Consider the following 72,089-nt stretch of genomic DNA (forward strand, 5'->3'; position numbering starts at 1 on the left):
TATTGTTGAGCTATGGGCTAGCATATTATTGAGCTATTGGCTAGCATGTTGATGAGTTATTGGCTAACATGTTATTGAGCTATTGACTAGCATTGATTGATGAGATACAAATAAGTCGTACAGGTCACGATAGGTGACTTCGACTTATGTGTTAGTATTGATTGATGTGATATTTGTACAGGTCACCATAGGTGATTCTGATTTGCATGCTAGTATGGTTTATTAAGCACGTGATTATTTGTATTGCTACTGAGATGCTGGATAATGGTATATTTCTGGGTTTACTATTAGTATACTTTTGATCTCATACTCTTACGTAGTATGATTTGTTGGAAACTATACAGGTCTTACGGCAAGGGGTTACTACCTTTGATAATGGAAAATGATTTTGAAAATCCTTGTTTCGATCACTCACTCACATTTTCTATTTATGCACCCCTCCAGGTACTAGCAGCAGAGTTTCCGTATCGACGAGGATTTACGGCACTTCCCAGTACAAGTGGCTTCTTTTGATGGTATAATCATTATCTTACTTTACTGTACTATACCTATGCTCTGTATCACATGTGAAATGGGTCCAGACCCGCTCACCGCGCACTCGTGTACTTAGGCACTTTAAGATTTTAATGTATTCACATTTTATACATTATCACACTTTATGGCTTCGTCACCTTCCTGGTGTCGGCCAACATGCCTTAATTTGGGGTCCTAATGGATATTTCAGGTCGGGGTGTGTCATTCTTATCTACTTCAGATTTAGTTTTGTATAAATACACCAGTTGGAGCACAGGAATCGAATCAAAATGTAGCCTCTTCAAATTATATAGGCTTATCAATTTTGTAATATTCATTTTGTTCCGTCAATGAAATAACAATACGTGTTTGTAGTCAATTTGTTCTTCTTTTTTCTCGTTCTGTGATTAATTTACTGGTTGAGAAAGCTAACAGCTAGTTTGAGTAATTGTTTGGTGTCAATGAGAGAAATAATAAAGGGGTTTAGAATGTTGTTGGTCTCCTATTGATCCAAGTAATTTCAAAATTAAAGTTGATGGGGTTTTTTTACAAGAATCTAAGGCTGCTAGTGTTGGATGTTACCATTCGGAATGACAAGAGGAAGTTATGGAGGCAATACTGCTTCCCACTTTCCCAAAACATGCTCAAAAAATTTCGGTTTCTTTTGCATCGGATTGAAAATGTCGATGGATGCTGAATTTTCTTCCATTTCGGTCGAACCAAATATTCTCTAGCTTTTAATCAAAAGAAGATGAGGATATGCCATATGAACGATAACCTCATTGAGTTGTCGTAAAATAATATCATAAAATTTCGATTCTCTATATTCCAAGGACCAAGAAGTTATAATAATGTTCACTCATATGCTAGCAAAACAAGCTTTTCACCGTTCTGATATAGTGATTTGGGATAAGGAGTCTACTCGTAATAAGCTGAAATCTTGTTGGATCATTTGTATGTACATCCTTGGATCATCTGAATCTACCCCCTTTGAAATCTTGTTGCCTTCAGCTTTGGAAATCTTATAGAAAGACACATCAAACATTGTCGATCACTCGTATAATATCATAACACAAAAATTGATAACGCAATATGACATCGTTTCCGTACACCAAAATTTCTCAACGTGAGTGCATTATGTATATATGTTTCTATTGATAAAAACTATTGAAAATGTTGATGTATTGAATCCCCTTGTCATATTTGGGACGAGGAGACTTCGATCGAGACCCGTCGTTTTCTTTATTTAGTAAATTAATTCAGGTCGGGCATTATTGGATTGACGTACAGCCTTTGTCAATACAAAACTGAAATGAACCTAATCAAAGCTACCTCTGGCTTGACACGCCAAACCACTTTGTTTAACTGTATATAATTGTCTTCCCCTTTCTAAACCAGTTATATTTAAGAGTAATGCTAAGTATATATATTTTTCTTTACACACACACGTATGATTCTCAGCTATTGATGCATGCAAGTTCCACAATGCATATATCAGTGACTAATATATAGACCATTTCCGCTCATTATCACACCTCATCATTTGATTAGCTAGACAATATTCCACAACTTGATCTACATATATGAAACCTTAGCCAAGTCCTATAACTACCTTATCAAACTGTTTACGTACTTTCAAAGGTTGTAATTTCACAAGGTGATTTAAAGCTACTCGTCGGTTAGAGGTGGGGCATACCCCACTGACCTGAGTGCATAAGACGTGTTTAATTTAACCCCAATATGAGATGACAATGAATCATTTACCCACTAATTAACTCATTGTTTATGCAACCAATCATTTTAATACTTTGCTTAGTTACAAGCCGACACTATTAGGCTTGGCAAACTGATTACGTACTCTCTCTACTGTTTTCGAATGGAGCTGTTGAAAATGAACTTCTAATAAAAAACACAAACAGAACTATAGAGTTTGACTGTACTTGTCTTGCGTGCAAAACGACAATAGACTCCAATAATATACATCCATGAGGGGTTCATGGGCGGGGATATTGCATTGCATAGCTCCAACAGTGAACAAACTTGTCTATGAGTGTGTTCGAGAAAATAAATATTTTGGGTATTTGCGTGGGAAGGGATGAGATGAGGGGACATGCTTTGGTCGAGTATATGAATATTGTTTGGAAAACCATGATTTGGACATGTCGTTGGGGCTTAGTTTTTATATCCAGCTCCATGTGATCCCCTAATGCATAAACCCTTCATTTTTATCGAGTGGAAAGTGACAACAACTCAATCAATCTTTGCCCCACATACGTTTTCTTAATTTTCTTAATACTTATTTGGTGGATATACATTCTTGTTTTTAAAATACTTCCTTGCTATAAAATTTTGTTTAAATTGGCTACAAGCAACTCAGGTCCCTCACTCAGTCAACACTCTGTCTCTGCCCCATCCTCATGACAAAGAATGTACATACGTACGTACGTAGCACTCCAATTTTCTTTTATATTTTACATACAATTATATATAACTTTTTAGAAAAGTAGTGGTATGGTTATATAAGTTAAAAATAAAAAGTTTAGGATATAATTTAGGATTCTTTACAGTCTTACAATTCTCAAATACAACTTTAATATTTTATTCTTCGAGAGGTTTATAAGATTACAAATGAGCAATATTAGGAAATAAATCAAAACAATCCTTTGTCATCACTACAAGGAAACCTAGACCAAATCAAATCATATCAAAACCCTAATTAAAACATATAAAATCACTAATTATATCAAATTCCCAAATATTTTCCTTGATATTTTCCAACAATATATACACTATCGCACATCTAGGTATTTATTGTGTATTAGTCATGTGATGTTGTGAGACGATGTATTGAAATATGCACAACTAGAGAAGATTTCTCTGTTGAATTGGTTCATGTTGTTACAATGGAGATTGGTGGTGGGTGCCATCAGCCATGTTCTTTCCTCTAACCTCAAGGCAAGTTGGGCAGCCTAAACTTGAGCAAATTAATTTAAGTTAATCACGATTCTCCTATTGATCAAACAGCTGCATGCATGCAACTTTGTGGAACCATATACAATTATACATATTAAGGATAATTAAGCAACCGAAGCGACGAAAACAGAAGGTATATAATTCAATGGTCATCAGCAAACTTACTGTTAATTGGGCTTTAGAAAGCCAGCATTGCTGGGCCGGTTATCTTCTTAGAGACTATGACTCTCGTATATACTTGCATCCAAAAATACAATAATTTCATTAAAAAAAAATCAATAACAAAATTATAGACACTTTATATAGAATGGTAATACAATTGACGCACAAAAAAAATATTGAGTGGTAACACTTCTAATTATTAGGAGACTTTTTTTTTTTTTTTTTTTTTAATTTCCATACGAGTCATGTTTTGCTAGTGATAAGATGCAAGTTGGGAGAGAATATTGATGTGGTTAGTAGTGAGATGTTGACCCATCTCTCTGAAATCTTAACAAGTTAAACTTTATTTTGGCAACAAGTTCAAAGATATCAAACCTGAATTCTGATAGGCCACGGTTGGATCTTAATTGTTACACCATTGATTTGAGACATCTGTTTTAAGATTATGTACATTGATCGATTTTTAATTTCAAGAACCATTTGTGATTTAAAAATTGTGGGGCTCATTTATATGCCACATCAGCACATAATAGAATTTTTTACAGAATTGAGATTGAAGGATCACATCGATTTGCGACAACTATTTTCAAGGACGACATTGATCAATTTTCAGTTTCAGGGACCATTTTGATGATGTGTGTCAATTTTAGATACCATTTGTGATTAAAAAGAAAAAAACACCCTATTAAATTGTAAAGTGGCTACTTAGCACCTCAATTTAGAAATATTCCCCACTTTCACTTGTAGTGAAAATTTTTAGATTCAATTTTTTTAATTAGTGAGTTCAATACTAAATTATTAGGCTAACTGATTGTGACTTTATTCAAATTTCCTACCGCTTAGGGTAAATATGTATCGTATTACAAAAAAATAAATAAAAAAAAAAAAATGTGAAGCGGTTAAGCTAGCAGACAAGTTTGCTTTTGGTCTGAAGATTTGCTAATTTGTTGTGTTATGCCTTTATCTACTGTTTTATTTTTGGCTTAGCTATCTAAATGGTGTCTGCAAAGTTATCATTAGCACGGAATGTCACGGTCTATATATCCTTACCACATAAATAATCCTCACGCCTCACAAGTTTGGTATTAGCCTCATACCATAACATATGAAGCAGTTCGGTAATATGTTAAATTATCAACTGCATAATAATAGAAGTCCTACAACTACGAATTAATACTTAGTTACAAGCTAACGCTATACACTCAATAACTATAAAATAATGCTTAGTTTGGTAGAGCTTGAATATTGAGTTTGCCTCGGATGACTAGTGTTGTAAAGAGTTGGTGAACATTAATAAAAGATAAAAAGTAATGGATTATGTCAACCAGTGTGTCTCTTCTTTCAAAATATGATGAATATTAAGAGTAGGTGCAACGAAGAAAAGATGTAAACCAAAAAAATAACTAAAGATGCTATTAATATCAAACAATGTTTCTAACTCGGCAGTGTCGTATCTTTGGAAGACCAAGGAACAAAACAAAGTTGAATTTGGGCCGGGGTTATTGACTATACTCCAATATTTCTAAGTTTCAATTTGGCCCAAATTAAGAGTAGTTGAAAGTCAAAATGTTAGTACAAAAATTGGTCATTCTTAACAAAATGCATGATTTTTGTAATCCTCATAGATTAGCATAATTCTTTATTAGCATATGCTCATAATTTTTTTTTTTTTTTTTTTTTTTTTTTTGTGATAGAAGACTAAATAATTTTTTTACTCTCTTTTAGTTGACAAAGAGGGTTTTGTTAATAGGTAATTTAGACCTGTAGTTATTTGGTCTATCCATGCATCAAGGGCTACATACATACATACTTACATACATACATACACATATATATATATATATATATATATTATGTAGAGGATTTTAAACATTAAATGAGGTATTAATTTATAATTAAGAAATAAATAAAAATTAAAACTAAGAAATTAATAAAAACTAAGGTAATAATAAAAATAAAATAAAATACAAAGTCCTGCAAACGTAAGGAAGAAATGAAAATGGTGTCTTGGATGCAAATGCAGAAGCACAACCATCCAAATTGCTTCGTCCAAATGCAATACCTTGAATTCCTATCACTCACACTGTCAAATTTAGTGTCATTCCTTCAATTGATCGATACAAAATCCCGATATAAAAGCAAATCAAGTATTAGTTTGCTTCAAGTCTTTTTCCTTGCTCTTTCATTAAATTGACAAAACTAAGCCCTAAATCAACAACTCCCACTGCTTCCCTCAAAATTTTTATACAATTAAATCTGAGTGTGAATTTGAAATAGAATCAAAGAGGTTTTTGGGGCTTTTACCCAAAGAGGAAAATAAAGACTCAAAAGACTTGAGGTAGCGTTTGGTACACAGACAGGACGGGACGGGACGGAACATATGTTCTGTGTTATGTTTGGTACGCGCAGGACGGAACAAGACGGTTGTTCCGTCGTGCGTTTGGTAGCACATGGACGGAACGGAACCAAAAGATTAAAATGACTAAAATACCCATGTTCCGCTGTTGTTTGGTACAATTTTATGGGCGGAACGGGACATGACTCTTTTTTTTTTTTTTTTTTTTTTTTTCTTTCTTTTTAATAAGTTGTTCAAATTTGAACACTATTATCCATTATTTGTTTTTCTTGGTCCAAATTTTAATAAGTATATGTTGTGTTTCACATGCAAACCCCTTTAAAATTTGTAATTTTTCCCGTTTTCTACACCTCCATTCGAATTTTCACCACAAACCCATCAAATTTTATTGTGCAAATTGCAAAACCCACACCCCAATTCAATTTTTAGTCCCTAATTTTGGTCCTTTCAATTGTGGGTTGTTGTTGTTAAGGATGGATTTATAAGATGTTACAATCCTATCACTAAGGAAATAAATAATTTACATAAAATCATAATAAACTACGAATCCCAAGATTACAGGAATATATACACAAAAGTTAACAAATTGTTGAAGAGAGCTGGAGTATTCAAAGTAGGTGTGGACGGTTGGAGAAATGGCAATGAGAATTAAACTCTTCTAGTGAAAATTTGATGAAATGGAGTAGAAGAAAATTTAACAGATGAAGGGAGGAAATTGATCATCTAATGCATTATTTGGGTTGCCTCCATGATAATTGGGAGGAACATGGTGAGCAGATTAAGGCCTTGATAGAGTGTATTAACAAATTGAAAGAAAGAGAAAAGAAGTTTTAACTAGGTCTCGAATCAAATGGATGCAGGTTGGGATTCTAACTCAAAGTTCTTTCACTAGACCACCATATAGAATAGATGATTTAATACAGTTGAAAAATTGCAAAACATTCAAGGGGTATGGATAGAGGAGGCGAATGTTACATGGTAGACAGTGGAAGAGCATTTCATCAACTTGTTCATGTCTGGGGGTTAGCAAGATTGGGGGGCTATCCTTGACTATGTTGTCCTAATAATATCAGAGAAGGTGAACAATGATTATACAAAGCCAATTAGCAATGACGAGATCAAGGATGATTTGTTCCCAATAGGGTGTTTAAAGGCTCTAGGCCTTGACGGTTTTGAAAGAGATTTTTCCCATTCCTTTTTGGATATTATCTCGGAAGAGATCAATGGCCTAGTTCAGGATTTCTCGAGTGGGGGAACAAGCCCCAAGCACCTTAATAGGTTCTACAAACATTAGAATTGGCCTTGTTTAGAAGGACACCCCTCTAAATATTCCCCATTGCAGGAACAAGGCAAACCACATAAGAGCACATGACAAATGTTGAAAAATATATAAGTTTAATGATCATGCATATCGTAAACATTTTAGGGTTTAAACATTTAGAACTTAAACAAAGAAAATGAAATATGCATAACTTAAACATGAAATATCTGAAATCAAACATTCGTCCTGACTTAAAAAACAAATAATGTCTTGCTAAAGTAATAATGAAAACACTTAGAAGTTGATAAAGTTCCCCATACTAAAACCACAAATACTAAAACCTCAAAGGCTCTCCATAAACACTTTAATGAAATCTGGCTTCTGTGAGTCATCCAAGGTGGTCCAAATACCCATCAGATCGGTATCTTTCACTAACTTCATTGAAATTCTTAACACCTGATCGTATGGGAGACCCATGGCCTGAAGCTCAGAAGGTAGTCTAGCTTTTGCTTCTCTAAAAGTAAAACTTTCACCTAATTTCTTCATTTTAGTAACAGCTTTATTCCAACCTTCACTGATAACAGATACAATATTTGCATCACCATCATTCCTGCTCCTCTTCCTCTTCCTAACAGGTTGAGAAGCACTAGATGTAGCAACAGAAGGAGATGGGGTAGGTGAAAGCGGAGGTATCTCAGAAGTCTCACAATCCTCACTTTCCAAACCCATATTTTCAATTGCATCTGCCGCTGATTCAGCAATGCTACCCGTGGCTCGGTCTCTCCCAAACACCGTACATAGCCGTGGATACAACGGGAATGGCTTATTTGGTTTGCAAGATGCATTGGGATGTTTCTACAATAAGAACCCAAAGAAATCAAGGTTAAGACTTTCAAAGCAACTAATTGATAAAGAATAAGAAAAAAAAAATTTACCTTCACCCACTCCTGTAGTATTTCGTCACTATCCACAACAACACATTTTTTCTCATCATCCCAACCAAATCCAGATGTATTCATCATGTCATATGCAGACGAATACTTTTCTTTCAGATGCTTCAATTTGTTTTGTATATGCTTCGGCTCTATATTAATGCCAGGAATTTGTTCCCTCATCTTGGAGGCAACCGTTACAAAAGTACCAGCCTTAAAATTGCCGGTCTCACACCTAACACCATCAGCAACCATCTCATCGAGGATGGTAAGTAGTACATCCTCCTCATGATCAATCCAATTACGTGAGGTGGCCATATAATCTATCAAATAAGCCATATATTACACAAGTAACACAAATAAATTTATATTAGTTGTACTAATCAATTACCAAATCAAATAAGCCAAATCAAATGACAATGACTACACCTTAATTTTAAAATTTAGTAACACAAATAAACATATCAAATAAGCCATAACATCTAGATAACTCCCAATTACCATATTACAATAACAAACATCTCAATAGTCTTGATGTTACGAATTTTCAAGCCAATTACAACAACTAAATTGAGTCCACATCTAAAAGACAATTACAACAACTACCATGTTAACCAAATTTCAAGCCCTTCTTCCTCTGCACTCATCATATATTTCTCTTGCAAGATCATCCCTCCATTGAGTCCATATTTGGCTTGACTCAACGGTTTCAATGTAGGCTAATACTTCTGGTAAATCTTCCCCTATAGGTAATTCATCAAATGCAAGCCTTGCATTTTCTTCAGGATCAACTGCCATATACATTCTGATAAAATTATGAAGTAAACTACATGCGGTGATCATTCGTCCCTGAATCTTGATTGGATAGTGGGAAGGACTTCGTAAGATAGCCCAACGTCGTTTGAGGAGGCCAAAACATCTCTCAATGACATTCCTAGCATGTGAGTGTTTCATATTAAAATATTCTTCATGATTCCTAGGTGCCCGTGAATTGTTTTCCCACTCTTGCAAATGGTATCTAGTGCTTCTATACGGTGCCGGAAAACCCTCACCATTCGTATATCCGGAATCAACCAAATAATATGTACCTATATTAGTTGATAATAAATTTTAGTTGTTGGCCAACAAAGGTAAGGAAAAATACTAGGTACTTGTTTATCTTACCAGTTGGGACCTTGAGGCCATTAGCTCTAGTAACAGCGTCACCAAGAACTCTCGAATCAGTAGCTGATCCCTCCCAACCGGATAACACATATACGAATTTAAGGTCGTGTGTGCATACGCCTAACACATTAGTTGCTATATGACCCTTCCTTGTTCTATATCTTGGTCTATCGACATCAGGCACAGTGACCCCTATGTATGTTCCATCTAGCGCTCCTAAGCAACCCTAGACAAAAGAAAAACTTATATTAATTAGCAATTACAAATAATTATGTTATTAATGATTTTACTATGATTATTACCTTAAAGCATTTCCATCTCGATTCCGTGCAATCCTCTGGGATAGGGGTTGGTTTTGCAAACAACACATCTTGCAAACTGAGTAATGCACGCAATACTCTACGGACATATCGACTAATAGTTTCACCAGACCTAAAAAATCTAACTTGCATTGACCTATTTTTATTGTGGTGGGCTAATATGTTAACAAAAGTAGCTACTTGCTCCTCTATTGTAACATGACCATCATCTACCAATCCACCACGAGTTTGTAGTAAATCACATAAAACTGCAAATGCATTCCTATCCATTCGTAGCTGCCACAAACAGTTAGTATCACTCAATCGTGTGATACGATTTATTTCCTCTCTCCTAACATGAAGTCTAACAAATGTCCTCTGTTCTAAACTAGCTATTTCCCGTTGTCTCCTTTGTTGTTGTCTATACCTCAACAATTGTGCATTCATAGTAAAGACTTGTGCCATTATAATCCAAACGTTCAAAAGAACAAAGAATTGAGTCTCATATTCATCCATACCTTCACATGCAAAAAAACAACACATGAATGAGTGGAGTATCAACATACGCTAAATTCATTTTAGATACTTGGACTTGGTAATAATGATAATATAATGTATAATAAAAAGCAAGGCCCAACAAACTATACAACGCAAAATAGTTCACTTGGAGGGTTTGGTTTAGACTAATGAAGTAAGTCATTGAAATTAAAAGGAAGTAATAATATATATAATGTTTATGGACGATGCTTTCTTAGCCTAAAACCATTGAGCCATATGATCCAGTGCCAGTGTATGGACCGGACCATACTAGTCCATATAACTATCATGTTATATTTTATTATAGTTAAGCAACGATGAAAACCAAAAGAACGAATTTTTATGTACAGAGACAAAACATTACCATAAGAAAAAAAAAAGGAATGAAGTCCTCAAGAAACGTTGGCTACCAAAAAGGAACCAGCAACTCACCTTATTTATGTGCCACAAAATTCCCAACTACATTGATTAGAGTGCTAGAATATGGCAAGTTGTAAGCGGATATACCTGCAATAACAAACTAACATTTAATATGAAAAATTAGGAAAGTAGAAGTAAGATCAGTCATGTCTCATAATGAAAAATAGAAGACTAATAAACAACCACGAGGCACAAACCCTTGCCTCTCAAAAGTTAAACAGAGTATTATTAGCATTTGATTGCCAACAATAACATAGAAACTGTAATGCAAATAGCGGGCAAATAGGTTGGTAGAGATTAAGAATAACTGAGACCACATACGTGACTAACATATGAACATATTTTGCAAAAACTGTTTGGCCCGTGCAAGAGTCTGGATACCAAGAGCCAATCAATCGAACGATATAGTTTGATTGATTATGAAGGTTCCAAAGTAATATGATTATATTGGATATGACATTACCTCCATAAAGCATTGTGCAGCATAAATTCCTCATAACTATCAATCCAATCCTGTATATGTCCCTTACAATTACAACTGAAGTCCTCTCCCCTAACTTCACAGATCAAGTTTGACTTGATTTCAAACATGCAACAATTAAGTCCTCTCCCCTCATTTTTTCGTGTACCCTATTTTTTCTACATTCTCATTTCCTAACTTTCCTTTGCAAAACTAAAGCAGACCACTTAGTTTCCTGATAAAGGCATAGTTCAGATGATTTGAGCATGACATCACGAAACTGTTTTGGCTTTCTAAGGGTTGTCTGAGTGTCAGTTAGGGGATCAATGGTTTGGAAAGCTGCAAACGAGATTGGGCCTGTTTTTCTCCAATTGCTATATTTACAAAAATATAAATCAATACAGCTCTGGAAACAAGATATGTTTGAAAGAAATGTTCACAAAGACAAAAATCATTAGTCATTACAATCCAATTACAGGCATGATTACTTCAAGCTAAAACTTAAGACAAACACGACAGCGCGTTCAACGAACAAAGACGACAAAAAGTCAAGAGAAGTGCAAAAGCTAGCCTATTATAACTTTTGAAACCTCTAAAACACGAGCGATGAACAGCTAAATCCTGAAATCCACTAAGACCTAAAGGCATTAACAAAACCAGCTCACTCACTTCAAATCAATATCCATACAAATATGATAAAGTCAACAAAACCCAAATTGCTTACCTTTCCTATGAGATAGAAAGGAGAAAGCTTTATCTTTCAAGCAAACACCCACAGGAACAACAACCCTGTTGCCCAGAAAGCAAGAAAAGCACCTCAAAGGAGAAAACCTAAATCAGATCAAAGTACCAAAACCCTGATGCCCAAAAATCCCCTTTTTTTTCCCATTTCACAAAATACAAATTACAGATTGATATGTATTTACTCAAGAAGCAAAATCAGAACCATACAACTCAACAATCAAGAACACAAAGGCATCCAAGAAACACCAAATTGACCAAACTGACCGTCCAGAAAGACAGATTGAAAGCGGAAACAGAAACCAAAGAAAAAAATGTACCAGACCCAGATGAGAAATCGCCAAAAAAAACTAGGCCTGGTTATTTGTGGCCAAGTGCCCGAAAGATCAGTTAGTATTTGCTGGCCCCAGATGAGAAATCGTTATTTTTTATTTTATTTTTTCGAAAGATCAGTTAGTATTTTGCTGCACTCTAGTTGATACAAAATATCAAACACAAACAGAGAACAAATAAAAAGAGAACAAATAAACAGAGAACAAATAAAAAAACATTTGAACAATCGAAGAAAGAGAGACCGAGAGCTACACGAAAACAGATTGAACCTGGAATGGAGATGCAGAGCTGAAGATGCTACGGAAGAGGATGAGGAGGAAGGTTCGCAGAGCTGCTACACGGAAGATGCAGAGGTGAAGAGGCTACAGGGAAGAAGATGAGGAGGAAAGGGAAGGTGCAGAGGGAGGAACACGACGGCTGAGAAGAAGAGGGATAGTTTTTAGGGTTTGTTATATGATTTTTGATGTAAATTTTGAAAAAGACAAGGGGCATTTTTGTCTTAAAATTTTGGAAATTTCTGTCCCACAGACATGGAACAACCCATTCCAGGGTGGGGGTGTGGAACAAAAAATCATCCAAAAATTATTCCGTGGAACAGCGCGTTCCACTCATTTTAGGCGCACCAAACGTGGGACGGAATGCCTCGTCCCATTCTGTTCCGTCCCGTCCCGCGTACCAAACGCGACCTGAAGGTACTTTGCACATATCAATGGAGGCCTTTGTGCGCGTCTTCCTTTTTTTAATTTTTAATTATTTTTCTAGTTTTTATTCTTTATCAATGTTAATATAATCCACATAAGCATTCATGTCATTTAATGATTAAATGAGGACCCTTAGATGTTATGTAATTAACAACTTAAAAGGAATGTAAAAATGTTTGTCAAAATCTTTGTCCATTGATCCTATCCCTATTAATGGGGTATGGTGGGTGGTGGTGGTGGTAACAATAATGGTGGTAATGTGATAGTGGTGGAGAGCAAGTGATCCTCTACCACAGTGGTAGAGAGAAGTGATGCCCTTGCATCACAACATGGGTTTGAACCTCATCGACTCCCTAATCTAATATTTAATCTAACAAATCTGTCATTTGACAACAAAAAAAAAATGATAGTGGTGGTCTATGGTTAGTATTTATAGTGATAGGTAGTGGTTGTCACTTTATTCTCCAAAGGATAAATGATGAGGGTAAGCAGATATTGAAAATATTCACTAGAGGCCCAACTCCACTTTTTATGAAAGCAACGCACATGTTGTTTTTAAAATCTGCTATTTAGAGACCATTACTTTTAGAATAAGCAAAATATTTTATGTTTACCAAACACTTTTTTATTGTTTTGACTTCAAAGTGAAATAACTTTTTGGTGAAAAGAAAAAGCAATACATAATCACGTCAAAATCAGACAAAATCGGTTTAGGTAAATATATCATCCATATGCACTGATTTTAGGGTAAATATTTATTTGGACCATGTTTGGTTGAGAGGATTATGAGAAATTCTATTTACACCTAAAAGTGATATCTAGACTCCGGTTGGGCGTAGTTTGGGTTGGTTTCAGTTTTGGGTCAAAATGATAAACCAAACTGCAACCTTCGATTTGCCTAAATCCCAAATCATAATCGAACCATAAAGACTTGAAACTGGTGTAATCGGTTCACCAATGTTGTAGTTTTGTTTGGTTCGATTTGCGGTTTACATGCATGTATGTATCTACTACCAGATAAAAGTTCAGACCTATGTCAAAGTAAATATTAGAAAAAATTTGTAAACCTTTTTATTTATAAACAAATTCACCATCAAAATTTCAATCTCATAACTTAAATTGACAATCTAATAACTTGAAAAAACTTCATCTCATAAGTCTCATGTTGGATTGCTTTGGTTGATAATTCAAACATTTGTCTAGGAGTTATATAAACAAAATGGATTTATTTTGTTCTATGAAGCGGAAGATGTAAAATTAAGTGATAAGAGAAATACATATTGCACTTAATTATCCACTTAATTATTATCAATATATAGATATTTTTGTCGATATTATCGCGATAATATCGAAGACGAGATTTTCAGCATTTTAATGCGTATATTTAGGCAATATATCACGAGATTAAACTCAAAAATGCTTGAAAAATGCTGAAAATCCTTCATCTTGCGCATAAAGGGATTTGAACCCCTCCCTTTGTCAACCACGCACCTAGGCCTTATCCAACTCACTACAGAAGTGTTTGTGATTACATATTCAGCCTGTAATATTTATATGGTCGTTAAGATGTCTACAAGGCTTGCAAGCTAATATTTATTTTCTAGGATGAATCTCTATATTTAAAAAAAAAACCAAGGGGATTCGAACGCCTCCCATTTTACTCCTTCAAGACCTTGACCACCATATCACTTATGTTTTCGTGAAAATATGCTAAAATATTTATATATATGGTTTTGTTTTGAATTCTTTTTGCAAGAAACAAATTTGCACATGACAATGAATCTTTGACAATTTCTTTTCAAGTATCTACTTTTGAACTACTCACCACGTTCACTCACCTAACTAATTAGTTGTAGTCATATTTCTATATATATGGCTAGGTAGTTCTATTTCTATATATACAAATAAAATCAATTGTTTTGATGCCGTCCCTTATTCTCAACATCTATCCAAAACAAAACATAATGCTCATGTTATTCTCAACATCTATCAACCTAAATGTCCCCCCAAGTTAAAAAAAAACTGAACTATGGTAAGTTATTCTCATTCATTATTGTTATTTAATTTGCTTGTTTGTTATTATCTATTCCAAATTTTTGGTGGTATTATATTTTAAATTGTGTCAATTAATTACTTAGTCAATGGCATGTGGTTTTTAATTTTTCTATTTTTTATTTGGTCACTTACATGTGTGTTTATTGTCTCTTAATTCATTATTAAAGACTTTATATGTTTTCATCACATTTTGTTATATTTGTGTAATTATTATTTTATTGTTGGTCAACGCAGATTCTATTTGGCCTTTACACAAAGGGTTCCATATTTAAGGTAAGTTTACAAACTTATATTTATATTATTGTAATTTATACAACTATAAAAAAATTTGTGTGGACCTGTGCATGTGATTTAAGAACCAAATAATACTTGCATGTTAATTTTTTGAAGTAATTAAGTAATGTTGTATAATTATTCCCTAGGATAATTTTAATATGTTTAATGTTATTTATTATTTTATTATCAAATTGGATTATTATTCATTAATATTAGGTTTTATTATTCCATATTATTTTTATAATTACTTAAATTCTTACAATCATTTTCTTTACTTCCTATTTAATTCTTCTGTAGAATAACTTTATTATTTAGGTTCTCTAATAATTTTTTGGCCAAAAAATAATTGCCTAATTTCCATGAAAAATAAATATAGGTACGTTTAAGATGTCTAGTGGAGTTACTAAACGTGATCCAACTTGGGAACATGGAGACCCAATAGACGGAAACAAATATGGCCCAATTTGCAAATATTGTGGTCGAGTAATGAAGAGTGGCAGAGTGACACGACTTAAGTACCATCTTAGTGGATTAGATCTAGGAAATAATGTCGAACGATGCAATAATGTCCCCTAGAAGTGAAGGCATTCATCACCACATTATTAAAAAATAAAAAACACCAGAAGGAAAAGAAAACACATGGAATGGAAAATATTCGAGCTAGGCTACGAGGAGAAGTCATTGGCCAAGCGGTTGACAGTGATGATGATGACGATGAGGACGAATGTGATGATGACATGGGACCTGAAGAACGACGCAATTTCAAAAAAGCATTATGTGCCTCTAAACAGTCAGCATGGGAAAGAGAACACCTTCATAAATTCCTAATAGAGCACAAGGTTCCGGGACAAGTGGTGGTGCACAAATGAGACGGGGAGCAAGTGTTAAAGAATCACAACCAACACTACCAATAGCCCCAAGTTTATATAAGTCATGCAAAGGACGTCAAAAGAGTGTTTGGAGTTATTTCACTGGAGGTAATATAAAGGAGGGAATGAGGCGTCTAATTAGCAAGTTCTTTATCTATGAAAATGTCCCTGCTGAGAAGGCATCATCACATCATTTCAAAAATATGGTATTGGGATGTCAACATGGCGGTGTTGGAGTACAACCTCCCACTCCCTATGAGGTAAGAAACAAATATTTGGAAATGGAGTATAAAGACATTGGCGAGTATGTTAACAAGTTGAGGTCAAAGTGGGAAACTAATGGTTGCACAATTATGTGTGACGGATGGACTGGCCCGACCAGATTGTCTATCATAAACTTCATGGTATACTCCAAGGGAAAGACAATTTTTTTGAAGTCCGTTGATGCTTCAGACCATATAAAAAACTACAAGTATATTTACAAATTATTGAGGGATGTAATCATGGAGGTGGGAGAGCATAATGTTGTCCAAGTCATGACCGACAATGGTTCTGCATTTGTCAAAGCTGGAAAAAAGTTACTGAAGCATCATAATGTGTTTTGGACATCATGTGCAGCACATAGTATTGATCTCATGTTTGAGGCAATAGGGAAGAGAGAGAATATTGCTAATGTCGTAAAAAGAGCTAGAACGATCATAAATTATATTTACAATCACGGTTGGTTGTTGGCAAAGATGCGTGAATTTTGCAAAGGAGAAATTATTCGTCCAGCTACCTCTTGATTCACCACCAACTATATTGCATTAGACAACCTACTTAAGAAGAAAGCAGGGTTGAAGCAACTATTCACTAGTGACGATTGGGCCAACCACAATTTCAGCTACTTAAATGCAGGTCGTATGGTGGAAAGTATAGTGCTTGATCATGCTTTTTGGACTAAATCAGAACATGTGTGCAAGTGTTTGAACCTCTTTACAAAGTTTTACGGATCGTTAACACAAAAGTGTATCCTACTATGGGGGCAATATATGAATTGATACATGTAGTGAAGGAGGACTTGGAAAGAAAACATGGTGCAAGGTGGGTCATAAAGAGAATTGATGATCGATGGTATAAAACATCATACCACGATTTACATGCAACAGGTATAAATTATGTCATAATTTGTAATTCATTTCTTTAGTTGCATAAGTATTATTTCTCTTATTAGAATATGTGTTTCTTTAAATAGCATATTATTTGAATCCTCGATACTAATACAGACCTGGTGTTGGAGATGATGGTACCCTTATAGGTGTTATACATAATGTATACTCTAAATTAGACCCTGCATCATCAGCAGTTGGCCAATTTGGAAATAAGGTACACAATTACTTAAATTATAATAATTACATTGTTGGATTAAACTAACACGATTTATTGAATTCAGCTAACATGGTTTAAAGATGCAAGAACAACTTTTGGAGAACCAACATCAGTTGCTGCTCAAACAAAAATGTCTCCTAGTGAGTGTAAACATATTTCACTATCAGTTTATAATAGAATTTGTTGGAGTTATTAGGCTTATCAACATTGTTTTTCATTATAGCTAAATGGTGGATCATGTATGGGACTAATGCACCAACTGTGAGAAAGTTAGCAATCAAAGTATTATCACAAATAGCTTCCTCATCTACTTGTGAAAGAAATTAGAGTACATTTGCACTCATACACACAAAGCAAAGAAATAGTTAGCTCATAGTAGGTTGGAAAAATTAGTTTATTTTTACTACAACGTGAAGCTTCAAATTCGAGATAAGGAAGCAGAAATAGATCATGTCAGCCGTGGTGACCCACTAGATGTGTTTGATATTGTTGTTGAAGATGATGATACAGAGGGTAACCAACTTTATCAATGGATTAGACCTCTTCATTTAGATGATGATGAAGGCAACCCAGCTCTAAGAGTTGCTGAAGAAGCACGTAATGAAGGGATAAATGTAGAAAGAGTATTAGAGGAGGAGGTAGGATCTAGCAGCGCTGACTCTTTGGAAGAACTTTTGCGCCCAAGACCAAGAAACACTGGAATTCCACCTTTTTCTAATCCTACACAACCACAAGATCCTTCTGATACTAATGATAGCTTTAGTACAAGATTAGGAGACTCACCTACCATCGAAGGTGGGAATGATGAAAGATATAGTGGAGCTGGAGGTAGTGGTGGATATGGAAACTATGTTAGACCACCTCCCGGATTTATGAGCCCCTTCACTGGTGAGGCAAACTTCACGCATGCAACACAGGATGAGGACCATGGCAGTAGGCGGGCAGGACCAGGAATTGGTGCCATAGGGAAGGACTATACTCGTAGAGAAAAAGGCAAGGTGACTTTGTCAAGTTAAGAAGATGACTCGTTATCTATAACTTCGAACTTTGTTGGAGTGGGAAGTAGTAACCATGGTTATACTCATAACCAACCATTTCCCTACCCTTCATATCCCATTCTTGTTGGGATGGAATCGAGCGACTCATGGAAAGAATCCGAGGCTCAATCTTCAAATGATTTTGCTTATGGACAATGTCAACCAATCTCGAATCCATATGGGTGGCATGTTAACAATTACATGCAAAACTATATTAGGGATTTATCATTTGATGACTACTTTTCACAATACACTTACTCTACACATAGAGATGATAAAGATAGTGAAAATTTTGAACCTCATAAGAACTCTATGTGGTACTAAGTCACTCATGTATCTTACCATCCAATGTATAAAGTGTAAAATGTTGTACTAATTCATTATATATAAATGATTATGGTGTGTTTAAATTTCTTTCATTAATTACTACATATTTTCTACACTCACAATGTTTGCCAACTCACTATATAATCAACGTAAATCAGTTAAATCCATCATGCAATCCATTTCCTTCCAATTTTTTGTGATAAACTAATAGATAATTGACTAAATAAATATCCTACAAAGTTTCAATAAAAATTTCCAAGTTTTTCTTACAATTTCTATGGTTTTTATTCAATTTTTATCGATATCGATAATATCTCGATATTTCCATTGAAATTTCTGTGTTTTTGGACTACCGATATTTCCGATATGATCGATATTTTAGACCTTGGTCTGAACCACATGTGATGACGGTTAAGCCATACTCAATTTATGTGCTCAAATATAAATGGTATTGTACCTCTCGGATTTGAATCTCATCATAAGGATTCTCATATCCTATTCGTTTAATGTATATCATGCGATCAAAAATTATTTTAATTATTTTATTTAAAATAAAAAATAAAAAATACCTAACAAAAACTAACTGCATAATATATAATGAACAAATAAAATATGAGAATCCTGAAATCCGAAGATCTAGGAAGAATTCTTGTCCGTCCCTCTCTTGATAATAAAAAGGAATCATGGAGGTGGCATATCATAGAGTGGTTATGATACTCTACTTCAGTGCAGGACCCATCACCTTAAAAATAAACCTATAATCCGACGGCCCAGATTGAGGTAACCCGGGATCCACCATGAACTTTTTTCCCAAACCCAATGATCATGAGTTGTGAGCCTTAGAGACATTCTCTTATCTTCGCTTCTAGGAAAGAGAATTCTAGCCAGATCTTCTTTGTAAGGATTTTGAGATCTTCTAATCACATTCGTTCATTGTACATTATGTGGTTAGTTTTCGTCAGATACTTTTTATATTCAATTTTAAATAAAAAAATTTATAATAATTTTTTACCGCAAGATGAACAATGAACGGATGTGATTTGAGGATTCCCATGATTCTCACAAAGAGGATCCGATGACGATCCTCATTCCCTTTCTAGGTGGTTTTGTAGGCCACGTGTGCACTAAAATTTCAATTTTTTTTTTTTCAACAAACGATTTTTTACACTAATGAGGTGGAGATTTGGACTGAACTTAACAATGAGCTATTAATAATGTAATTCAAATTCGCATTTGACAAAAATCAAACCTAATAATTCACTTACAAATAAAGATGAATGCCATGAAACATTAGTACTAAGGAGGAGAAGAAGGAGGGGAACCGAACCAGTTCCCCTTTGACCCGACAACCCTGCTCAACGCGGTTGGTTTTTCCGGCGCAATACATCAAATTTCCGATGAATTGAGAGAATCCACCCTCACTAATCATCATTATGTTACCCCCTCTTTGGTTTTCCACCTAAATTCGAGAGGAATTGGCCCTATTTCTTGACGGACTTGCGTTGAAGGTGTCCCGAGCCACTGCGGCGGAATCCATCATTTATGTAAGCCTCTTTGCTGACCACTGCCATCCTTTTGAGCCCAGTAACAAGACCCAAACAAGATTTAGGACATCGGAGCATCAGAGAAGAAGAATCGAGGTTCACCCATTTTAGGAATCCGATGGGTTTTCGTGAAATTGGGGCGTTTCCCGGCCAGATTGGCCTTAGTCATAGGTATGGAAGTTACTCTACTCATTGAGATCTTCATTTCTGTGAAATTTGAGAATTTTTAGAAATAATTGAATTTTCCGGCGAGTCAGGGTAGCCGACCACCACCTGCGGTGGCACGTGGGCTAAGATGTCCCCTAACCTTCCTAGACTAAATTTGAGTACCCTAATTCCATTGGTGAAGTCCGATTGATGAATTTTTTTCATTTGAACGTATCTCCATTAAGGTCCGCCGCTTAATTATTATAGCAATCGATGATCCAACCGTTGGATCGTCACCAAACTTTGATACGTTATAATACGTAATATTTGAGGATATTAAAAACTTACGGATTGGGAATCCGACATACGGACGTTCTTGGCGCCTCGATGTTGTGCTAGGGAGTTGAAGCGCGGACTCCAAGTGAGTGGGCTTTTGGTTTTCTATATATATGTATATATGTTTTCTATTTTCCCATAAATGGTTTTAAATGGATTTACATTTTTAAATGCCATGTCAATTGCATTATATTTTAGTATGTGCATTTGTATAGATGTGCATATTATTGCATGACGCTGCGGACGCCCAAGTAAGCTTCAGGTGAATGCGTATTGATGATAGTGATTGCAGTGTATATGGTTATGTTTAGATGCATTTAGTGCTCATTATCCTGCACCCCGGTGTTAGTGCTCCGCCCGAGGCCAGGGCCAACCTTCACGTGATCGTTCACCTCCCGCACCGCATGCTCACCTTGGATCCAAGGCAGGTGCCAGCCTGTCGTACATACCACATTAAGTGGTTCCGACTCGTAGGTGACTTGCGATACTTAGCACAACCTTCACGTGATCGTAGCACTTGAGCGTATCTATTTACACCCAGCCTGTCGTACAGGCCACATTAGGTGGTTCCGACTCATGTGCAGGAATTGGTTAATGAGCTATAGGTTCAACCGTACTGGTCACGTTAGGTGACTCCAGTTGGCATATCATTTTACATTGATTTATTTCACCTGACTTACTTATTTCATTGTTGAGATACTTGACATGACATATACTTGGTTTTCACTACTCTCGAGCATGATTTCTATATACGTATGTATTACTATTTTTTGGAAAATTATAGAGGTTTTACGACGAGGGGTTATAACGTTTTCAAAAGGTTTTTATTAAAAACTTTATTTTCAGGCCCATTCACCCTTGTTTTTGCGCCCCTCCAGGTTTTAGCTGCTGAAAGTCCATATCGACGATGATTCTTGGCAAATCCCAATATAGGTGGCTACCTCCGAGGGTATGATCCTTACCCACACTACTGTACTTTACTTATGCTCTGATGTTGCGTGTGAAATGGGTTCATCCCCCGTCAAACCACACTCTTGTCTTTAGGTACTTTTAGGTTTAAATTTATTTACATTTTCCACATCACTATACTTTATGGCTTCGTCACCTTCCAGGTGTCAGCCAGCATAGCTCAATTCGGAGTCCTAGTGGACATTCCGGGTTGAGGTGTGTCAGATTGGTATTAGAGCATAAGTTGGGTAGTATTGCGTTCATCACAAGCGTGATGTAAGCACTTTTGGTTCTTGAACCTAATTTCTGAATTTTGCCATCTAAGTTTTGGGTAGTTTTGTCGACTTGTCGACATTTTAGAAGAGCACTTTGGCGAATGCCCATAGACTTAAAGCAAAGAAATTTCTTGCTAAGGAAAGATGTAGAATTGAGGCAAGTTGATGGCCTAAAGCAGGGCTAATGTATCGGTAACTGTGTATCATCGGAGACTTTACTAACCAATTCCATCCTTATCCTCCAGCCATCAGTATTAAACCTTTCGAGATTGGAAATCTGAAATAGTTTTGATTCCTTGGCAAAATCCATTAGAATACCACTTATTAGAATTCCTGCGAAGTCTACTATTGTCAAGACTCTAGAAATGTCTCATGTGACGATGGTGCTAAAGTGGTAGCACTCGACGGAAGAACATCTTAGGAAAGTCACTTTTGGTCCCTGATAGCTCTAATACTTTTGTAATGTTACTTTTCGATCATCAAGAAACCTTGTTAACTCATTCTTAAATTTGAACTTTCTACTTTTGGCCTGAGACAACCACATAATTGTTTAGTCTTTCAGCATAATTCATCATTTTTGAAATTGTCCAACTCTTTGATATTTTAGTCCATATAAGCTCTGTTCGTACCCTCAATTTCACCTCCTGGTATTAAAGGTATTCTAGTTGATTTTGAGTCACTCGTCTGTTCCCCATATCATTTCTGATGTTGACAGACTATCCAGGAGGACCACTTAGACGTCGAAACTTTCAGTTTAGACCATCAGCCCTTGAATCACCCAATCAGCATTTTATCAAGCAAATCGGCACCATTGGTGATTTATTATTCCTAGAGCTAGTGTTGTAACAAACTGTTGTGACTTTTGAGTCAAAGAAAAAATCTAAATTTTCGTCCGTTAACCCTCCTTAAATTATTGTTCAAGTTGAGTTATCTTCCAATCCTTTCTTTGCCAGCACATGATTAAGTTATATATTTACACGTGTTCAGATATCGAAATTGTATATTCAATCCATATATCTTGTACTTTAGATTTCATGAACTTGTTTTGATCCTCAAATTCTTAAGTGTTTTTTTTAACCTTCTCGACATGATTTCTCGCTCAGTCAGTGAGGAATTCATGTTAGGTCAACTCGGCGGATGCATGCACCAGTTTCATATTAATGCTAGCAAGAACCATTAGAGTATAATATTCTTGCGAGTTTACCAGACTTACAAAAAATTATTCCAAACGGCTTTGAAGATTGAGTAGTAGTTCAGCATGGATTTGGTGAAGGTATGAACATAGGTTATAACCTTAGGGGTTGTGACGTTAATTTCCAAGTGTGGTTCAGAACTGCAACTGTCATTCAAAGAATGTTGTCAGAGATATGCTTTTTCTAATTTAAGCTTTCATATTTTATATGCTTCGATCTAGAGAACAACTCTAGTGATTAGTCACAAAAGAAGGTTTTCGCAATATGTGTTTGTCTCTACATATATTTCCACTACTTCACTCCAGAGCCTTATTGTTGTGGGAATGTGAACGTCGAAACACTTTTAGCAGCTGGTTTGGTGCGCTTTAGAATAGTATGGTATCGCGATCGAGGCATGAATCGGATAATCTAGGCATATTTGCATATGAGGAGTAAGACGATATCTTGGCATCCTCGGGAACTTCTCACTAGCTTATTGAGAGAACAATGAGTTATCGACATTACAAGCTGCATACTGTAATATCGATGGCTTAATTGTTGGGTTCACTAAGCAAGTGGGCAAGATGGCCCATTTATGGCAACACTACTAGTTAGCTACGGTTCAGACTCATTCTCGAAGTTCGTGACACGACGAATGTTTGGCAAGGTCCATTTTCATTTTGGGTTTTGATTTTTCGTACAAAGATTTTCTTACTACATTATTTTATTTATACGGGTATTGTACTACTATGTTATCAAAGAAGGAAGAAGGTAAAAGCTTGGAGGCATGAAGGAGGAATAATTGCAATCTTACGGAATGACATTCTCTTTTATTCTACCACTCTAACTCGATTTCTTCCTTGTGTATGTATTTACATACATATTTTCTCCCTAATTTTGAGTATTATACATTTAGCAACTCATCTTAAATTTTAGGGATGAAATTTTCTTAAGGGGGTAGATTGTAACGACCCGTCCCCAAAAATTACCATCTTAATAATTTTAAAATGTGAATTTATGGAAATGCCTTTCGAGGCAAAGACATTGATTTTTGTTGACCGTCTTGTATGTCATGTAAGGTTCATTTTCTTGGTCATATCCGTGTAGTACTCGTCGCTACGGAGGAGATATTAATGTTTAAAATCGGGGGCCTTTTAGTAAATTAGTTATTTCTAGAAAGCTCCAGATTTTTGGAGCTTAATCTGGAGAGCCACATGTGTGGCCCAGATTTAAAGATAGAAAAGATGGGCGGTGGAGATGGAGTATAAAGGAGAGAAATGAGGTAGGAACCGGACCAATCAGGAAAGGAGAGATAAGAGAGTAACCAATCAGAGGTGAGAGAAAGAAGGGAAATGAAGGAGGAGAAGAAGGAGGGGAATCGAACCGGTTCCCCCTTGACCCGACAACCCTGCTCGACCTAGTTGGTTTTCTAGTGCAATTCATCAAATTTCCAATGAATTGAGAGAATCCACCTTCACCAATCATCATTACATTACCCTTTCTTCGGTTTTCCATCTAAATTCGAGAGGAATTGGCCTTGTTTCCCAACAGACTTGTTTCGAGGGTGTCCCGAGCCACGGTGGTGAAATTCGTTGTTTCGGTAAGCCCCTCCGTCGACCACTACCATCTTTCAGCTCCTTTTGAGCCCAGTAACAAGACCCAAACAAGATTTGGGACGTCAGAGCACCGGAGAAGAAGAATCGAGGTTCACCTATTTTAGGAATCTGGTGGGTTTTCATGAAACTGGGGCTTTTCTCGGCCAAATTGGCCTCATTCACATGTATGGAAGTTACTCTACTCATTGAGATCTTCATTTCTGTGAAGTTTGAGAATTTTTAGAAATAGTTGAATTTTTCAGTGAGTCGGGGTGGCCGACCACCACCTGCAGCGGCACGTGGGCTATGACGTCCCCTGACCTTCCTAGGCTAAATTTGAGTACCCTGATTCCATTGGTGAAGTTCGATTGATGAATTTCCGTCATTTGAACGTAGCTCCATTAAAGTCTGCCGCTTGATTAGCAATCGACAATTCGACCGTTGGATCGTCACCAAACTTTGATACATTATAATACGTAATATTTGATGATATTAGAAACTTACGGATCAGGAATCCGACGTATAGATCTTCCCGAATAGGATATGTAAGTTAAGTGTTCTATTGATAAGAATTCTAAGACATGATTTGATAATGGTTCTACGCGCCAATCGTTCGTGATGTCTCGATGTTGTGCTAGGGAGTTGAAGCACGGACTCCAGGTGAGTGGGCTTTTGGTTTTCTATATGTATGTTTTCCATTTTCCTAGAAATGGTTTTAAATGGATTTACATTTTTAAATGCCATGTCAATTGCATTATATTTTAATACATGCATTAGTATAAATATGCATATTATTGCATGACATTGTGGACGCCTAGGTAAGCTTCGGGTAAGTGCATATTGATGATAGTGATTGTAATGTATATGGTTATGTTTAGATGCATTTAGTGCTCATTATCCTGCACCCTGGTGTTAGTGCTCCGCTCAAGGCCAGGGCTAGCCTTCACATGATCGTTCACCTCCTGCACTGTACGCTCACCTTGGATCTAAGGCAGGTGTCAACATGTTGTACAGACCACATTAGGTGGTTCTGACTCGTAGGTGACTTGCGATACTTTGCACAGCCTGCACGTGATCGTAGCACTTGAGCGTATTTATTTACATCCAGCTTGTCGTACAGACCACATTAGATGGTTTCGACTCGTGTGCAAAAATTGGTTAATGAGCTATAGGTTTAGCCGTACAAGTCACGTTAGGTGACTCCAGCTAACATATCATTTTACATTGATTTATTTCACCTGGCTTACTTATTTCATTGCTGAGATACTTGACATGACATATACTTAGGTTTTCACTACTCTCGAGCATGATTTATATATATGTATGTATTATTATTTTCTGAAAAGTTATACGGGTTTTACAGCGAGGGTTTATAACATTTTCAAAAGGTTTTTATTAAAAACTTTGTTTTCAGACCCACTCACCTTTATTTTTGCGTTCCTATAAGTTTGAGCTGCTGGAAGTCCGTATCGACGAGGATTCTTGGCAAATCCTAATACAGGTGCTACCTCCGAGGGTATGATCCTTACTCACACTATTGTATGATCCTTACCCACATTATTGTACTTTGCTTATTCTCTGACGTCGTTTGTGAAATGAGTTCATCCCCGCTCACAGTGCATTATTGTCTTTAGGTACTTTTAGGTTTAAATTTGTTCACATTTTCCACATCACTATACTTTATAATTTCGTCACCTTCTAGGTGTCGGCCAGCACAGCTTGATTCGAAATCCTAGTGGACATTCCGGGTCGGGGTGTGTCAGATCCTCTCCGGATCCTTTCCTCCTAATCCACCAAATCAGGGGATCCAGGCCTTTGAAATTTGATCCAACGGCTAGAAACAGGGCTGCACTTTAAAAGTTATAATAACTTTAGCCGTTGGGATCAAATTTCAACGATCCGGATTCCTTAATTTGATGAATTAGGAGGAAGGGATCCCGAGTAGGATCCCTTTCCATACTAATTGGCCTAAATTCTAGTTAAACTTTTAAAACTATAATTAATTTTTTTAAATAATAAATTTTGTTAAATTATTATCTCTATTAATTAATGAAACCCTCTTTGTCAACCAAAAGAGGGTGAAAATATTACTTAGTCTTGTATTACATAAAAAAAAAAAATGATGGGCAATAATGTAATTTCACAGATCCAAATTTTATTATTTTTTTATTGAAGCTTCACCTGATGTTAAAATACCTCTAATATTTATAAATAAATAAAAAAATAAAAACAAAAACCTCCCACTTGACCCACGTTCTCTCTCTTTCTCCTCCTCATTTTCTAAAAAAATATGTTCATACATACAAAGTATGTAGACAAATGCTAATATTTATTAAAACTATAACAATTAGATAAAGTCCTTTTAATATAAAGAGAAGTGTTATTCGCATTCCAAAAATCTCATCATACACTCTTCACAAATGTATTTTTCTTTTCAAATATAGAAAATTTAGACCGTAGAATAAGATTTTTGAAATGCCAATAACAATTCCCAATATAAATAGGAAAAAACAAAGGAAAGAAGCAGCCTCCCCACTGTAACTGCATCGTCATCGTCAACCAAACCCCACGGGATTTCGTGGACTTTTCTGATCAAAAATCAAAAGGCTCGCCTTTTCCCTTCTGGCTTCGTCTCAAGACTTCACGAGGTTCGATTTTCATCTACTAATTCGTCTTTTTTTTATTTTTTTATTAACACCCCTGATATTGTTAATTTCATCATTTGATTATCTTTTTATGGCTCAAAAAACACTTCTGATTCTGTAATTGTTTGGGAAAATTTGATTTTATTGGATGGCGAAATTTCTTGCGCAATCAATATTTTGTGGTTTAATTTATGGATGATCTTAAACTTTTACTTTTTACTTTTGTGTTGTATGATAATTCCAGGTCAAATGGCAAAGAGTTACTTCAAGCAAGAACATGATCTGGGTTTGTACCAGTATTTTACATATGAAAATTGTCACTGTTTTTAATTTATGTTAAGAAAGCAATATAGTGAATGAATTTATGGATATGTGGGTTTTTTCTATTCTTTATTTTTTATTTTTTTTATTTTTTTATTTTTTAAATCATCAGAGAAGAGACGGGCAGAGGCTGCCAGGATCAGAGAGAAATATCCAGATAGAATTCCAGTAAGAGTTTGAATCCCAAGTTCAATTATCTAATTAACAATTATTGTCCAAGATTTTAATGCAGTAAGTTAAAGGATTCGAATGGTTCTGTATTAATTCATAATAATCTGGTACTGCTGTTGTCAGTTTTAAATTTTTAGTAAGATTATCATCTTCAGGTATTGAGAAGTTGATTTCGGATTAGATTCCTCGAACGAGGTTTTGCTGTCTAAAATCTTGCTTTTATTATGTTAAGGTGATTGTGGAGAAAGCAGAAAGAAGTGATATCCCAAACATTGATAAGAAAAAGTAAGTTTTTTTTTTTTCGCAGTGTGAAGTGCTTATAGTGTGGAATTCTTTTGTCATGTGTCCTGGATCAGTTTTGCTGCTCTTTGATTCCGTCGTTTTTATTGATTTCTAGCCAAGTTGACATCTTTCTAGTTTTGGACAAATTATTTAGGTAGTTCCCTCTCTTTGATTATCTAACTCTTACAATGGCTGAAGTAGGATGTTCTTTATTGTTGATTGGTCACTGATAATTGTCTTTATGTATCATATGACAGTATCCGTTTTCTTTTTGGTGACCTAATTCTTCGAACGGCTGAAGTAGGGAGTTCTTTATTTGTGTTCATCATCCTTGGTAAAATGATTTGGTTATGGACAATTGTCTTCAAGATAATATATGACAATATCGTTTTATCTTTCTATTTGGGCCGAAAATATTATTTTGGGCCGAGTTTGGAGTTATTCTCAGCCCAGTAGCATTCATTTAGAATCTTGTTGTGGGCTGTCCAATAAGGGCCGGCTGAATCCTCTTGCGAGGAGGATTGGTTTAGATAAGGGTGAGGTAGTCGAAACCTAGTGCAACAAGGAGTCTTAAGGCTAAGGTTGAGGATGCTGAGAATTAGGAGATGAATTTGGTTTGTTTAAAAACTTGGTTCAAAGTCCTAGTAAAGTTAGGATTGGCCGAGACCTAAACAGATTAGGTTGAGGAATTCTAATCCGAGTGTGATTCTAGCTCGGTTATTGGGGGTTTGCTACTATAAATAGAGAAGGGAGTGCATCATTCAAGCTCTTTCAAGCTCTTTGTGAAGTGAGGTGTTACAGATTGCTAGGCTTGGCACATTGAAAGCTGAGTTGTTTTATGATTGGATACTCGCAAGTAAGTTTCAAAATTTGACATTCAGATGGCCGAACCACATTTACCATCAAGACATACATCTCTTTTGAGTATTTGTGTCCATATAGTCTATTGCCAGTTTGGCATGCTAAAACTCTCACGAATATAATCACCGTGATCAAACCCGACGCCGATGACTCATGAACTTCGCAAAACTAGCAGCCTTGTCTTCAGGCTCTAGAACCCAAAGGCTGAGACATGTTCCTTCATTGGCTGCAATCGCAAGATCAAGTCAGCAGCGCGCTCAAAGCTACATCCAACACATTTTACTTCCCGGTTGAGCTCGGCCATCGAGTTTGCACACCCCGCACATAACTGAAGGATGTAGTTAGCTTATTAGTTGTCCGGCCTACGAACCACGTAGGCTTGGTAGTTTTTAGGGTCAACACTTTCTCTGTTTCTTTAACCATAAACTGAATCTGAAAATTACAGGTACCTTGTTCCGGCTGATCTAACTGTGGGACAATTTGTTTATGTTATCCGCAAAAGGATTAAGTTAAGTGCAGAAAAGGCGATCTTTATATTCGTGGACAATGTACTCCCACCAACAGGTATGTTCTTTTGATATTGTCCTTAAGAGGATGCTGCTCTTTGCTTGGCCTTTCAATTGAACATGGCCAACCTATAATGTCTTCCATCGTTACCAGGTGCAATTATGTCTGCCATATATGAAGAGAAGAAGGACGAAGACGGGTTTCTCTACGTCACGTACAGCGGTGAGAACACATTTGGTTATCAAATTCCACTGTAGAGCTCCCGATTATTTGGATACCCTCATCATCTTCCATTCCCGGCGCACATTTGATTTCATCTTTGCTATCTTCATTTCCTTATGCTGATGCTTCTGTTATTGTGCCTACTTCATAAACATCTTCGCGATGATAATATGTATAGTCGCATATTGTACATAATCTCGAAGTTCTTGTGTATGATTAAAATTTCATGTTTGTTTCGTTTCATAATTATTGAATGAAGATCACTGATCAGTGCCAGTTTTAGCTGGTCATGGTTATATAGGGGTGCGACATTGATATAAGTTTTATATATTCCTTCCCCATTTCATTTGTATAAAGAAAATGAAAATTACAATGTTGTAGAAAATATGATGAGCTTTGTTTCGCATTGGCGGTTATCTAGTGCATGAGACTAAGGTCATTAGTAGGTTTAGAGCAGCTCTCAAATGGGATGATAATTTGGTGTCGGGTGGCTTCAAAGTAGATGAGGATTTCTTGCTTTTGTAATAGGTGAAATTCTAGGGTTCCATTTTCAAAACTCACCAAATTTGAAATTCACTTGGGGAATAAAATATGATCACGGTTATTACGGAAGCAATCTGACCCAGCTTGAATGAAGCGAAGAACATGTCCTTTCTTAGGAACCCACTGCACAGCCTCCAACCAAAGCCCCCTGATTTTCTTTACTGCTATTTGGAATTTTATGTCAGGCCGGACAACACAAGCACATACCAACTATAACTGGGTTTGGAACAAGAAGCAAGTCTGGGTTTGGAATGAGAAGCAAGCTTTTGAATGGGAATGATGTTTTCAACGACAACGATGTTTGGGCAAACGCGGGAGAGGGAGCACTTTTGTAGGAGTCCAAGACTTACTTAAGATAGAAAGTGTTGTTGTCGGGGAGTACAGTTTAAATTCTAAGAAATTTTGAATTCATGCTAGCCACCATTTTAATTAAGTGGCGGATTAGTTATGACCTGGTTTCATCCTAAATTCATTTTGATGGAATTGTTTTCAGTTGTTGAATTTTCATTCAACGGGCCACATTCCATCTGCACACGTGGTCCGCAAAGTGCCATCCTCACCTTCTGCCAAACCCATCAAATTTCTTGCCGTCCAACAAAAGGGAAAGCGTTGTTATTTCGATATGATTTTTATATTTACTTGAAAAACTGCCACTTGAGCGCCACTTTTGCACTTTCAAGCCACATAAGTAATTTTGATGGAATGAACAGAAATACACAAAAGTAAAGCGAATATTGAGTTTCATAGTGTAAAGTGAGATCGATGTCAAGTTATGAGGAGTATTTCAAAAAATAGGCCAAATGATTATATCGTTCACCTGATTCAAATCAAAACTGTGTGCGACCGAGCAAATAACTTATCCTTATTTCTCTCTTGGGGAATCCACTTTGAACGAACAAACAATAATCTGATGATGGATGGAATGTGAGATTAAGAAAACCGACAGAACTAAAAGGAAGTGCCAGAAATGCAAATGATATTAACATATACATGTAAAGTAAAGTACGCCTTGATTTATATATAACTAAAAAGATAATATCATGAATTGAAGTGCGTAAAGTAAAGAATTGAAAGGCTAATCCATGAAGTAATCGCATACACAGTAGAGGAATTGGACACAAATGTGGTGAATTAAATTGCAACAAAAGTAAAGAATAAAAAACCTATGCGTAAACTAAATTACACTACGTAAATGAATTGAAAGACAAGTGCAGAGGGTAACTTGCATAAAAGTAACGGTTATTGACTAGAGCCACATTACGCTATTCCTAGGATATGAATTGAATAGTAGTAGAACAAAAAGTTGTTGGACGTGTGTTGAGGGTTATTTTGATACGATTTGGTGCAAATGCAATCACAACAATAGATTGACCTTGTACATGGTCAAGTATTTATAGCAGCTTTGATGTCATCAACTCATTCCGCATGTCTAAATCAAATTTTAACCTAAACTGAATTCAGTCCAGAATCTTAGTCCAAGTCATGCGATGACTTGAATTGGGACGAAATCACATATTGGCATGAGTTGTACCTCTATTATTGTCCAATTATCCAATATTAGCATCATCTAGGGCCAGTTTTATTACTCGATTACAACCCAAGATCAATGAGGCCGGGTGGTGTAAAATTTGGGCACAAATACATCCCTTGCATAAAGCTAAAACACAACAAGAAGTCCAATACATTCAGTTTGAGTTGTTATAGCGTCAGTCAGTTGCGCGTGAAATTAGTCTATTCCATTCTATTTTAAGATAATGTTAGAGCTAATCTTTGCCAACCCCGCGTGAACTATTAATAACCATTGATGAAATGAGCTATACATTTCAACACCCACCAATTCATGATGCCAACTTCTTTTATCCAGCCTAACAACCATGTGAATGGATTGGACTCGTTACCATGTTCATAGCCACTGACCAAAGCCCCTTAAATTGGATGAGGATCATAGAAATCAATTCATCTTAGACGTTTATCTTACATCGTGCGACCAGTTTTCGTTAGGTACTATTTGTGTTCAATTTTAAACAAAAAATTGAAAATGATTTCTAAACGCATAATAACTGACGAACGAATAGGATTCTATTCCCTTTAAATTGAAACTAGAAACAGGGGTTGGGCGGGGTTAGGTTGCGATATGTAACATCCCACATCTCCCAGGGGTGTGATCCTTAAATGTATATTCTCATCCCTACCTAGCACGAGACCTTTTGGGAACTCACTAGCTTCGGATTCCATGGGAACTCCGAAGTTAAGCGAGAAGGGGGTTAGAGCAATCCCATGATGGGTGACCCACTGGGAAGTTCCTCGTGAGTTCGCAAAAACAAAACCGTGAGGGAATGGTAAGCCCAAAGCGGACAATATCGTGCTACGGTGGTGGAGCGGGCTCGGAAAGTGATCCGCCCCGGGTCGGGATGTGATATTTGGTATTAGAGCCTAACCTTGGCTGTGGTGTGCCGACGAGGACGTCGAGCCCCTAAGGGGGGTGGATTGTGACATCCCACATCACCCAGGGAAGTGATCCTTAAATGTATATTCTCATCCTTACCTAACACGAGGCTTTTTAGGAGCTCATTGGCTTCGGGTTCCACGGGAACTCCGAAGTTAAGCGAGAAGTGGGCTAGAGCAATCCCATGATGGGTGACCCATTGGGAAGTTGCTCGTGAGTTCCCAAAAACAAAACCGTGAGGGAATGGTAAGCCCAAAACGGACAATATTATTGTACTACGATGATGAAGCGGACCCGGAAAGTGATCCGACTCCGGCCGAGATGTGCGACCTCCATTGGCGATTTTCACTCCAAAACCACACACTTTTCTATGTATTTATTGCACATTAATTTATAAAAATTATATTAATATATATAATTGGGTCGGGGGTCGGAAATACCATCAGTGCTCCATTTCCGACTCTCAATTTTTTTTCTCAAAATCTCCAAACCCACTCAATACCCGTTTATTGTCCTCCATTAACCGTCCCATTAGGGCTGGGTATCCACGGATACCAAAATCTGTGGTGTTTTTTTTGTCATCCTATTGAAACCATGCAGCAAGAGACAACCAAATAAAAATCAAATTCCAAATGAAAGTAATTTCAGTGCATTTCTTTCAATTTTTAAGACAAACATGAACAAAAAGAAGACAACATGAATCAAAGAACATAATTAAACAAACTGTTATATATAAAAAAAAAGTGCTGAAATTATTTCCTATTCAAACCTAATTGGCTAAGACGGTGACGTGGAAGAAAAACCAAGTGCCAGGCACATGGAGTACATGCCACATAGAGTGCATACTAAATGCGGACTCTGGTGGGGGAAGGTGGACCTTTCCATGTCCACAAAGGAGCTGCATGTGACGGTTTTGCCATGCTCCTTTGTCTCCTTCATCCCCATGTCCCTACTTCCCACACCACTCATAGTCATGGGTCCATTCAACTTATTGTTTGGTCCCATTCAACTTCTTCTGCACTTAATTTACACATTCACACAACTTTCTTAGAAAAAAACACTCATTTTAACTTCATTTGAATGAGATTATAACTTAGTTGGTTAAAAGTATTTATACTTACATCTAAGTTTTCGTGTTTAAATCCCTCTGCCTCTTTCCTACTATCACTCGCATCAAGAAAAAACCAAACCTTCATGTTTCCATACCTCAATAGGTATTAAAATTACTCGATCCATGAGATTAATTATTGGACAATACTTGTGTCCAACTCATTGATTCTTCATTGTCAACTTAGTTGTGATTAACATATCTTCATCATACAAATATTATAATCAGAACAGTTCATATTTTTAATCATCATTTACATATCATTTTTAAAATAATAAGAAAAATCAAATAAATTAAAGATCATCTAATTATCCACATTGAAAGTAAAGTTCTATAAACTAAATGGGCAATTAATGCACCACAACCAGTCATAGTGATCTGTTTTTTTTTCTTTTGTCAAACCGTAGATTTGTTAAATTAGGCGTTAGATTAGGAAGCTGACGGGGTTCGAACTTACGTCGTGGTGCAAGAGCAATGCTCCTCTCCGCCATTGTGGTAGAGGGCCACTTGCAACTACTCATAGTGATCATAAGAGTAAATCACGCCTCTAGTAAAAGTGAAGTCCACCTACGTAAGTAGGTCTCACCTCAATTACATATACGACCTTAATTATACAATGTGCGATGGATTTGGAAATAACCGTTTTCCTCTCTCAATATCTATTTCCATGCATTATGTATGCACCAGATACGATATTAGCTCTCTATATCATGCTTCTGAGTTTTTAGGGGCCCTCAAATTGATTAAAAAGTGAGAGATGAAGGGGACAAGGGGAGGCCTCAATATCTTGAGTTTAGTTTTAGACGTTCATCACCCAAACACCCGCATGTTCTCTTTAAGAACGTCTCTAGTCCCATACTCTACCTGCATTTATTGCTCCTCCTTCCCCTTTAACTACAAATACTATGCAAACCTAACATTTCTACTCACTCACATATACAAACGACTCAGTACTTATATTTCCTTTACTCCCATCGATCGTTCGATCGATCGATCTATCGTGAATTCTGTTTGTGACTTCAAAACGTTCAGATCATAATCTCTGTCATTCATAATTATGTCTCCAATTGTTCTTCTCCTTCTTCTGTCTCTTTCCATGCATGCATGCAACGGCCAACTTCTAGGCTTCCTTCCTAATGAAAGTGGCCATAGAGCCTACCATTCTGTTGAGGTCGGTACAACTATTTCCGTTATTTCTTGTTATATTATATAATATTAACCACTAACCTTATATATATATACATGCACACACACATGTATACACATGAAACAGATAACTGATGGGATTAAACTAATTAAACCAACCAAAACGGTCATCATAATCTCATATAATTGTAAGTAGAAGATTGTTCTGGTGGTTAGGACATTTTTCTTTAATTTACTGCGTCTCGAGTTGGGTTCAAATTCTCCCCCTACTATAAATTAATGTAAAATATTGGTTATACTAAAAAAAAAAAGCCTCATCTAATTACTGAAATATAGCTACCTGAAATGCTCTTGAAAAACTGTGACATAGCGTAGCTTGCATGCAATATTTGAGCGGTTTTTTATTAGTTGTATAGTATTGAAAGAGGCCTAACTATTTTAGGGTTTGGTGCAGGATGTTGGGAATGTCTTAAGACGTTCTGAGACTTCAATGTCGTCGACGAGGCCTTCCATCTCAGTAGAGTTCCAATCAAAAGAAGTAGAAGTGAAAGACGCTGAAACAGTACTCACCCTTGAGAGTATTCCAAACGATGATGGTTCGAGGAAACGAGGACATGTTGATTTTGGACCAACTTCAGGTTCTTATCTATCTTCGAATTAACCAAGTCTTAATGCACCTAGTTTTATAAAAATTACGAAAGTAATCTCATTGATTTTTTTTTTTGAACAAAATCTTATTGAATTATTAACCACGAAAGATAAAACATTCCAAGAAAAAGGAAAAAACTCAAATTATTTCCCAATATTTGTATTCTTATTATGTATGTTATATCTGTTGTTGATGATGATGCCATATGGTGGTGATTAGCAGGACAGGATATTTTTACATTTTCTCAGATTCACCAGAAGAAATCGATTAAAGTGAAGGTACGTACATAGTAGTAGTTTTAGTCTTTTATATTGGTTTGTTGTATGATCTCTGTTAGAATGATGCCTAATAGTGCAAGTGGTCATATATATGTACTTCATCACCATATGTCCCCTGTGAGGAAATCAGTGCATGTGGTCAAATTAATTATGCATGCACGCTACATATAGCCGTTGGTGGCATGGCATACATGCATACATAACATAATTAGGATGAGAAGAAAATCAGTACTGTAAACTTAGGTTTTGCAGCAACATGACAACATAACGTAATGTTCTCTTATTAGATTTATTTCATCAAACAAATATTTAATTTGGACACATACACATTAAGACAAGAGTCAACATAGTTACCGCAATATAGATTCCCTGTCTAACAAAATAATACATGCATGATAGCCTTCCCTGTAGTCTGATAATTAAGAGAAGATAATATGGGTGTGAGTGTGTGTATGTATCATCAAATAATCGCATGGAAATTCATAATATATTATATGAACGATCGATGTTGTATGTTATAGGGATTGGAGAGGCAGACAAGGACATTACTGGGATCTGGTACACTGTATGATCAGATGGAGGAAGATAAAGATCCGAAAGGAAACGAAGCTACGGAGGACGCAGGTGTTATGGATTATGCACAACCTCATAGGAAACCACCCATTCACAATGAAAAGTCGTAGGCATATTATATATATGATCTACTTCTCTGATGAATTTACGCTTTAATTTTTACTAATTAGCAAGCGCTTAAGAAAACCAATATAGTCGGGTCTTTTGCAAAACCTTGGAAAAGAAGAAAAAAAAGTGTCCACTAGTGAGTAGTGACAAAATGGTGATTTGATGGATGATGGCTCCTCTCATTGTTTCTATGTGTTTTTATGTTGATAGCTTCATAAATGATTGTAATCAAAGGTGAAACATATAATATGGATGTGTCACAGCCCTTTGTGTTGTCATGGTCGGTACCTTGACTAACTGCACTCACACTCTTTATATTTGGAACCATTTTTCAAAATGAACCTCAATATTTTAAATTTTCACATTACACATGAAAATGCAATGACCTACAAATACTTCAGTTAAAAACTACGATCATGAGATAGAGGCTCAAAGTAAAAGGAGTAGATGAAGACTTGGAAATAGACTTTAAGAAAAAACATGAAGTACTTGGAGCTAACAGACGACTTGATGCAAAACCAAGCGCAATGACGTTCTAGGATTCGTACAACTGACCTTACTTAGTAGAATAAGGCATTGTTGTTGCTCTACACAAGAAATTTATCATATCAATCAATTTATGCGTGCCTATTTGATTGTCTGGTCAATCACTAAATGCATGACGTAAGACTCATCTCTTAAGTGATGTTGAAGCCATGCTAGCACCACATGGACAAAACCTAGTTATTATGGAGCTTCAGCTTCTCCTGAATCAGTACTTCCCCTTCCAAAACGACGACAAATCACGTGGTTGGTTCCGTTATCAACTAATGGAGAGCCATTTGCTCAAAGAAATGAAGGACAAAAATTTATAGGGTTTCAAAAAAACCTTAAACTGCAATGAGAAAATTTGCAGAGAAAATTTATGTTTTTCTTAAACAAATGATATTATCTACAATAAAGAGGTGAGAAAGTAGGCTAAGTCTCACAATAGGTTAGCAGCAATAATGTGATTTAAATTCGCCTTTGGTAAAAATCAAATCGAAGACCCCTCACTTACAAGTAAAAAGGAATACCACTAGATCACAATAACTGACAAAAAAATAGATGCTTTTACCTGTTAATAAGTTTGTCCATTCAGTGATTGTTCTACGATATGGTAATTATGGCAGTTGGTGAAAATCAACTGCAATAATATGATTTAAATTCGTCTTTGGTGAAAATCAAATCAAAGACCTTTTACTTACGAGTAAAGAGGAATACCACCAGACCATAATACTAGCTGACAAAAAAATAGACGCTTTTACCGGTTAATAAGTTTGTCCATTCAGTGATTGTTCTACAAGATGGTAGTTATGGCAGTTGGTGTTTCACATTGCAGTTTATCAGTAGCTAGTAGCAACCCATCATATCTTTTCCAATTTTCCAATTAACCACACTGCACAAATTGGCTGGAAAATGGATGGATGTTCATGTCCATGCACTAAATGCATTCGGCATTACATTTTCGTTAAAAATGGCAGGGAGAAAAGCAGTAGCTATTCATAAAATCTGGAAGGAAACCAGCCCCTGCTCTATACATAAACTACATTAGTTATGGGACTCAATCTGTTTGAAATGAATCGATCATCGGCAGGAGTAAAAACACTACAAGATAGCAACCAAAGCAGTTAATCAATTCATGGGTTTTGTTTGATAATGTATTCTTTTATAAATTTTGATTCTAGTTTTCTTTGGATAAATCAAGAACTACTGCAGCTCACAATGAAAGGTTTAGCAAAGTTTATAAATTCTGAGGTTCTGATGCCCAGCTTCAGATCAACCTCGCTGCCGCCCAACCAGAAGAAATCGGGATTAAGTTTCTCAATTGCTTCATCCAAAATCACCTGAAACAAAAACCATTCATCATCACTATAAGAACAGCAAAACCAACAAGATGTTCTCGTCTTACACTTACTAAAATGTGTGGTGAGGTGTCAGTGGTCACAAAAAATCACTACGGTGTCAGTTCATAGTGTTCTGTCATTGCGATCTTTTCTAGTACACGATACATTATATGGCCCATGTTAGGAATGTGAATACCCACTTGTTTCAAGTTCTACATATTTCAAACATTATATGTCTGCCACTCCCAACACTAATGCATGTGAAAACACACACATAAGGTCGTTTGTTGTCTGTCAAACCTTGCAACAGAATTCTAACCTCTCACTATCAATCAGTTTTTTGTCTAACAGACTGGGAGAAAATCATTAATCATGACAACCAATACAATGGACCAGCCGAACAGCTGGTCTGAAAGTTGGAAGGATTGAATCTATAAACAGGGCTCCAGGCAATTGAACCTCGGGGGCCTGTGTGCTAGACCTTAACCTATAATGAAAAGACACTGAGGCGGTTTGTCTTAAGACACCGGACAGTGCAGGTGTTGTGTAAAGAATGTGATAGTTATAAATGTAGTAAAATCCAAAAATAAGATTCCAAATCTAATATAAATACAAGATCCTTATATAAGCTTATGAGACCAAGAGCATGTTAGAGAAGAGTTTAAAAGAGCAAATGAACAAATAATCTAGATATGGGAACCACGGGAACCATCCCAGTTTCACTCTAATCGATAACACCGGACTTCTGAGTACATCAGTTAACACAAAGTTGAATTATCAAGGCACAGATATATCAGAGGAAAAAGATCTTAAGTATCATGTTAAGCAGAAAAAATTCTTGTAGCATAAGAACATAAAAAATAATTCCAGTTCCAAAGGACACGAAATACATAGTAAATAATTGCACGAAACAAGTGCTCACAGGAATGTCTGTTTTCATGCCAACACATGTAACTGCATTGTGCTCAAATCCAGTCAATTCTATTGATGTATCCTCAGGTGCAAGTCTCAATGCATACCCAATGACAACAACTATCACCTTCTGAAATATACAATAAAGTAAGAAAACTATATACAATTGAAGATCTCATTTTAAGGGACAAGGGGGAACAGAAAGAAAACCAAAGCAGCTAATTCTGGAAAACGTTTTTTTTTTCATTCCTAGAGGTTTGAAGCACATTTTCAATATATTTAAACAAAATGAAAGAGAGGATGGTTTATGGAGATATAATAGGAGTAATACGAAAGAAAAAAAGAACGGAGTTGGACCAACACTTTTTTTGTTTTTCTCAACTGTCCAATGACTCAAACAGGGGTTAAGAAAAAGAGTTAACCAATACCGTTGCAACACGTCCCTATAAATTTAAGAAGGCTCAAACGGGATGGATTTAATTTTCTTAGGTAATAGGTTGCTAAGAATAATCATGTGCAGAGAGTTGGACCAATCTTCCTTCAGAGTGAAGGAAGAAATGGGATAAATTGAGAAGATTATGAACAAAGCCATGCCAAAAACAGTTGGGCGAAAAGCTCACACTGCAGCCATTCTAACAGTACAGTAGATATGAATAAGAAAGATAGTCACGGGAGTAAAACAACAGTATTGAAATACTAATATGGAATGGAGTTGGACTAACTCTTTGTTTATTTAATCAACTGTCCAACGAGGCAAAAGAGGGTTATGGAAAAATGTTATCCATTAAGTAACAATGGCACACATCTCCATGGGTTAAGCAGAAGGCACAAACAGAAAGCATATTTGATTCAATGTACGCACAGATAAAAATCCTGGAAAACATTTTTTTGAAAAGTAGGCTCCCAAGAAGATCAAATGCAAGAGCTGGACCAAATATCTTTGAGAGAATGAAGAAATAAATTGGTGGACTCTAAGAATACCGTGCATAAATCCATCTCAAGAACAGTTGGACCAGAAAAGCCCAAAATTGCCAAAAATATTTGCACACTTCCAGACTATTATTGAAAAGAAGAAGGATGCATAGAAATGAAGAAGGACGATTGGAACAACTTTTCTATTTTTTCAACCTGTCCGACAAGTGTTGTGAAGAAATGTTCTCCTATAACATTGGAACACACTCCATGGACTTAAGGAGTATGATCAAGCCGAAGGAATATTTATTTGATATACGCACAGATAAAATCTTGGAAACCATCTTTTGGAAAATAGGTTTTCAAGAAGAACTATGTGCGAAAAGTTGGGACAACTTTTTTGAAAGAGTAAAGGAAGAAATGGGAGGAATCTGAGATTGCCATATGAAGAAAACTTGGACATTAAAAATTATAGTCTAATACCATTACATGTCATGAAACAAGAAGGTGTATAAATTGGTACATCAGCGTTTAAACGCATTACAACACCTACTGCAAAATCACATTGTATATTGCCATTGTTGATAACCCGTGCTTGCTCTGACTTTCAATTGCACATTATGCATTTGCCAAAAAGATGCAATGCTACCATCACTAGACTCTAAACATGACACCTCCTATGAACTCAGATTGCTAGTTTGCTACCTAATTGACAGTAGGAATTCTCCATGGTTGTACATATTAGATAATGCACTCATCAGAATTTCACACCAAAAAATAGAAAGAACATAACGGCTCAATATTCAAACATTTTGAAGTATATAAACTCAGTAATCGAGAACTTATCAACAAGTTACTGATTATCAAGAGACCAAGAACTGACAGTTGAACTTCTTTTTCGCTATCTTGCCCTCGTTGAGCGAATACAAGAAGTTCTTAACAGCTTCAGCATTAAACCGAGCAGTGTACTGCACCCAAAAACAAAAGGGTCCAAATTTCACATACCTCACACAACAGCATTGTTATTGTTTCGATTAAAAACATACCGACAAAAAATACACTATAAGTACCTGAACGACAACAACATAGTATTTTGAATTGTTGCGGTCACTACAATCAACGACACTGGATTGGGGGGAACGCAAGCAAGGTCGGACTAAACAAATCAAAATTTACATATGGGTTATTTCGTTTGAGGTACAAAATCATTTCTGATATTAGAGTTCAGTCAATGAAGACTACAAAGATTGAGTTGGGTACCAACTACCAAGACAATGCTTTTGCAGAGATGGTGGATTGAGGCAGCGCCGGGCGTCGAGAGACCAATCGTAGTAATCGGAGGGAACCCTCTTGAAGGCGAAGTTTTTTACGTCATTGGCTAGGAGAATGGCGGAGAGGGGGGCTTCGTTGGCGCTGACGGCGGCGTTTTGAGTTGAGGTAGGGATGGGGGTAGCGGTGAATTACGGAAGAGAAGTGGAGATGGAGAGCTCAAGCTTTGATATGCGTTCGAGGATTTGGGTTTTGGATTCGCTCTAGCTTTGCTAGCGAGTCTTCCATTCTCTGCCCTTCTCTCTCTGTTGGGTCTTTCGAGCTTTTTGGTTGGGCATGAGGACGACACTCTCCTTGGAGCAACTCCAGCCCTCCACAAATAAGCTGGGCAACAGCCCATTTTTCCCCTCCCGCCAAAAGCCCACTCCACCCCATCCAATTAGCTGGGCTTCGGTGGAGGCCAGCCATCTACCCAGCTAAGAACTGACTGACCCAGTAACCAGCCCATCTGACGTTGGGCTGAGGCTAGCATAACGTTAGACACATGAAGATATTTTCTTTGGTGCCAACACGCGCCAGTGGATGTGTGTTCCCAACAGCAAATAGAGGGGCGGGCCTGCGTTGCAGGCGCACTAAGTGGAAGCACAACTTGGGCCATGTGGTGCGACGTCGACCGTTGGATTTCTAACGGTAAAAAAACTTTATATTTGAAATCAAATAGCTAGTGACGTGGCAAAATTTAGACCATTCGATTTACAGATTAACGATCCAGATTTTTCAACAAAAAAAAACTTTAAAAAATATGTCTGAAATCTTACCTTTGGCCACGTGTCTAATTTTGGGCACCTAGAACACCAAAAAAGCATGCCAAATCCATGTATCAAATGATGTTGCCGCTTCCAAAATGATACTTTGGGCTTTTTTTTTTTTTTTGTACCATAAGCTCCTTGCCACGCACTTGGGTAGTTTTTCTAGGTCCAGTGCATACAATTAATGCTTCCAAGTCAGGAAAGCCTCACATCTCACCTTTTTTCAGAAGCCTTTGCAAGTCCATTGTTGTGGGTTTCCGAATGTACTCATTGGTGTAGATATCTTTGATTGCAGAGCAAAACCTCATCAGGGACTCTAGAACAGTTGATTTTTCCATCCTCGTAATATCATCTAATTGATCTACAGATGCACCATATGAAAGCATCTATAAGGTAGTAGTAATTTTTTGCTTAGGACTAAGACCTATAGCATGAAAAGCATCATTTTTTTGCACAAAGTATGGATCACGGTTGCAAAGAACAATCATGATTATGTTGAACAAACTTAGTTGCAGTCTAAAACGACGTTGTAGACACCGAAATTTCAGTGAAATAAATGTTAACCAATGTATTAAAATTACAACATTTATTCATTTTACTTACATCACACATTCATTTCACCTACATTACACATTTACTTCACCTACCAACTCCACTCACTTCACGAAAAAATGGATGGTGGTGATTCACTCTCTTGGCCTATAAATAGCCTTCTCCATCGAGAGGAAAAAGGGGAGAGGAATTTACATACACACCAAAACCTTGAAGCCTTGAAACTCTAAAGCTCTCAAGAAAATCCCGAAGGATCAAGAAAGCACTCTTCGTTCTTCGTCAAATCCTCATTCAAGATCAAGCCCCAACGGCCCTGGAAGAACTTCCACCGACTCAAGATCAAGCCCCGACGGCCCCTTGAAGAAAGTGTTCATCATTCATCATCCGTTTATCTTAAGATCAAGCCCCAACGGCCCTTTGGATCAACAACCTCAACAAACCTATACACCCATTCTTCAAGATCAAGCCCAACGCCCCTTGAAGATCCATTCATCAACTGTTCATCCCTAGATCAAGCCCCGACGGCCCTTTGGATCAACAGCTCATCCACAAACCTACACCCTACGAAGCTAGAATCAGAGGATCAAATTACAAAGAGATTGTAACCCCAAATTAATTAATACAAAAATATATTTTGTACACGTATTCTTGTTTCTTGTTTCAGGAATTTTTCATGTTTACAAATTTGGCATGCCCAGTGGGACCTCTCTACCTCTCATCTCTATCCTCAAATCATCGAAAAACGCAAATGGCATCAAGAAAAGATCAAGTTGTTCCCGCAATCAAAGCGAATAACAAGAACATCATCGCCGCAAGTGGTGATATTTTGGGCATCACAACCCGAAGTAAGGCAAGAGCTCTTTCTGCCGCGGCTTCCGCCCCTGCATTAACTCTATCAAAAGAACAAGAGCACTAAAGGCACGAGTCTGTGATCACCCTAGCCTCGCTAAGGGCGTCAAGAAGGGAGGGCCCAAGAAAATACTCAGAGTCCTTACTCTCCGACGCTGATTCGAGCGGCAGTACAACCATGCAAGTCATGACCACTGGAGCAACTTCAATCGAGGAGCAGCTAGCTCAGATGAATGAAGCAATCGCAAAGCTCACATGAACTGTGGAAGAGAAGGACTTGCAGATTGCCGCACTTGTCAACCAACTAGATGCGCGGCCCGACGTGAAAGTCGACCCAAATGTTGGCCTATTAAAGAAAGAAGTCGACGAAGAAGAGGAGCCTCCAGCGGAGAAAGTCGAAGAGAAGCTGAAGCTAGACCAAGCAACGGCGTTCATGGGATCTCTCTCTATCCAGCAGCTAAAGGAGATGATTGCAAGCACTATCAAGACACAGTACGAAGGAAGCTCACATGACTCCGTACTGTACTCAAAGCCTTATTCCAAGAAGATTGATGCTTTGAAGATGCCAAGAGGTTATCAGCCTCCAAAATTCATGCAGTTCGATGGAAAAGGCAACCCGAAGCAACATGTCGCCCATTTCATTGAAACTTGCAACAATGCTGGGACAGAGGGGGACTACCTCATCAAACAATTCGTGTGTTCGCTGAAAAGTAATGCTTTTGACTGGTACACCGACCTCGAACCCGAGTCTATCAACAGTTGGGACCAGCTAGAAAGGGAATTCCTCAACCGCTTCTACAACACTCGCCGTACTGTAAGCATGCTAGAGCTAACCAGTACGAAACAGTGGAAAGATAAACCTGTCGTAGACTACATCAATAGATGGCGTTCCTTAAGTCTGGATTGCAAAGATCGGCTTTTGGAAACCTCTGCCATTGAGATGTGCGTTCAAGGCATGCACTGGGGGTTACATTACATCTTCCAAGGCATAAAACCAAGAACATTCGAAGAGCTAGCAACTCGTTCCCACGACATGGAGCTGAGTATCGCTAATCACGGGAAAAATGAGCCGATTACTAACTTCAAGAAGGATAAAGTATTCGCCCTAAATGTAGACAAGACCGGGAAGAAGCCCGCTAAGGAAGCTTTCACCGTCAACACTACCCCCCATCAAGACCTCTGATGAGTCAATATTATATTATATATTTCACCCTATTCTTAGTATAATTTGGTAATTATTTTGGTAAAATGTTGAGACATTAGACTTCTTCTGGAGCACAACATGAGCAAACGGACGAATTTTGGAGTGATTCAAATTGGAGGACATTCATGTGTTCCTTAACTTGTTCGTGTCAAAATCTCAGCAATTTCTACCAAGCGGTTATTTTCTGGAGATTAAATGAAGGAGCAGTGTGTGATGCTGGAAATTGACGTTTCTGGGTTTAAACTGCATTTTTGGAGCCTAAGATTGGTTCGTGGCCTTCTGGAGAAGTGTTCAAAATAGTCGAAGATTTAAATCTAGCTATTTTGGGCCCATTTTGGAGCTGATATAGGTCCAAAACGTGGCTGTGCAAGATTTTGGGCGAATTTACCAATTCAATTTAGGATTATGTTTCCTATTTTATTTTAATTTATTTAGTTCCCTAGTCTTATTCTAAGACTATTTTTTTTTTTTATCAGGAGGGTTTAATGAGGGTAGTATAAATAAGCCATTTTGGCAGACCTAGGGTTGGAGAGGGGAAAAAAGGTAGAACGCTTGCAACTTTTGGAGAGAAGATTTTGAGCAAAGTTTAGAGATTTTCAGATTTTATTCTACAAGGTGTTTTCATTCTTTTTCTATTTCAATAAAGACTATGATTTTTAGTATGAATATGCATAACTAATTCTTTTTGCTAGGGCAAGGCCATGATCCTTTGGATTGGATAACAAGCGTGGAGAGCATATGGGCTGGACATTTTTGGTGTTTAAATGGTGTTAGACATGTACTAAAATCTGGAGAAATTAAAGTTAAGGCTTGGAAGACAAGGAATTACACAAGAAAAAAGAATCCTAGTTGGCGAGGAACCTTATCTTATATTATCCAACCTCATCTTATCTTATCCAAACCTTATTCTATTTTATCTTATCTCCAGCTGCAGGAAGGAATCCTTATCACATTCCAACACTTCCTATCTGATTCTAGGAGTCCTAAAATAATTCAAACAACCTAATCCTTTTTCTCCTGGGATTCAGCTGTGCCTTTACCCTATATGTACCATTCATCCATTGAAGTTGCTGGAATTTTCAGAGTTATTTCTATCTTTGTTTTAAGTTTCAATGTTTATTTTAGATTGTTTTTCAGTTATGTTGAACATGTGTAACTAAGTTTCTTTTTAGCTAGAGGTGAATTCAAAGGCATGATTATATGTTTTATATTAATTGATTACATCTAGTTATTGTTTCGTAAAATATGAATGCGATTTACTTATCTACTTTATAGAGAACTTATTCTTGTATGTTTATTAAGGATGCATACTTAGTTAGCATGCAGGGATTTGATGCTAGAATATAAGGGAATTTCACCAAATCATTATGAACTTATATTTGTAACTAGTAAAAGTCACTAGTCATGATTGAGTTAAGTAAATTCTTGGCAGGAGTATCATGCTTTTCATATTTACGAATGCTTTGTCAATGCTTATGATTTTCACAGAACTTAATGATCTTTGAGATGTATCTCTATCATGCTTTTCATAGTTAGGGACCTTGAGAAGAATAATTTGGTTGCGTCGCTGAGTCCAATTCAGTGAACTTAGGAAAATCTAAGAGTTAATTAGTGCTATTCACAGTTAATTTGGGGCATTGTCATTCATGGTTTATAGGAAGAATAACTGGAAATCGATTTGTATGCATATGATTCATGTGTGGAGAAGAATCCTTTAACTATCCTTTCATCCATATTTCATTCACAACTTAATTTACTTGTTGCACTTTACTTTCGTTAAAATTAAATTCGTCCAAATCCCCCCAGTCATTGTTTTGTTTTTAGTTTAACTTAGTTTTCAGTTTTATAAGTTTAATTTGTGTTGATTAGCATCCCTTCTAATCTCTGGAATAGAACGATCTCTACTTACTTATACTAAGATTGCATAATTTATAGGGTTTAATTTGTGTGTTAGTTTCTACCACACCAAAAAGGAATTGAAATGAATTGGAATGTAATAACATCGATTCAAGAGGGATCCATCAAAGAAGATTCTTCCCCTTCCCTTTTTTCAAAAGAGAAGGAGGATATGGACAAAATCGATGAAATGAAAGAAACCCGAGTGAATGGAAAGGAAAAAACAAAGGACCATAGACCCATGGATCCATACATCTCAATCGGAAGAGAATTAATAGAAACGAAAGAATTGGAATTGATCGATATATTTCATGAAATAAATGAAAAGGAAACGAAAGACGAAACATAAATCATGGATCAACTAAGCCCTCTCAGGGACTTGTTTAAGAATAAGAAAGAGAAATCCCATAGCAATTGGTGTGATGGATTTTTAGTCTATGGGTGGTGGTATGGGATCTGTAGCAGGCGAAAAAATCACACGTTTGTAGTGTGTGCTTCCGGAGATTTTTTATAATTCCTTACATAAGGATTCAGAAACTACTAGATCTCTCCCTACACAAATCAAATTGTTGATAAAACTCCAAAATGCCATTTTCTTTTGACCCAATTATTTTTTTCTCCTTATCCTTCAGGAAAGACAAGAAAATTTTAGGGTGGCAAACATTCTCTAGAATTTCTCTTATATTTGAATCCAAAGCTGATAATAGAACTAGAATAGATGCATTTTGTTTCCTACTCACACAAGCCCATATCCTTGCTTTTCTAGCAATCTCTAATTCTAATCTTGTCTCCGCCCCCCCCCCCTTCCCCCAAAAAAATTATGATATTTATGATGCTGGTACAGACGAAAATTTTGTTATGGTTCAATTCAAACTGTTCAAGAGTTCTTAAATGTTTCCACACCCCTTCAAGATCCCAAAAAATGGACAACTTCCTTTTCTTAGGAATACATACAAGTTTCGTCACTACAAAAAGGATAATGGCAACCCCACCAACTATTTCATATATGGTTTCATAGTAATAAAAATTAGAGATGCTGTATGTGAATCACTAATTTGGAAGAACAGTAAGGATATGCAAGAACAAAAAATTTTTATTGGAAACATTCCTCTAATGAATTCATTAGGAACTTCTATAGTGAATGGAATATACAGAATTATAATAAATCAAATTGCAGGTATCTATTATTGGTCCAAATTGGACCATAACGGAACTAATGTCTATACCGGCATCATAACATCAGACTGGGGGAAATGCCACTTCTCGTTCGACTTGCATGTGTTAAGCATGCCTCCAACGTTTTTGAGTCAAGATCAAACTCTCCATGGGATCATAATTATATTACTTATAGCTTCGTTGTTTGTAATAAAAAGGATTTGGAACTGTCATTCATTCGAAGGCATAACTTGTATCCTGGCATCGAGCTATTTTTTCGCAAGACCTCCCTTATAGTATCGTCACCACAGTAGAGTTTAACAACCAAGTTCAGGATGGATTGGGCTGATTCCTTTATGCCTAGGACACTAGAATATCGAACCATGAATGAAGAAAGGCATGAGAGAAGCATATTGGCCAGTGATTCAGCCTAAATTCTTGAGGGCTTCTAGAGGGAGGGGAATTATTTTCTATTGTTGGTCTCTATGGTAATAAGTCAAGGGTCTAAGAGGTGGTACTTTACCCTGTGACGAATGTCAACGGTTCGAGCTCACTTATCTCTAACTCGCGAATTTAGCAACACGACGAAAGGAAGAAGAAAGAACAAAAAAATAGAAGCAAGTAACTCGAAATCAAATTATGAAAGAAATATTTTGTTGCAATCAATTTAGTAATATAAATTTGAATAATCAACAATACACATCATTATTTGTACTGTACTGAAACTTGGAAATTTTATTTTGGAAGATCCAAGAAATTCTATTAGATCTTGTATGATACTTTGCAATAGTTTATCCTCTTTTTTTTTCTAATTGACATAGACCCAAGTCCTATATTAAAATAAAATGAGGATGATGGGTTGTGAATGGCAGGTAACCCTCTTGACAGTATGATAGTAGCAACTAAGTGTGCAAGCTGTTGGTTGTTGGTTTTCTTTCTGTTACTTCAAAAGGACCTGCTTCAGCTTCAGCCACTCCAATTTTTTATATTCCTTTTTATTTCTCATCAAACGAATCACATCTTCTTCAGTTTGATTCTCGCCAAAGACAAATTTGAACCACATTATTGCTAGCACATTATGAGGCTTAGCCAATTCCCCCACCTCTTAAGGTAGATAATATCATTTGTTCAAAAAACAAAAAAAAAAAAAAAAAAAAACCTCATTCTATTGATTGCCTCATCCTAATTACCCATAGTCATACAAACATCTTTCTTGTTTTACGTACGTTGGCTGTTGTTTCTTTAGAAACAAGAGAAGATGAGGGAAATAATATCAATTTCCTTCTTTCAAAACCAAAATCACATTGAAAGTATTCAATTTAAACTCGGAAAAAAAGTACATAATTGTCCAAAACACCACAAACATGATCTTTCATTCCAAGCCAACTTTTTTAATGGAACTGAGTTCGAGTTGTTTCGTGAAAAAAAAATGTGAGTTGGTCATGAGCTTTACAAGTCGAACAAATCAAAGTTAAACTTTGGGTTTTTCCTTATCAAGCAAGACATAGGTGATGCGATTTTTTATACGCACACAAATTAAACCCTCTTTTTGTCGATTTGTAGTATAAGTATAAGTAGGGATCGTTCTGGACCGGGGATTAGGAGGGATTGCAAATCTCTTGGAAACTGACTCAAAAACGTAAAATAACAATATGAAATACTAACTTAGACTCAAAGAATGCAAAACTAAAAATAAGAAAGATTAAGACTAAGACTTAAACGAAATATGGGGGGATTGATTTTGGACGAATTTAAACTAAAATGGATAGATTGTAAAGAAAACAAATTGTAAATATGAAATTGACGGAAATGAATGGATGGTATGGCTAGCTAAGGGGTTCATCTCCATACATGTTACACTTGCATAATAAAATGGTTTCCAATTGCATTTCAATAAACCATGAATTCTCAACACCCCGGGTTAATTAGGTCCGCTTAAATTAACCGTCAAGTTTTCCTTAAGTTAATGAATTGGATGATTGCATACGACAACCCAAAGCATTCCTCACAAGTTCCCTACATGAATTGCATAATAGAGAAACAAGCAAGAATCATTAAGCATCATGAAAACTATAAGTGTTGACGAGGCATTCGTTACTATGATTGCATGAAACTTATGCCAAGAATTCGTTTAACACGATTGTTTATAAGCAACCTCCACTACTTGTGAATATAAGTTCATAACGATTAGGTGAAACTCACTTATATTCTAGCGTCATATTCATGCATGAAAATTAAGCGCGCATTCTTAATAAACATACATAAATAAGTTATCAATCAAACGGTTAAACAAATTGAATCCACAACTTATGAAACGCAATTAGAAGTAATCAAATCAAAATGCAAGCATAAACATATATTTCGAATCCCCCCCTAGCTAAAGGGGGGTTTAGTTCCTCATACAAAACAAAGAGAATTGAAATTAAACATTGAAATCAAAGAAACGCCTAAACATTCCAACAACTCAAACTTGAATTGTATGAACGTTTAGGCCCTCTTCTCTTCCTCTTTATTGTAGCATAAGGTCTAGGGATAATTGGTTTGGGGGATGGAAGTGTGGAATGGAAAAGGAATTATGGAAATAGGTGAGGAGTGGTGGAGAAAATGGTGCAGAAAATGGAGAGAAACTCACGGCTAGAGAAGGAATGGAGTGTTTGTGTTGTGGTATCTACAATGGAATGAGATGATTTGAATGATGGGAATGCAAGGGTATTTATAGGAGGAGTGGAGATGTATATGGCTATTTGTTTAAGGTGTTTGTGTGGAGGAATGATGGAGAATTGCATGTGGAATGGCTGCAATGATGAAGAATGAAAGCTGGAAAATAAAAGGGAAAGCTGGAAATCTGAAAATGCAAATGGGAATCCTGAAATGCAAAGGTGGCCACGGTTTTGAGTGTGTTTTGTGTTGGAAATGCATGTGAATGCATGTGAATGTTGTTTGTGTGAAGTGTGTGTGGGTTAAAGGTTGAATGGTGGTGTAATGATGAAGTGTGATGGCTGAAAATGTCAAGGGAAATGCATGTGATTGCATGGCAAAGAATTTCAGGATGCATGTGTGTTGGTGTGTTGTGTGATTGTTTTGTGGTTTAAGTGGCTTAATTAAAGAATGGGAGTGCATGTGGCTTAGGTGGTGTAATGATGAAGTGGGAATTGAAAGAATGTGGTTGGAAAGTGGAAGGGAAGGCACGGCTAGGAAGAAGAATGAATGATGTGCATGTGTGTGAATGCATGTGGATTAGGTGGAAAGAGGTGGGTGTGCATGTGATTTGAAATGCATATGTTTAAATGGTTGAAATGTGTAGATGATTATGAGTATGATAAGTGATAAGTGAATGATATGTTAAGTGATAAATGAATGATATGTTAAGTGATAAATGAATGATATGTGGTGAGTGATAAGTGAATGGAAGTGATAAGTGAATGGTTTGATAATTGATAAATGAATGATATGCTAAGTGATAAATGAATGATATGTTAAGTGATAAATGAATTATATGTGGTGAGTGATAAGTGAATGGTTTGATAAGTGATAAATGAACTAGTTTAAAGGGCTAGGGTTTAAGTACATAGAATGGGCCTAAAATAGGTTGGTTTGTATGGCATAATGTGTTAAGCCCATGGCAAGGTGTTATGTGATTGGGTTAGGGCCATTGTTTTGTGTCTTCAAGTGCATACAAGGCCTTCAAATTCGTCCATCCTCTTGGCTCCATGGATAAGCTATCCAATCCATGCCCAAAAATGCTCCAAATGGCCTCAAAATGCACTTTCTTGCTCCCTAGGCCCTTAGAACCTGAAAACACACAAAAGAAGCATAAAGGACTAAAATAACGAGAGAAACATAACGTAAATGCACGAGAACAAGCCATTTAAGTCGCATGAATATGCTCCTATCAAATACCCCTACACTTAGCTTTTGCTAGTCCTCGAGCAAAACAGAATAAAAACAAATAAACAAAACGACACTAAACACGTAAAACACAACCTAAACCTTCCAACAACCGTCTTTAGGGATTTCCAATGCACATGACAAGTTAAAAATCATCATTCTCACAGATTTTAGTCATCTTCACACTTAAGTACATTCTTAATCATAGTCACCATATACTAGTTCACAATTAAGCATTTAAAACCATGTTTTGAATGTAGTAACATGCCTTAGAGAATTTGCTCAATTCTTTACAAGATATGCACTCGAATTTCTCTCAGAATTTCTAACTACACACCCTAATCTAGTCATATGTGAGAAGATTGATGTAACATGAAAACGAACACTCACAAATAAGTATCACAAAGAACGCAATTTCTGGAGTTTAATAAGCATGTTTAGATATGATCTCATGAATGGAATGCTACTACTTAGACGCGAGAACCAGTGACACCATAAGCTCATACCAAGTTCAAACTCCACAAATTGAAATACACAACACTCAAGATAGAAGTCAAGGGTTGTAACGGGGCTTGGGGTATGTGGATAACAAAGAAGGGATATGGAAAACAAAGGTTCTTAAAGAAATAGTGAGCAAAGCATTTGAATCAACTTAGAATTCACTTTTGAATGAAAACTCAACTTTTGAACAAAAAGGGAGAATTTAGACAATTTACGCCCAGAATTGGTGTTTTGGAACCTTTCTTCAATCACTTATTCTTTTCTCTTTTTTTTTTTTTTTTTTTTTTTTTTTTTTTTTTTTTTTTTTTTAACATAAACACTTAAACATTCTCTCCCCCACACTTATTTTCTTTCATAATGTAACTCAAAAGGAATTCAATTAAGTCATGCTCATTATCTTTTAAGAACAAGGGTGGGGATTGTCCTAAACTAGGCTAGGTGAGGAAAAAGTGGGTTAACAAAGAACATGGGCTAACACGGCTCAACGTGGGTACAACTTACAACATATACGAAATATGGGAAGTGAGGCTATTTGGCTATGGTGGCAACTACACAACTTCATCTTGATATATGTTATGCAAATCAATAACATGCTTTGAATGAAATGGGCATGAGTTCTAGCATTTGGAACTATATGATGAAACGCCTTCTAAGTAGTAACCAAGCAAAGAATAATGAAATCATGCAACGATTTTAGAAAACAAGAAATCACAGATTAAACTCTCCAAAGAACGTTATAGGCTCAAGTCTCTCAGGGTTGTAGCATTTGTTTGAGTTCCTTCCTTCAGGCATGTTACAAAAACTAAATTTTCTTTTATGATTGCATGTGAAGTCATACATTATAACCATAACCAAGCATATACCAAGAGTAAATCAAACTTTTCTCTATGTTTATAACTCTTTTTAACAGTCATGCAATTACAAACCAAATCCTTAACATTGTGTTGGAAGGTATCCTAAGACACAAACACACACACAAAAACAACTTTAAAACAACTCTTTTTGGGTTTTTCAAAACAATTTTTCAAATTTTTATGGGATTTTCGAATTTTTAAGACAAAACACACTAAAACAGTTTTAAAACAGTGAGAAACAACATGTGAAGTGATAGGTGATAAAATCCAACGAATTTGCATCAAATATACTTAGTTACCCCCCCACACTTAAATCAAACATTGTCCTCAATGTTTTAAGCATAGATTCACACAACGCATAAGTAAATACACAAAAAACACTTAAACATATTAAACATGGCATAATGTAATTAACAAAGAGAAGAGTTTAGAGACGCAAATCTGGTTATAGAGTGTAAATTCCATCTTCTCTTTGTTGATTGCATTGAGGCTTGATCTTGATGATTCCACAGGCTTACTCTCGAACTGGTTTCCGCCCATCATTGATTTTCCTTTGTGCTACTTCTTGAACTGGGCAGCAGGATGGTTCTTTTGGTCTCCCCCGAAGGTCTGAGCATACCCTTTTGGTCTGTTTCTTTGTTCAATCTTTCCAATTCGTATTGAAAAGGGTTGGAGGATAACTCAGCCTATGTTTGTCTCCACATGCTTCAATGTATCATTTTCACTTGCCTTACTCGCTCCCCTTTGCAGAAGTGGTCCCTTCTCCGGAAGTGTATCAACCGTTGAAGATGACTACTCGAGAGCAACGCTAGGTAAGCAATCAGGAATAGATTCCAAGCAGTTGGCTCCAGATCGGAAGATTGACTCCAAGTGCCGGCTGATTGCTTCTTTTACTTTGCCATGCGAGTAAGAACAAGGACAAAGAAAAAGACAGGGAAAGAGCATGATATGAGATACTTTTGCTTTTGACCTTGATGATATGAGATACCTTTGCTTTGAAGAAGCGGTGGATGAATCAGCACATGCTTCAATCCGCCGTTTCCTCCTGGGTCATATGTACTCCAGGCATCTGGTATCATCTTTGGGGAAGAAGAAAGAATTGAGTATTTTGAAAGGCCTTGCTGGGAGTGCGCCCTCAGAGGTGAGGGAGAGTTGGGCATTTTCTTCAGGTTTGCCCTGCCATAAAAGACGAAGGTCGACATATATAGAGATAATATCAAGTGGTGGTACTTTTTACCCTTGTCGACAAACGTTTTGATCCCGCAATTCCGGCTTTTTGAAATAGTGGCGCCTCTTCGATCTTTGAATACGCCTCTTCGATTTCTGAGCAGGCGCCCCTTCGATTTCTGAACGACGCCCCTTCGCTTTCTGAACGACACGTGGTAGTGCAGATGCGACTCCTTTTGAGAAAGCTGCACGCGTCTTCTGAAAAGCAGAGAAAGCGTCGCCGAACTTTGCGCTTGTCGGCTAAAGATATGTAGTTGCGGTGATGGCCTCCACGTGTTGTCTGAAAAGAAGAAATCTTTTGAAAAGTTGAACGCGTCTTCTGAAAAGCAGAGAAAGCGTCGCCAAAATTACGCCGGAAATTCCGGCTTTTTGAATCGGTGGACGCGTCGCCTTGGCTTTTTTATTGAGCTATCGATCACCACAACAAACACACTCTGAAGATTTCCCATTCCTGAAACTCGACTCCGGCCCTTTGTGAAATTTTTAACTCCATCCACCCCTTCTCTTTGAACACTTTTGAAAAAAATGGCAAACTCATCGAACCTTAGCTTAGATTTGAGTCTCAGCAGCGATCCGGTTGCGCCCCGTCAAGGTAATGTATGGCGCCCTTCTTTTTTATCTTCTAACGGTCCTCTTTCAGGTGAAGACTCTGTGATGCAGGACGCCACAACAGCTACAATAGTAGCTAAAAACCTCCTCACTCCAAAAGATAGTAGGCTGCTGTCAGGACGGTCCGATGAGTTGGCCGTTCAAGAGTCCCTCGCACTTAGTGTTCAGTGTGCGAGCTCTGTGTCCAACATGGGCCTACGCCTGCTTGCCCGCTCCCGTCAGGTGGAATCGTTGATGGCAGAGGTGGAAAGACTTAAGCAAGAGATCCAGCAGCTTAAGTACGAGAATAGAAGTTTGCATGTGCTTGCAAATAACTATTCGTCGGGGATGAAGAGGAAGCTTGATGAGCTGCAAGAATCTGAGGGTCGAATTCACAGTGACCGTCAAAGGCTTGCGTCTTATCTCCAGAGGCACCTTTTTCCTGGGTCATCCAGCGCTTGGCCAAGTATTGAGGCTTGGAATGCTCTAGCTCCGATGCCTCCCGCTCCGATGCCTTCCGCTTCGATGCCTCCCGCTTCTATGCCTCCCGCTTCTGCGCCTTCCGCTTCTGCGCCTCGTAGTGGGACTTCACGCAAACAACCTTTGTGAAGCTCCACCTTTCTCCATGTTTAGTATCTTTCTTTTTTTCTTTTTTTTCTTTTTTTTTTTTATTTTTTTTTTATTAACATAAATAAAATCAAACGGCATGGAATTGGTCCTTGAATGGAAGGTGATAATTGAAGTGAACCGGCATTGGTTTGAATTCTAGTGTAGGTGCCTGATTCAAAAAAAATAGCAAGTTAGTATAAAATCTAATGGAATTTGGAAAAAAATACTTACTTGTTTTGTCCGACAAGAACTCAATGACAAATACCACTCCTTTGAAAGTTTCAGGGATATTGGACTTGGCCAGATTGCAAGTGATGGTTATTACTTGTCCAATGTCATCAAATTTAACTTCTTTGGATTTTGTGGTTTCAAGAACGTCCTCTTTGATGGATTCATGACATTCCCTACTTGTCACCTTTGGAAGGGCTTCCAAGATGTCTTTTTCACATTCTTCTTCCTTGGAAGTCATGAATCTGCAAGGAATAGGGTTAAAAATAATGAAATTTGGAACAACCATACCTGTATTAGATGGCATAGGAGCAATAGGAGCCTCCGGCAAAGGTGTTTCCACCCTTTCCGTGGGTTGGGTGTATTCCTCTTCCTTGTAATTTGATTTTGATGGTTGAGGGTCCGTTCCAACCTCCTTGTCACTTCTCAACATGATTTCCTTGGCAGTTTCAAATTCTCCCTTCTGATTTGCAATGGTTGAACTAGGGAGTTCGCCTTGGTCGCAAAATTGTCCTTCGAACTCCGCTATCTGCCCAATTTGCTTTTCCAGAGTAGTAAGTAATTGAAAAATCGTATCATTATCATTTGAATTACCTACATTACTTTGGGCAGGTTGTGGTGGCTGCATAGGCGTTGAATAGAACTCCTCATACGGCTGCCAATATCCTTCTTGTTGAGCCTCATTGTCTTGATTTTGTAAGCCCTGCACCAAACAAATTAATTCATCAAGCTTTTGGTTATAATTTATTGACGAACTTAAATTTGGTTGGGCATATTGAATATGAGGTTGTGGTGGCTGCCAATATCCTCCTTGTTGAGCATTTTGAGGTTCCCACCACATAGAGTTTGAATGATCACTCCAATCCGAATTGTAAGTATTGGAAAACACGTTATTCCTTGATTGAAGATTAAATATATCAACTCTTTGCATTTGGGACCTTTCCATGAGTTGTGACAAAAGAGAAGCATTATCAAGTGCCATCTTGTTCTTAACAAACAAAACACAAATAAAAAAAAAAAAACTAAATCTAAAAGACAATACAGAAACAAACAATCCAAGGGATTAGCAAATTTTCTAATCCCCGGCAACGGCGCCAAAATTTGATGCGATTTTTTATACGCACACAAATTAAACCCTCTTTTTGTCGATTTGTAGTATAAGTATAAGTAGGGATCGTTCTGGACCGGGGATTAGGAGGGATTGCAAATCTCTTGGAAACTGACTCAAAAACGTAAAATAACAATATGAAATACTAACTTAGACTCAAAGAATGCAAAACTAAAAATAAGAAAGATTAAGACTAAGACTTAAACGAAATATGGGGGGATTGATTTTGGACGAATTTAAACTAAAATGGATAGATTGTAAAGAAAACAAATTGTAAATATGAAATTGACGGAAATGAATGGATGGTATGGCTAGCTAAGGGGTTCATCTCCATACATGTTACACTTGCATAAGAAAATGGTTTCCAATTGCATTTCAATAAACCATGAATTCTCAACACCCCGGGTTAATTAGGTCCGCTTAAATTAACCGTCAAGTTTTCCTTAAGTTAATGAATTGGATGATTGCATACGACAACCCAAAGCATTCCTCACAAGTTCCCTACATGAATTGCATAATAGAGAAACAAGCAAGAATCATTAAGCATCATGAAAACTATAAGTGTTGACGAGGCATTCGTTACTATGATTGCATGAAACTTATGCCAAGAATTCGTTTAACACGATTGTTTATAAGCAACCTCCACTACTTGTGAATATAAGTTCATAACGATTAGGTGAAACTCACTTATATTCTAGCGTCATATTCATGCATGAAAATTAAGCGCGCATTCTTAATAAACATACATAAATAAGTTATCAATCAAACGGTTAAACAAATTGAATCCACAACTTATGAAACGCAATTAGAAGTAATCAAATCAAAATGCAAGCATAAACATATATTTCGAATCCCCCCCTAGCTAAAGGGGGGTTTAGTTCCTCATACAAAACAAAGAGAATTGAAATTAAACATTGAAATCAAAGAAACGCCTAAACATTCCAACAACTCAAACTTGAATTGTATGAACGTTTAGGCCCTCTTCTCTTCCTCTTTATTGTAGCATAAGGTCTAGGGATAATTGGTTTGGGGGATGGAAGTGTGGAATGGAAAAGGAATTATGGAAATAGGTGAGGAGTGGTGGAGAAAATGGTGCAGAAAATGGAGAGAAACTCACGGCTAGAGAAGGAATGGAGTGTTTGTGTTGTGGTATCTACAATGGAATGAGATGATTTGAATGATGGGAATGCAAGGGTATTTATAGGAGGAGTGGAGATGTATATGGCTATTTGTTTAAGGTGTTTGTGTGGAGGAATGATGGAGAATTGCATGTGGAATGGCTGCAATGATGAAGAATGAAAGCTGGAAAATAAAAGGGAAAGCTGGAAATCTGAAAATGCAAATGGGAATCCTGAAATGCAAAGGTGGCCACGGTTTTGAGTGTGTTTTGTGTTGGAAATGCATGTGAATGCATGTGAATGTTGTTTGTGTGAAGTGTGTGTGGGTTAAAGGTTGAATGGTGGTGTAATGATGAAGTGTGATGGCTGAAAATGTCAAGGGAAATGCATGTGATTGCATGGCAAAGAATTTCAGGATGCATGTGTGTTGGTGTGTTGTGTGATTGTTTTGTGGTTTAAGTGGCTTAATTAAAGAATGGGAGTGCATGTGGCTTAGGTGGTGTAATGATGAAGTGGGAATTGAAAGAATGTGGTTGGAAAGTGGAAGGGAAGGCACGGCTAGGAAGAAGAATGAATGATGTGCATGTGTGTGAATGCATGTGGATTAGGTGGAAAGAGGTGGGTGTGCATGTGATTTGAAATGCATATGTTTAAATGGTTGAAATGTGTAGATGATTATGAGTATGATAAGTGATAAGTGAATGATATGTTAAGTGATAAATGAATGATATGTTAAGTGATAAATGAATGATATGTGGTGAGTGATAAGTGAATGGAAGTGATAAGTGAATGGTTTGATAATTGATAAATGAATGATATGCTAAGTGATAAATGAATGATATGTTAAGTGATAAATGAATTATATGTGGTGAGTGATAAGTGAATGGTTTGATAAGTGATAAATGAACTAGTTTAAAGGGCTAGGGTTTAAGTACATAGAATGGGCCTAAAATAGGTTGGTTTGTATGGCATAATGTGTTAAGCCCATGGCAAGGTGTTATGTGATTGGGTTAGGGCCATTGTTTTGTGTCTTCAAGTGCATACAAGGCCTTCAAATTCGTCCATCCTCTTGGCTCCATGGATAAGCTATCCAATCCATGCCCAAAAATGCTCCAAATGGCCTCAAAATGCACTTTCTTGCTCCCTAGGCCCTTAGAACCTGAAAACACACAAAAGAAGCATAAAGGACTAAAATAACGAGAGAAACATAACGTAAATGCACGAGAACAAGCCATTTAAGTCGCATGAATATGCTCCTATCAATAGGCATAGTATGTTTATTTTATGAGTCTGAACTTTCTCGAGCCAAGCACAAGTTGAATCGAATGATCGAATGCAAAGTTTGAGCACTTTACACTTCCATTATTAATCCAACATGTCTGTCAGTCCCTTCTCTTCTTCTTTATTCTGTGCCCGCATTTTTACTTCTTATGTCTAAATAGATATTCCTCTTTACATGTACGAATGTCAAAATCCAAATCATTCATTCTCTTCACATCGTATAAAGATCATCTCAAGAAAATTTCTTTCTATTCGTAAAAATTTTAGTCATTCATATAAATCAAACAAGTTGATGGTTAATTATGACGATATTACTTGTTACTATAATCGTCAATTCGTCCGATATATTTGAATGAAGAAACATTTCCTAGATTCTAACAAAAAAAGTCCCCAAATTAAAATTAAACCTACCTTAGAAAGATGATCATTAGTGTAATGACCCCTTCCCAATTTTACGTTTTATATAATTTTAATAAGTGAATTTATGAAAATGCCCTTCAAGGCAAAGTGTTGACTTTTGTTGACTATCGTGTTGTGTCACGCAAGACTCGTTTTCTACGTATATCCTCATAGTACTTGTTGCTATGAACATGTGGGCGCAAACAGAATGCAATTTGGGGTTATAACGAAAGAGTTATTAACGTTTAAAGTTGGGGGCATTTTAGTAAATTAATTAATTTCAAGAAAGTTCCAGAATTTTGGAGCAAAATCTGGAAACCACGTGTGTGGCCCTGATTAAAAGGAAGAAAGGATGGGTGGTGGAGATGAAAAATAAAGGAGGGAAAGGAGGGGTGGGACGCCCAATCAAAAAGAAGAGAAAGAGAGAGTGACCAACCAAAGAGAAGGAAAGGAGGGGAAATGATGGAGGTGCAGGGCACCCAACCAATCTGACCCATGCACCCATAACAACCTGGTTTCGAAATAGTTGAGTTTTCTGGCAATACCCATCAAATTTTCAACCGGTTGAGTTTTCTACAAAATCTTTGAAGTAGTGAGTATTCCCTCTAGAATTATACATGACCAATTCCTTATTAGTTGTCCAAAACCACCCACCCGAGCGGGCTCTAGCATGTAATCAGCCTATGATGGTGTTACTAATTGACGATATTGTCTGATATCCAGGAACTGTCAACCAGTATGCAATCGGTATGATTTCTAATACCGGACAGAGGTGCTAGTATCTAGGAGTGATACCTTTATACCAGAATGTCGGTTCATAGTTTCAGGGTAACGAATAATATCAAAATGTCATAATCCATTAATTAGCGTGCGACTAATGGGCTGATTAACAATCTCAGAAAGTTAGGAGCAAGCTTTGTATTAGGACAGTAAACTCCTAATTGTTTTTACCTTATCACCTATCTAGGTAAACATAACCTCTCTGACTAGCCACTTTTTCGATCACCTTCACAGGTAGACAATAGAATCAAAGTACCAGTTAATGTCTCACTGTTAGAGTGAATGGAATATCGAGGAAACTATGAAGACCTATTAGTACGTGGTGTAGTGAAAGGAAGTATTATGGTATGTTTTGAGGACGTACATTTAGGCGTCATATTCCAAAGTCTTACCTGAGATATTATCATCGATCCACTTTCTCATACTACACTAGTTCCCTTGCGTCTTTTCAAACAACTCCTACTGTTTGGAAGAACTTAGTTACTAAAGCTTACCGATTAGGAATTTATTTAACCAAGCCCCTTATCTAGGGAACTTCGAACCTTATGATCATACCTAGATTTTAGTAACTTCCTTGGGTGACGATTAAAAACCGCTATCCCCTACCTCGAGCTGATGATCTAGCTGACCCACCCTTTGTAACTCGAGTTTTCTTCCATAACCTGACGACTTCGTAGTAGTCTTTTCGACAACTTCCTCATCTTCTTCGGCAGTGTGACCAAATTTCTCAAACATTAGTTTTGATTGATACTTATCTTGGGAAACGTGATCTTCGCAAACGGTATTCTTTCTTTCCAAAAAGAGTTTAGAGGAAGAAGGTCGAAATTCTCACAAAGTGTTGTGAGACTTGAAATATCCTTAATCTTGTCGAGTTTATCGACAATTGGTTAGAATTTTTTACTATAATGTTTTTCCTCACTTATTGGCCAAGGGAAGTTAGCAAGCTTGGTGTGTTGATTATGGATAAAGTTTCTGGCAACCAAACTGTTGTTCTTACCTCACCATCGCTTACACTTTTCGATGACGTTGATCATTTTGAAAATCTATGATGACGTGTTCCTTGGATATTTCAACTGTGTAGAGGCAGTATGGTGGTGTATCGCTTACATTTCCCAACGGTATAACCATTCAAAATGAACCATCATATATATGACCTAGAGTCAACAGTTGTCATTTCCATCTGGAAAAAACTCTGTGGAGAAATATGTCCAAAATCTTTATTAACGTTAGAACTTCCCAATTTCACTTACTTTTGGAAGGAGCTAAGCTTCTGATAGCAACATTGGAAGAACTAAATTAACATTTATGATTGCACTATCGTGGATCATCCTAGTTGTGCAAACGTAATCATTAAGCACCGTAGTAAGAGTTGTTTTTACCCCTAAACATTTTCAGTCTTCCTTATCCCATTCCAGTTGAAGTTCATTGATAGGAGCATATTCATGCGACTTAAATGGCTTGTTCTCGTGCATTTACGTTATGTTTCTTTAGTTATTTTAGTACTTTAAGCTATTTTCGTGTGTTTATAGGTCCAAAGGGCTAAAGGAGCAAAAAGATGCATTTTGGAGACTTTTGGAGCACTTTTGGGCTAAGGACGGATAGCTTATGCTTGAAGCCAAAGTGTTGGACGAAATTGAAGACCTAATTGGAGCCAAAGTGTTGGAACCTTGTTCTCTTTAGTTTTAGGACATTTAAACCTTTCCTAATCCCAATCATGCCATGCATAACACACATCCATTCTAACACATTGTCATTGCACATGCATTTCCTTCATTAGTTAACCCACATGCACTTATCACTTATCATCACCACATATCATATCACTTAATCACTTATCACTTATCATCACCACTTAACCACTTATCATATCATAACCACATATCATATCACTTATCACTTATCACTTAACATATCATCCACCTACTTCACCTACAACATCCACCTACTTCACCTACAACATCCACCTACTTCACCTACAAATGACATAGCCATATGTTCCCTCCACTACTCCTATAAATACCCTTGCATTCATTCATTCATTCACATCTCATTTTCATTCACATCTCACACACAACACTTCCATTCCCTTGTACATACCACAACACATCCAATCTTCCCTTTGCCGTGAGTCTCCCCTATAATCCAAACACCATTTTTCCATTTCCCTATTAATCCAAACACCACTCCCCAAACCATTCACACCATCAAACTATCCTTAGACCTTGTGCTACAACAACGAGGAAGAGAAGAGTGCCTAAACGTTCATACAATTCAAGTTTGAGTTGTTGGAATGTTTAGGTGTTTCTTTGATTTCAATGTTTAAATTCAATTCTCTTTGTTTGTACGTATGAGGAATGGAAGAGAAGAGTGCCTAAACGTTCATACAATTCAAGTTTGAGTTGTTGGAATGTTTAGGTATTTCTTTGATTTCAAAGTTATAATAAACTAAACCCCCTTTAGCTAGGGGGTGATTCGAAATATATGTTTATGCTTGCATTTTGATTTGATTAATTCTAATTGCGTTTCATAAGTTGTGGTTCAATTTGTTTAACCGTTTGATTGATAACTTATTTATGAATGTTTATTAAGAATGCGCGCTTAATTTTCATGCATCAATATGACGCTAGAATATAAGTGAGTTTCACCTAATAGTTACGAACTTATATTCACAAGTAGTGGAGGTTGCTTATAAACAATCGCGTTAAATAAATTCTTGGCATAAGTTTCATGCGTATTCCATAGTAACGAATGCCTCGTCAACACTTAAAGTTTTCATGATGCTTAATGATCTTTGATTGTATCTTTATTGTGCTTTTCACGTAAAGGACTTTTGGAGAATGTTGTGAATTGCGTTGCGCTAACCCATCCAATTCATTAACTTAAGGAAAACTTGACGGTTAATTTAAGCGGACCTAATTGACCCGGGGCGTTGAGAATTAATGATTTGTTGAAATGCAATTGGAAATCGTTTTATTATGCAAGTATAACATATGTGGAGATGAACCCCGTAGCTAACTTTCCATCCATTTATTCTTTCTTTTCTTGTTTCTGTTTTCATGTTTAATTTAACTTGTTATTCAATTATGTTAAACATGTGAAACTAATTTCTTTTTAGTTAGAGGCGAATTTGAAGCCATGGACATATGTTGGTTATGATTTGATTTACTCCAGTTATGAATTCATGAACTTTAGATGTGGGTTACTTTTCTGTTTTGATTAAGAACTTGTTTATGTATGTGGGTTGAGGGTCGACACTTAATTTGCATGCCTAAGACTTGATGCTAGGATATAAGGGAATTTCACCTAATCGTTATGAACTTATATTCATGAGTAGTAAAAATCGCTAGTCACGATTGTGTTTAGTAAACCCTAGGCTGGATTAACATGCGTATTCCATAGTTATGAATGCCTAGTCAATGTTTATGATTTCCGTTGAACTTAATGATCTTTGTTGAATGTCTCTATCATGCGTATTCCATGTGAGAGACTTTGATTAGGAATAATTTGGTTGTAATGCGTATCCCATTCAATCCAATGAATCTAGGGAAATCTGACGGTTAATTTAAGCGGACCTAATTAACTTGGAGCATTGTCATTCATCGTTTGTTGAAGTCATAACTGGGAGTCAAATTATATGCTTATGTTCATGTGTGGATAAGGAACCCTCTAACTAGTTTTTTTTTTCTTCATTCTATTCCATCAATTTCGTTTGTACAATCTGTTTTGTTTCCAAGTTTCTATTTTAGTTTAATTTCGTCCAAAACCAATCCCCCATTTATTTTAAAGTGTTAGATTAGTTAGAAATACATTTATTTTGTGTTTTTACGTTTTTTTTGAGTCAAATCCAAGTGATTAACAATCCCTCCTAATCCCCGGTCCAGAACGATCCCTACTTATACATATACTACAATTTGACGAAAAGAGGGTTTAATTTGTGTGCGTATAAATCACGCATCAAATTTTGGCGCCGTTGCCGGGGATTAGAAAATTTGCTAATCCCTTGGATTGTTTTATTTTCGTTTGTTTTTATTCTAGATTCTTAATCTTGTTTTGTTTCTTGTTTTAGGTACTAGTTCATGACTCGGAGTTCTCATCCGATTCGTGAACATATCCTGGAGTGATTGGGTTCTTCGTCCGGCTGCAAGACGTAAAAGAAAGCGCTACTTGGGAGGCAACCCAATGCACTGAATAAAACAAAGCATGTTCATAAAAATAAAAAAAAAAAAGAAATAATAAAAAAAAAAAAAAAAAAAGAGATACTAAACATGGAGAAAGGTGGAGCTTCACAAAGGTTGTTTACGTGAAGCCCCACTACGAGGCGCAGAAGCGGAAGGCATAGAAGCGGAAGGCATAGAAGCGGAAGGCATAGAAGCAGAAGGCATCGAAGCGGGAGGCATCGGAGCGGAAGCCATCGGAGCGGAAGGCATCGGAGCTAGAGCATTCCAGGCCTCAATACTTGGCCAAGCGCTCGATGATCCAGGAAAAAGGTGCCTCTGGAGGAAAGACGAAAACCTTTGACGGTCACTTTGAATCCGACCTTCAGACTCTTGTAGCTCATCCAGCTTCCTCTTCATGCCCGACGAATAGTTATTTGCAAGCACATGCAAACTTCTATTCTCATACTTAAGCTGCTGGATCTCTTGCTTAAGACTCTCCACCTCTGCCATCAATGATTCCACCTGACGGGAGCGGGCAAGCAGGCGTTGGCCCATGTTGGACACAGAACTCGCACACTGAACACTAAGTGCGAGGGACTCTTGAACGGCCAACTCATCGGACCGTCCTGACAGCAGCCTACTATCTTTTGGAGTGAGGAGGTTCCTAGCTACTATTGTAGCTGTTGTGGCGTCCTGCATCACGGAGTCTTCACCTGTGAGAGGACCGTTAGAAGAAAAGAAAGAAGGGCGCCATACGTTACCTTGACGCGGCGCGCCCGTATCACTGCTAAGGCTCAATTCCAAGCTAAGGTTCGATGAGTTTGCCATTTTCAAAAGTGTTCAAAAAGAAGGGGAGGATGAAGTTAAATTTCAAAGGGCCGGAGTCGGTTTTCAAGAATGGGAAATCTTCAGAGTGTGTTTGTTGTGGTGATCAATAGCTCAATAAAAAAAGCCAAGGCGACGCGTCCACCAATTCAAAAAGCCGGAATTTCCGGCGTAATTTAGGCGACGCTTTCTCGGCTTTTCAGAAGGCGCGTTCAACTTTGTCAAAAGATTTCTTCTTTTCAGACAACACGTGGAGGCCATCATCACAACTACACATCTTTAGCCGACAAGCGCAAAGTTCGGCGACGCTTTCTCTGCTTTTCAGAAAACGCGTGCAGCTTTGTCAAAAGGAGCCGCATCAGCACTACCACGTGTCGTTCAGAAAGCGGAGGGGCGTCGTTCAGAAATCGAAGGGGCGCCTGCTCAGAAATCGAAGAGGCGTCGTTCTGATATCGAAGAGACATTTGTCGACAAGGGTAAAAGAACAGTACCACCACTTGATATTATCTCTATATATGTCGACCTTCGTCTTTTATGGCAAGGCAAACCTGAAGAAAATGCCCAACTCTTCCTTACCTCTGAGGGCGCACTCCCAGCAAAGCCTCTTGAAATACTCAATTTTTTCTCCCCCAAAGAAGATACCAGAAACCTGGAGTACAAATGAGGCAGAAGGAAACGGTCGATCGAAGCATGTGGAGACAACCACAACAAATACATGTGCTGCTTCATTCGCCGTTTCTTCAAAAGCAAAGGTATCTCATATCATCAAGGTCTAAAGCAAAAGTATCTCATATCATGCTCTTTCCCTGTCTTTTTCTTTGTCCTTGTTCTTACTCGCATGGCAAAGTAAAAGAAGCAATCAGCCGGCACTTGGAGTCAGTCTTCCGATCTGGAGCCAACTGCCTGGAATCTATTCCTGATTGCTTACCTAGCGTTGCTCTCGAGTAGTCATCTTCAACGGTTGATACACTTCCAGAGAAGGGACCACTTCTGCAAGGGGGAGCAAGTAAGGCAAGGGGAAAATGATACATTGAAGCATGTGGAGACAAACTTAGGCTGAGTTATCTTCCAACCCTTTTCAATACGAATTGGAAAGATTGAACAAAGAAACAGACCAAAGGAGTAAGCTCAGACCTTCGGGGGAGACCAAAAGAATCCTGCTGCCCAGATCAAGAGTAGCACAAAGGAAAATCAATGATGGGAGGAACCCCTGTGGAATCACCAAGATCAAGCCTCAGTGCAATCACCAAGGAGAAGAGGGAATTTACACTCCATAACCAGATTTGCGTCTCTAAACTCTTCTCTTTGTTAATTACATTCTGCCATGTTTAGTATGTTTAAATGCTTTTTGTGTGTTTACTTATGTTTTGTGTGAATCTATGCTTAAAACATTGAGGACAATGTTTGATTTAAGTGTGGGGGGGTAACTAAGTATATTTAATGCAAATACGTGGGATTTTATCCACCATAACTTCTAATGTTGTTCCTTGTTGTTTTAAGGTGTTTTTAAGTTGTTTTAGAGTGTTTTAGTGTGTTTTGTTTTATAATTCGAAAATCCCATAAAAATTTGAAAAATTGTTTTGAAAAACCCAAAAAGAGTTGTTTTAAAAGTCGTTTTTGTGTGTTTGTGTCTTAGGGTACCTTCCAACACAATGATAAGGATTTGGTTTATAATTGCATGACGGTTAGAAAGAGTTATAAACATAGAGAAAAGTTTGATTTACTCTTGGTATATGCTTGGTTATGGTTATAATGTATGACTTCACATGCAATCATAAAAGAAAAATTCATTTTTGTAACATGCTTGAAGGAAGAAACTCAAACAAACGCTACATCCCTGTGAGACTCGAGCCATTACTTTCTTTGGAGAGTTATTTTCTGTGATTCTTTATTTTCTAAAGTTGTTGCATGATCTCATTATTCCTTGCTTGGTTGCTACTTAGAATGCAATTGTATCATGATAGAACTAAATGCTAGAACTCATGCCCATTTCATTCAAAGCATGTTATTGATTTGCATAACACATATTCAAGAAGAAGTTGTGTAGTGACCACCACCATAGCCAAATAGCCTTACTTCACATACTTCGTATATGTTGTAAGTTTTAACCCCGTTGAGCCTTGTTTAGCCTTTATTCTTTGTTTACCCACATTTTCCTCACCTAGCCTAGTTTAGGACAATCCCCACCCTTGTTCTTAAAAGATAGTGAGCATGACTTAATTGAATTCCTTTTGAGTTACATTATGAAAGAAAATAAGTGTGGGGGAGAGAATGTTTAAGTGTTGATGTTTTGAGATTCAAGAGAAAAGAAAGAGAGAAAGAAAAAAGAGCTTGAAAAAAAAAAAAATGAAAGAATAAGTGATTGAAGAAAGGTTCCAAAACACCAATTCTGGGCGTAAATTGTCTAAATTCTCCCTTTTTGTTCAAAAGTTGAGTTTTCATTCAAAAGTGATTTCTAAGTTGATTCAAATGCTTTGCTCACTATTTCTTTAAGAACCTTTGTTTTCCATATCCCTTCTTTGTTATCCACATACCCCAAGCCCCGTTACAACCCTTGACTTCTATCTTGAGTGTTGTGTATTTCAATTTGTGGAGTTTGAACTTGGTATGAGCATATGGTGTCACTGGTTCTCGCGTCTAAGTAGTAGCATTCCATTCATGAGATCATATCTAAACATGCTTATTATTAACTCCAGAAATTGCGTTCTTTGTGATACATATATGTGAGTGTTCGTTTTCATGTTACATCAATCTTCTCACATATGACTAGATTAGGGTGTGTAGTTAGAAATTCTAAGTGAAAATCGAGTGCATATCTTGTAAGGAATTGAGCAAATTCTCTAAGGCATGTTACTACATTCAAAACATGGTTTTAAATGCTTAATTGTGAAATAGTATGTGGTGACTATGATTAAGAATGTACTCAAGTGTGAAGATGACTAAAATCTATGGGACTAATGATTTTTAACTTGTCATGTGCATTGGAAATCCGTGAGACGATTGTTGGAAGGTGTAGGTTGTGTTTTGTTCGTTTTGTCTAGTTTCGTGTTCTCTTGTTGTTTTGTTTTGCTCGAGGACTAGCAAAAGCTAAGTGTGGGGGTATTTGATAGGAGCATATTCATGCGACTTAAATGGCTTGTTCTCGTGCATTTACGTTATGTTTCTTTAGTTATTTTAGTACTTTAAGCTATTTTCGTGTGTTTATAGGTCCAAAGGGCTAAAGGAGCAAAAAGATGCATTTTGGAGACTTTTGGAGCACTTTTGGGCTAAGGACGGATAGCTTATGCTTGAAGCCAAAGTGTTGGACGAAATTGAAGACCTAATTGGAGCCAAAGTGTTGGAACCTTGTTCTCTTTAGTTTTAGGACATTTAAACCTTTCCTAATCCCAATCATGCCATGCATAACACACATCCATTCTAACACATTGTCATTGCACATGCATTTCCTTCATTAGTTAACCCACATGCACTTATCACTTATCATCACCACATATCATATCACTTAATCACTTATCACTTATCATCACCACTTAACCACTTATCATATCATAACCACATATCATATCACTTATCACTTATCACTTAACATATCATCCACCTACTTCACCTACAACATCCACCTACTTCACCTACAACATCCACCTACTTCACCTACAAATGACATAGCCATATGTTCCCTCCACTACTCCTATAAATACCCTTGCATTCATTCATTCATTCACATCTCATTTTCATTCACATCTCACACACAACACTTCCATTCCATTGTACATACCACAACACATCCAATCTTCCCTTTGCCGTGAGTCTCCCCTATAATCCAAACACCATTTTTCCATTTCCCTATTAATCCAAACACCACTCCCCAAACCATTCACACCATCAAACTATCCTTAGACCTTGTGCTACAACAACGAGGAAGAGAAGAGTGCCTAAACGTTCATACAATTCAAGTTTGAGTTGTTGGAATGTTTAGGTGTTTCTTTGATTTCAATGTTTAAATTCAATTCTCTTTGTTTGTACGTATGAGGAATGGAAGAGAAGAGTGCCTAAACGTTCATACAATTCAAGTTTGAGTTGTTGGAATGTTTAGGTATTTCTTTGATTTCAAAGTTATAATAAACTAAACCCCCTTTAGCTAGGGGGTGATTCGAAATATATGTTTATGCTTGCATTTTGATTTGATTAATTCTAATTGCGTTTCATAAGTTGTGGTTCAATTTGTTTAACCGTTTGATTGATAACTTATTTATGAATGTTTATTAAGAATGCGCGCTTAATTTTCATGCATCAATATGACGCTAGAATATAAGTGAGTTTCACCTAATAGTTACGAACTTATATTCACAAGTAGTGGAGGTTGCTTATAAACAATCGCGTTAAATAAATTCTTGGCATAAGTTTCATGCGTATTCCATAGTAACGAATGCCTCGTCAACACTTAAAGTTTTCATGATGCTTAATGATCTTTGATTGTATCTTTATTGTGCTTTTCACGTAAAGGACTTTTGGAGAATGTTGTGAATTGCGTTGCGCTAACCCATCCAATTCATTAACTTAAGGAAAACTTGACGGTTAATTTAAGCGGACCTAATTGACCCGGGGCGTTGAGAATTAATGATTTGTTGAAATGCAATTGGAAATCGTTTTATTATGCAAGTATAACATATGTGGAGATGAACCCCGTAGCTAACTTTCCATCCATTTGTTCTTTCTTTTCTTGTTTCTGTTTTCATGTTTAATTTAACTTGTTATTCAATTATGTTAAACATGTGAAACTAATTTCTTTTTAGTTAGAGGCGAATTTGAAGCCATGGACATATGTTGGTTATGATTTGATTTACTCCAGTTATGAATTCATGAACTTTAGATGTGGGTTACTTTTCTGTTTTGATTAAGAACTTGTTTATGTATGTGGGTTGAGGGTCGACACTTAATTTGCATGCCTAAGACTTGATGCTAGGATATAAGGGAATTTCACCTAATCGTTATGAACTTATATTCATGAGTAGTAAAAATCGCTAGTCACGATTGTGTTTAGTAAACCCTAGGCTGGATTAACATGCGTATTCCATAGTTATGAATGCCTAGTCAATGTTTATGATTTCCGTTGAACTTAATGATCTTTGTTGAATGTCTCTATCATGCGTATTCCATGTGAGAGACTTTGATTAGGAATAATTTGGTTGTAATGCGTATCCCATTCAATCCAATGAATCTAGGGAAATCTGACGGTTAATTTAAGCGGACCTAATTAACTTGGAGCATTGTCATTCATCGTTTGTTGAAGTCATAACTGGGAGTCAAATTATATGCTTATGTTCATGTGTGGATAAGGAACCCTCTAACTAGTTTTTTTTTTCTTCATTCTATTCCATCAATTTCGTTTGTACAATCTGTTTTGTTTCCAAGTTTCTATTTTAGTTTAATTTCGTCCAAAACCAATCCCCCATTTATTTTAAAGTGTTAGATTAGTTAGAAATACATTTATTTTGTGTTTTTACGTTTTTTTTGAGTCAAATCCAAGTGATTAACAATCCCTCCTAATCCCCGGTCCAGAACGATCCCTACTTATACATATACTACAATTTGACGAAAAGAGGGTTTAATTTGTGTGCGTATAAATCACGCATCATTCATGAGTATCAATATGATGTTACCTCTAACCCATCAAGAAATCGTTGAATGGTTACAATCACTTTTTGTATCCAAATGCAAATGGGAAATATCATCATAAGCTTCTGGTACGAGGTATCTTGTACATATGGAGATTACGATGATGTTTCAATGTTTATAGATCCATTTGACAAGTCAGCCCATTTTTTGTTGGTTCAGAGGGACTACATTTTAGACCACTTGGTAAAATTACGCATTCTTAAATTTATCGGATTTTCTGGCATTTCGATCGGCATCTTTTCTGACTGTGACTCCATATTCACTCCTTTGTGCTGGGAAGACATTCTAGTCAACTTTGGGTATGTGTCTACTCTACTGCAGTTCGTATTATTTCGAAGACAGGTAGACTATTCTGAAGAATTACTTGGATATTGAAATCTAGTTGTGATCATTAATTCTTCAATCACCCATCAAATACTATGTTGAATGGATCTTTACCGTTGGTGATTGAATATTCCGAAAGTTGTTTTTGTAGTGTGATGGCAGGCAATCAATCTAGATATACTGAACTTGCTTTGACTCTCGAATTCTTACGTGTTCTTTTAGTCTTCTCGACATGGTTTCTCGCTCAATCAGTGAGGAATTCACAATAGGTCGACTTGGCAGATGCGTGCGCCAGTTTCATATCGATGCTAGCAGGAACCATTGGAGTATAATCTTCTTAAGAGTTTACCAGACTTACCAAGAAAAATTCCAAGCGACTTTGAGGATTAAGTAGCATTTCAGTATGGTATTGGTGAAGGTATGCACGTAGGTTATGAGCTTG

At 36.9% G+C, this 72,089-nt stretch overlaps 5 protein-coding genes and 2 pseudogenes across 6 annotated transcripts; 4 read left to right on the forward strand and 3 right to left on the reverse strand.

The window, feature by feature from the left end:
* Positions 1 to 6,782: 6,782 nt before the first annotated feature.
* LOC137721824 (uncharacterized) lies at positions 6,783 to 8,516 on the reverse strand. Its single transcript, XM_068460833.2, has 2 exons — positions 8,201 to 8,516; positions 6,783 to 8,120 (listed from the first exon to the last, which is right to left on the reverse strand). Exons 1-2 carry the CDS (start codon positions 8,513 to 8,515, stop codon positions 7,608 to 7,610), a joined length of 828 nt encoding a protein of 275 aa, XP_068316934.2. The 5' UTR covers position 8,516; the 3' UTR covers positions 6,783 to 7,607.
* A 302-nt stretch (positions 8,517 to 8,818) lies between these two features.
* Positions 8,819 to 9,975, reverse strand: LOC137721965 (uncharacterized). Its single transcript, XM_088691917.1, has 3 exons — positions 9,664 to 9,975; positions 9,349 to 9,587; positions 8,819 to 9,002 (listed from the first exon to the last, which is right to left on the reverse strand). The coding sequence occupies exons 1-3, from the start codon at positions 9,949 to 9,951 to the stop codon at positions 8,819 to 8,821; spliced, it is 711 nt and encodes a 236-aa protein (XP_088548043.1). The 5' UTR covers positions 9,952 to 9,975.
* A 5,595-nt stretch (positions 9,976 to 15,570) lies between these two features.
* LOC137721966 (uncharacterized) lies at positions 15,571 to 17,238 on the forward strand (annotated as a pseudogene).
* Positions 17,239 to 17,657: 419 nt separating this feature from the next.
* On the forward strand, positions 17,658 to 18,781 carry LOC148697409 (uncharacterized; annotated as a pseudogene).
* Positions 18,782 to 27,273: 8,492 nt separating this feature from the next.
* On the forward strand, positions 27,274 to 30,106 carry ATG8F (Ubiquitin-like superfamily protein). The gene is made up of 6 exons (XM_068461461.2): positions 27,274 to 27,449; positions 27,691 to 27,732; positions 27,880 to 27,935; positions 28,171 to 28,223; positions 29,527 to 29,645; positions 29,742 to 30,106. Exons 2-6 carry the CDS (start codon positions 27,696 to 27,698, stop codon positions 29,843 to 29,845), a joined length of 369 nt encoding a protein of 122 aa, XP_068317562.1. The 5' UTR covers positions 27,274 to 27,449; positions 27,691 to 27,695; the 3' UTR covers positions 29,846 to 30,106.
* A 4,637-nt stretch (positions 30,107 to 34,743) lies between these two features.
* On the forward strand, positions 34,744 to 36,918 carry LOC148697410 (uncharacterized). Of its 2 annotated transcripts, none has more exons than XM_088691987.1 (4): positions 34,744 to 35,078; positions 35,508 to 35,691; positions 35,922 to 35,980; positions 36,502 to 36,918. In XM_088691987.1, the coding sequence occupies exons 1-4, from the start codon at positions 34,965 to 34,967 to the stop codon at positions 36,661 to 36,663; spliced, it is 519 nt and encodes a 172-aa protein (XP_088548113.1). In that variant the 5' UTR covers positions 34,744 to 34,964; the 3' UTR covers positions 36,664 to 36,918. The 2 variants fall into 2 exon arrangements, with proteins under 2 accessions (XP_088548113.1, XP_088548114.1); XM_088691988.1 differs by having other exon boundaries at positions 34,752 to 35,078; positions 35,925 to 35,980.
* Positions 36,919 to 38,326: 1,408 nt separating this feature from the next.
* On the reverse strand, positions 38,327 to 41,957 carry LOC137721967 (uncharacterized). Its single transcript, XM_068460983.2, is given in 7 exon segments — positions 38,327 to 38,526; positions 39,449 to 39,533; positions 41,230 to 41,318; positions 41,421 to 41,506; positions 41,611 to 41,660; positions 41,662 to 41,870; positions 41,872 to 41,957. Coding segments are annotated over 7 exon segments (699 nt in total). The 5' UTR covers positions 41,908 to 41,957; the 3' UTR covers positions 38,327 to 38,382.
* Positions 41,958 to 72,089: the final 30,132 nt, after the last annotated feature.

Source organism: Pyrus communis, chromosome 4 (genome assembly GCF_041283825.1).
Source record: "Pyrus communis isolate YQ-2024b chromosome 4, ASM4128382v1, whole genome shotgun sequence".
Classification (NCBI taxonomy): Eukaryota; Viridiplantae; Streptophyta; class Magnoliopsida; order Rosales; family Rosaceae; genus Pyrus; species Pyrus communis.

Bases quoted from the DNA above. Each gene is read 5' to 3' on its own strand.
- LOC137721965 (XM_088691917.1), bottom strand. From the start codon at position 9,951: ATGGATAGGAATGCATTTGCAGTTTTATGTGATTTACTACAAACTCGT. The intron at 9,588-9,663 runs GTAATAATCATA...TCTTTTGTCTAG, and splicing joins CGAGATGGAAATGCTTTAAG to GGTTGCTTAGGAGCGCTAGA. The intron at 9,003-9,348 runs GTACCTAGTATT...TAATTTTATCAG, and splicing joins CCAACTGGTAAGATAAACAA to AATGTATATGGCAGTTGATC.
- LOC137721824 (XM_068460833.2), bottom strand. From the start codon at position 8,515: ATGGCCACCTCACGTAATTGGATTGATCATGAGGAGGATGTACTACTT. The intron at 8,121-8,200 runs GTAAATTTTTTT...TTCTTATTGTAG, and splicing joins TACTACAGGAGTGGGTGAAG to AAACATCCCAATGCATCTTG.
- ATG8F (XM_068461461.2), top strand. From the start codon at position 27,696: ATGGCAAAGAGTTACTTCAAGCAAGAACATGATCTGG. The intron at 27,936-28,170 runs GTAAGAGTTTGA...TATTATGTTAAG, and splicing joins AATATCCAGATAGAATTCCA to GTGATTGTGGAGAAAGCAGA. The intron at 29,646-29,741 runs GTATGTTCTTTT...CATCGTTACCAG, and splicing joins CAATGTACTCCCACCAACAG to GTGCAATTATGTCTGCCATA.
- LOC148697410 (XM_088691987.1), top strand. From the start codon at position 34,965: ATGTCTCCAATTGTTCTTCTCCTTCTTCTGTCTCTTTCCATGCATGCA. The intron at 35,079-35,507 runs GTCGGTACAACT...GGTTTGGTGCAG, and splicing joins GAGCCTACCATTCTGTTGAG to GATGTTGGGAATGTCTTAAG. The intron at 35,981-36,501 runs GTACGTACATAG...TGTATGTTATAG, and splicing joins AGAAATCGATTAAAGTGAAG to GGATTGGAGAGGCAGACAAG.